General features: G+C 39.9%; 3 protein-coding genes across 8 annotated transcripts in view; 1 reads left to right on the top strand and 2 right to left on the bottom strand.

Moving 5' to 3' along the window:
* Positions 1-4,186: 4,186 nt before the first annotated feature.
* On the top strand, positions 4,187-8,924 carry RBIS (ribosomal biogenesis factor). 2 transcript variants are annotated; one of them, XM_008255699.4, is made up of 4 exons: positions 4,187-4,351; positions 6,554-6,670; positions 8,374-8,490; positions 8,780-8,924. In XM_008255699.4, exons 2-4 carry the CDS (start codon positions 6,557-6,559, stop codon positions 8,849-8,851), a joined length of 303 nt encoding a protein of 100 aa, XP_008253921.3. In that variant the 5' UTR covers positions 4,187-4,351; positions 6,554-6,556; the 3' UTR covers positions 8,852-8,924. The 2 variants fall into 2 exon arrangements, with proteins under 2 accessions (XP_008253921.3, XP_017196913.3); XM_017341424.3 differs by having other exon boundaries at positions 4,246-4,351; positions 6,534-6,670.
* E2F5 (E2F transcription factor 5) lies at positions 8,897-35,018 on the bottom strand. 3 transcript variants are annotated; one of them, XM_070075834.1, is made up of 8 exons: positions 34,526-35,018; positions 21,531-21,640; positions 19,938-20,099; positions 16,978-17,021; positions 15,642-15,706; positions 13,637-13,904; positions 10,470-10,517; positions 8,897-9,627 (listed from the first exon to the last, which is right to left on the bottom strand). In XM_070075834.1, the coding sequence occupies exons 1-8, from the start codon at positions 34,775-34,777 to the stop codon at positions 9,518-9,520; spliced, it is 1,059 nt and encodes a 352-aa protein (XP_069931935.1). In that variant the 5' UTR covers positions 34,778-35,018; the 3' UTR covers positions 8,897-9,517. The 3 variants fall into 3 exon arrangements, with proteins under 3 accessions (XP_069931935.1, XP_051699832.2, XP_069931934.1); XM_051843872.2 differs by having other exon boundaries at positions 10,470-10,514; positions 34,526-34,921; XM_070075833.1 differs by lacking the exon at positions 34,526-35,018 and having other exon boundaries at positions 19,938-20,920; positions 21,130-21,640.
* Positions 35,019-55,522: 20,504 nt separating this feature from the next.
* The window catches only part of LRRCC1 (leucine rich repeat and coiled-coil centrosomal protein 1), a 35,516-nt gene continuing 30,090 nt past the window's right edge, over positions 55,523-60,948 (bottom strand). For all 3 annotated transcript variants that reach the window (XM_002710665.5, XM_070075832.1, XM_051843870.2), the window contains 6 exons: positions 60,271-60,445; positions 59,228-59,391; positions 58,312-58,520; positions 58,089-58,226; positions 57,304-57,439; positions 55,523-56,223 (listed from right to left, as the gene is read on the bottom strand). In XM_002710665.5, the coding sequence (XP_002710711.2) occupies positions 56,101-56,223; positions 57,304-57,439; positions 58,089-58,226; positions 58,312-58,520; positions 59,228-59,391; positions 60,271-60,445 (945 nt within the window). In that variant the 3' untranslated portion in view covers positions 55,523-56,100. The remainder of the gene's footprint in view (positions 56,224-57,303; positions 57,440-58,088; positions 58,227-58,311; positions 58,521-59,227; positions 59,392-60,270; positions 60,446-60,948) is intronic.

The following is a 60,948-nucleotide window of genomic DNA, read 5'->3' as shown; positions in this document are numbered from 1 at the left end:
CTCTTCCAGGCCAGCTCTCTGCTGTGGCCCGGGAGTACAGTGGAGGATGGCCCAAGTGCTTGGGCCCTGCACCCGCATGGGAGACCAGGAGAAGCACCTGGCTCCTGGCTCCTGCCATCGGATCAGCGCGGTGCGCCGGCCACAGTGCGCCGGCCACAGCGGCCATTGGAGGGTGAACCAACGGCAAAGGAAGACCTTTCTCTCTGTCTCTCTCTCTCACTGTCCACTCTGCCTGTAAAAAAAATAAATAAATAAATAAAAAATAAAAAGAGAAGAGAGATTAACTTTATGGTGGAGAATGTGGCAGATATCTTAATCAAGTGATCAAAGTTGACTTTCCCTGTAACAGGGCAATTACAATATCTTGTATAACTTGATAAGATACAATGAGATATCACAGCATCATTTGTCATATTTCTGTCCCTCTCCCCCACGAAAAAAAAGGAGGGCGTATCCTGAATCTAATCATGAGGAAACAGAAAAAACTATTTCTACTCTTATGAACATAGCATGTCCATCTCTGGTTCTAGGGTTTGATGGTGTTATGCTGTATTCCTAGGAGGTCTTAGAGCTTCATTTTATTATGAAAATGCTTAAGCAACATCATAACATTTAATGCTGTAGTGTAAGTCTACAGGAAATATCATAACATTTAAAATTTTAAATGAAATTAAATATGATTTCAAACTTTCACTCTTTAATTTGGCACAGAAATTCAATCCCAGTCTCATGTGTTCAATTGATCACAGTGGCTGTTGAGATGCTCAATGCCAAAGTCCAAATTTCATTTGAAGGTAGAACACTGTATCCTTCTGTGACACTTCTTCATGCAGGGACCTTAGGCTAGTGCTTCTAAGGCCATGATGGTGTGTGTCACAGGGACATGAATCTCAAGTACTTACAGAAAGCTTTTATCCACTGTCTCTTCAGGTCATTTCCTCGGTGTCCAAGGAAGCTCATCTTCTTCCCTAGTTTTAAGCTATTTCCCATTTCCACTCCCTAAGAAAGATCCAGGTAAGAGTGTTTTCTATACATCTGGGAACTTCCATTTTCAGTCTAGAAGCATGAAAATCATGGATAACCAATCAAGAAAAGGGGACCCAAGCTCATGGCATAAATGCTTATCTGTCTACCTCACTGGAATCCTGGAAGGATGCTTTTCACTCTTTTGAGCTTCTCACAACCTTGAGTATAAAACACTAATATTTCAACCAACTAAACCACCAAATTGTTCATCCTCTAAAACAGAGGGTAATAAGGTCATTTTAAAAGATTTTAAGGTGGTAAAAGGCAAGATGTAAATATTTTAGGTTTTGCAGGCAATGAAGTTTCTGTTGGAACTATTCAGCTCTTCCATACAGCACAAAAGCAGCCTAAGGTCACATGTAAACAGATGAGCATGGCTGCATTCTAACGACATTTGATTTATGGACGCTGAAATAATGAATTTGGTAGAACAATCATGTATTACAACCTGTTGTGCTTATTTTGACTTTTTCTCCCATTTTATAAAGTAAAACATTCTTAACTCTATCCAAAAGTGAGTAGTGGTCCAGATCTGGCCTATGGGCTGTAGTTTGCTGGTTTCTGCTCTACGACAATCAGATGAGAATAGTAACATACGTGCTTTCAGAATTCAGAATCATTTCCTTTCATAAACATCATACATTTGTGCATTGACCATAGCTTTTGTCACTTTCTGTCAAGAACCACCATTTTGTATGCACTAACCATCCAGGTTGTGTCCTCCTTAAGAGAAGGAAGTGTGTACTTCCTTTGACCTCCCATAGAGCCTAGGTGTTCCAACTATTTTGATTCAAGGAAATTGAATGCTGGGGAGAAAGACTAGTTGCTTGTGGAGCATCATCAATGCAAAATGGGCTTTGCTCTGGTAGAGGGCTGCGCATTGTGTTATGTATGGTTTAATTGTGCATTCCCTTTTTTCTTCTCCAGAGCTATCTTTGTTTACTTGTTCAATTCTTTCCAAGGCATCTCTTTGAGGACCAGGTCTTTGTGAAGAGCTCTGCATTGATGAATATCAGAGGAAAACAAAGGTTTCCAAAAGATGTGGGTCATGTTTTCCATTTATACATTTTTACTCATATTTAAGCCTTTTAGAAAAGCTGGAAATATGATTTTGCACATATTTTTAAAGACAAGAAAATCTTGAAACTTTTTTCTTCTATACATATGGTCATTTGGTTCATATGTAAATACAAAGACTCTTAGAAAAATAGCATGTTTTCTTTTGTCTTAGTTAAACCTTACGTCTTCATTTTTTTTTTTTTAAGAAAAGATTTATTTATTTAAAAGCAGAGTGAGAGGTAGAGGGAAGGACAGGGAGAGAAAGATCTTCCATTTACTATCTCACTCTTCAAATAGTTTTGGTTTTACTTCCACACATAATGGATATTTTATACTTTTACCAGCACTTTAAGGTGTCTTGAAAGGTTGATTTTGTTTAAAATATTTATTTATTTATTTATTTGACAGAGTGAGACATACCAACAGGGGAGGGGGAGGTCTTTCATCAACTGGTTCACTCTTTCAAGGACCAGAGCTGGTCTGGGCTAATGCCAGGAGCTGAGAACTCCACCCCCGTCTTCTAGGTGACTGGAAGGGGCTCAGGTATTTGGGTCACCTTCTGCTGCTTTCCCAGGTGCATTAGCAGGGATCTGGGTGGGAAGTGGAGCAGCCAGGGCTCTCACTGGTGCTCTGATATGGGATGCCAGCCTCACAACCCATAGCTTAACCCTGTGTGCCACAACGCCGGCCTCAAGGTTGACTTTTTTAAAAAACACAAAACTTGAATAAACATACATTGACAGGTAATCATTTCTCTTTCCTTCTTATTTATTTACTTTTTGTGATGGCATCAGCAGAATTAAGCAACTCACTGTAAAAAGTGGCTCATCTTTCTAGAAGCAGGCAAGTGGCTGATTTGGCAGAAAGAGGACTTGACCAAGAGCCAGCTGAGATGCATGCGTCTGGCTTTGTCTATTATATGCTAACTAGATGCGTGACTGCTGGCAGACAGCTGAAGTCCTGAGCCTTGCTAGTATGTTTAGTTGCAAAGGGTTATGGTAATACAGCCTCATTTTGGTACTTGGAACACAGTGTAGGCTGAACTCTTTCGTAAGGAACAAAATGACTTATAAATGTCAGTACTTCTACATTTGTTTGAAATGGCTTTTGCTGTGACCTCAGCAAAGTATGTGGAGAAACGTGTGAAACCGTTTGCTTCAAGGGGAATATCTTCAAAGAACTGAGTCTGTTTTCTGAAATACCTCAACCTAAAACATACGCAGAATAACAGAAGGCAAAAGTGTTTCGTTTTTCTGAGTTCCCTGATACTTGCTTCATTGTTACTGTTTCACACTACGTCTGGCTTCTTTACCTCCTCCGTGATGTCACAAGTTCTCTTTTTTGAAGCAAGGAAGTTGTAAGGAATGAAGCATTCCTAACTTTGCCCGTTACAAACTTTCCCTTCGGAGATGACTGAGATCTCCTGCGTCTTACCGACTTTTTCTCACACCAGCCCAGCTCCCGACGTCCCTCAGAGGTGCGCAGCACCACCTGCTGGGAGCGTGGGCCGAGCCAGGCAGGAGCGGCGCCGCAGGGCTGGCTGCCTGGGAGACGGCCTGGGCCCCCACGGCTCAGGGGATGCCACATGGTTTCCGTACACGTGATTCACCCCGGGAAATCCAGACTTGGCTACAGCTCGCTTGGATGGAGAAGACGCCCGAACCCCAGCCTAAAACAAGGGACGCTAGCGGCGCCGCACTAACCGCGTGGGAGGAACCTCGCTCTAATCGCCGCACCTCAGTCGCTGGAAAACTTGGCTCTGTGGGCGGGACTACGTCAAATGGGTGTGACCCGCTCTGTGGGCGGAAACACTCCTGGGGCGGGGCTTCGCTGTGTACGGACGGGGCTCGGGGCGGGGCTTCGCCCTGTGGGCGGGGCTTCGCTCTGTGGGCGGAAACACGCCTGGGGCGCGGCTTCGCTGTGTACGGACGGGGGCCCAGGGCGGGGCTTCGCCCTGTGAGCGGGGCTTCGCTCTGTGGGCGGGACTCCGCTCTGTGGGCGGAAACACGCCTGGGGCGCGGCTTCGCTGTGTACGGACGGGGCTCGGGGCGGGGCTTCGCCCTATGAGCGGGGCTTCGCTCTGTGGGCGGGACTCCGCCCTGTGGGCGGAAACACTCCTGGAGGCGGGGCTTCGCTGTGTACGGACGGGGGCTCAGGGCGGGGCTTCGCTCTGTGGGCGGGAGCCGGATCTCCCCGGAACTTCCGGGACTATGTGCGTGCAGATGGCGTCACCTGGACCTCCAGCTGCAGCACGCGGGGATTTAAGGTTTGATTCGGGAGAGATTCTTCTCGGGGGCCGCGTGAGATGTCCTGTGGCTGGGGCAGAATTGGACCATCCTCGTGCCGCTGGTGCCCGGAAACTCGGTTCTGTCGCACTCTGCTTTATGTGGTCTTAATGGGTCGCGGTCTTACCGGCCCAGGCCCGAAACCCCGGTGCTTGTTGGGCTTTCTTCCGTTGGCAAGGACCCCAGCTTGGGCCCGTGTACATAATGATAACTGTGAACTCGCGGTTTGGCACAAGATTTCCCTGCCCCTCCCACCAGGGTGTTAGTTTCTCCGAGAACCTTCCGAATTCTCGCTCGTGTCCCCACTTGTCTGCTGCCTCTAACACTTTACTGTTTTCCTGTCTCTGTCCCAAATGCAAGGATGTCTATCTCACTGTGTACACAACTAGTACTCATGATGAACGCATACCAGATAAGCAGTTGGATTTTTGATACTTGTTGGGGTTTAGATTAATACGAAGGTTTTATTATGTGTATTTTATGCTTCGGTTCATAATCATATAGTTTCTCTTTTTTTGTTTTAAAGATTTATTTATTTGGAAGGCAGAGTTACAGAGAGGCAGAGAGAGATCTTTCATCTGCTAGTTCACTCCCCAAATGGTTGCAACAACTGGGGCTGGGCAGAGCTGAAGCCAGGAGCTTCTTTCCGGTCTCCCACGTGGGTGCAGGGGCCCAAGGACTTGGACCATCTTCTACTGCTTTCCCAGGCCATAGCAGAGAGCTATGGACCGGCGTCCATATGGGATGCTGGAGCTTCAGGCCAGGGCGTTAACCCGCTATGCCACAGTGCCCGCCCCATAATCATATAGTTTCTATTGTCTTCATTTTCTTTAGCTAAGGGTGCCATTAGGGCTCCAAAGTATTGCTCTCTGTTAATTACTTTTCTGAGGCTACACTGAAGGGTATACATTTCCATTAAGAGATACAGCGCGAGGGGCCAGCGCTGTGCTGAAATGGGTGAAGCTGCCACCTGCCGTGCTGGCATTCCCATATAGGCACTGGTTCAAATCCCAGATGCTACACTTCCTATCCAGCTCCCTGCTGGTGCGTCTCGGAGGAGAGCAGAGGATAGCCAGGGTATTTGGGTCCCTGCACCCATGTGGAGACCTGGAGCAAGCTAAGCTTTGGATCCACCCAGCCCCGGCCCTTGCAGCCATTTGGGGAGTGGACCAGCAGATGCAAGCGTGCTAACTCTGCCTTTCAAATTTTTTTTTTTTTTTAAAGTCAAAAGAGATACAGTGAGAACAAAGGAAAGAAAGGAAGAATGGGCATGAGTCTTCAGAAAACAGTAAGCAGGCTAGATTGGTTAGTGCAATAAACAGGCAAGTTACAGATGTCTTTGACCGATGTAGGCTAGATTTGGGGTAGCAGTAATACATAAGGCCACAGCGTATTGCCAGTTATGCATTCAGAGAGGCACTGAAGATCTTTAACATTGAGATTTCACCCAAAGCACTCTGCAAAACAGCCACTGTGCAGATATCTTAAATCAGAGGTTAGCAAACTTCATGTTAAGGGCCAGACAGTAAATATTTTAGGCTTTGCAAGCCCTGGTTGTAAACAAAACTACCACAGGAGACACAGTTTTGTTCCAGTAAAGCTTTACCTGGAAAGGACAGGTGCCTGGCCCGATTTGGCCCTGGGCAGTTTGCCAACCTCTGGTTTCATCAAATGCATATAAAGGACTGCAGCACTAAGCCTGTCCTGTTTTTGTATTGCTTTCTAGTATATATATATTAGAGCCGGTCTCACATGGAGGTTGTACGTAAGTCAGGAAAATAACCTGAGAGGGTAGAAGTGTAGAATTAAGGAATGATTTTGATGGGATGCACAGGAGAGAAAGGGAGCATAAAAGGAATGAAAAAGTGGAGTCCATAAACTGTGCTGGGAACCGGAATATAATAGTAGTTCAAAGAGTAGCAAAGAGAGGGACTGTGAAGATTAACACTGTCAAATGCTGCATATCATACACAGGCTAAATAAAGTTGCCACATGCAATAATTTCCATTTCTTTTACCTCTACTAGATTTTTCTAGTCTTTGCATTATGCATCCCTAAGAACACCCAATCAGTGTCTGTGGGTTGAATTCATTATTACACATAGGTAATGAGATGAAATTTCTTAATACTTAATTGGTACTTCACTTTTAAATTGATGAACAGTTCATATCTCTCTTTCCTAGACAATGGCCAAGAACAAATTAAGAGGACAGAAGTCCAAAAATGTATTTCACATAGCCAGCCAAAAAAACTTTAAGGCTAAAAACAAAGCAAAACCAGTTACTACTAATCTTAAGAAGGTGAGTATTAACATTCTGACTTCACTGGTTACAGGGAAAGCATAGTCTTGAAGCTGCTGAACAACTGGATGCTACTGTTTAAAACAGAAGTTCTTATTTTTTCTACAAGATGTTAAGCATGTTTACAAAAATGAAAAATTTCCCTTTCTTGATTCAGATGCAAGGAAAAAAATTTTAATTATTTATTTTTATTAAAAAGTCAGAGAGCGTGAGAGATCTTGCATCTACTGGTTTACTCCTCCAATGCCCACAACAGTCAGGCGTGGGCTAGGACAAATTCAGGACCCAGGAACTCAATTCAGGTCTCCTAGTTAGCCCACTACTGCTGCTTCCCTGGCCTCATGGTAATTAGAAGCTAGAATCAGAAGTGGAGTGAGACTTGCGCCCAGGCATTCCTCCAGTGTGGGATGTGAGTATCCCAGGCAACATCCAAACGACGTCAGTTGTCTAGCCCAGGAAAAAGCATTTTAACTGCAAACCGTGTAGGGCTTCATACAACAAGTTTAACAGCTTTGTTAAAACAGATAACTAAGACACACATACACACACACACACACAAAGGGATGGGAAACAGATCTTAGCTCTGACAAGTGCCTTCTAACAGCGTAGTCCTGAAATGTCAGAGAGCACCCATTCTTCTTAGTAATATTACCTCTGAATGTGTCTAGAACTCAAAAACCTATTAAATAACGAAGTATTTTTTCCTAAAACACAAAATTTGCAAAGGGTTTGTGGTGTTGGCATTTCAAAATACTTGTAAAATACCTTCATCAAGATTAAGTAAAATTCTTTACAAAAAATCTTTTTAAGGAAACGTTTTCAATGTTCAGTAGTAGGTAAAGCCAGCTTTCCAGGACTCAAATTGTCCTAATAGTCCATTTTATGTTTCAACTTTTATGAGCTAGCTGTTAAATAAGCTTGATGGGAGTTTTATGACTTTGTAAGGTGCAGGATATGACGAGGATTTGAGGACAGTTTTAAACAGGACTGTTTTCATAATTGACATTGAAACCAAGGTCTGAAATGATAAGGAGCTAGCACTGCAAAGAGCTGGGAAGTGTTGGAAGGAGCATATTCTAGGCAATTATCTAGAGATAACAGCAAGTGCAGAGGCTTTGAGCGAAGCGGAAGTTTAGTATATTTGAAGAACATTATTTCGTTTTGATAAGAGGTGCTAGAACCTTTATGTATGCTGACTGGTAGGATCTGAGAGAGGGAAAAAGAGATCTGTGGGTAGGCAGCATGGTTGGAGAAAGTATCAAATATTTGTCTCAGAAAGTGACCTAGAGGCAGCATTGTGGCACAGCGGATTACGCAGCCACCTGCAATGCCAGCATCCCATGAGTGCTCTTTCAAGTCCCAGCTGCTCCACTTCCAATCCACCATTCTGCTAATGCTCCTGGGATGCAGTGGAGAATCGCCCAAGTAATTGAGTCCCTGCCAGCCCTGTGGGAGACCCAGATGGAGTTCCAGGCTCCTGGCTTCGCCTGGCCCAGCCCTGGCTGTTGTAGCCATTTGGGGAGTGAACCAGCATAGCCACATCCAAAGCCTTTTGATTGAAATTCCCTAATAAAACTGTAACAACTTCACTAATTATCTCCATAAATTGATATTTTGGTAAGAATTTTTAGAGTTTTAGGTTTAAGGTCAGAGTTGAACATAATTTTATCTGTAGGATTAATGCCATTTTTCTTTTTCAAAAGATAAACATTGTGAACGAAGACAAAGTTAACAGAGTGAACAAAGCTTTTATAAATATACAAAAGGAACTTGCAAACTTCTCAAGGGGCCTTTCTCTGGAACCGTTACAGAAAGAGCTGGTAAGTAGAACCATTTGCTTCTGTTATGGCTAATAAATTAAATCCAAATTTTCAAGACCTATAAATTGAGTAAAAATTTTAATGGTTAGCCTTCTAATATACTTGGCTACAAGGCGTTTACAGCATATTGGTCATATTTCGACTCTAAAACACTGAATGTGAATATAAGAATCTGTTCTACTTCCAAAGATATGGCTAGAAGATATTAAATTGGATAACAAATTATAAACAAGTCATTTTATCTGCTATTTTAATCTAATTTTTAAATGTAATACTCTTCTTTCTTTAGATTCCTCAGCAGAGTCATGAAAATGAACCTGTTAATGTTGATGAAGCTACAAGATTAATGGCTCAGTTGTAATGCAGCATGATGTGATGGAATTCCCCCCCCCAAAAATTCAATAAATTGTTTTATACAATTTTATTTTTAAAAATCTTGTTAATATACAGGTATTGGCACATTTTAAAACAAACTACAGATCTTTCCCATATAACCTAGGAAAGTGGAATGTCAGAAGTTAACAAAATGTGATAAACTTAAAGTGCTAAAACAGAAGGCACTTCACAAAATCTGTTCACTGAAACAGTTATAAATCCTCATTTACATCCTTCACTTGTAAATGGCAGTGAATGTCTGGACTCAAGGACATATAAAAGTACAGTTTCATGGCAGTAAAAATACAAGATAAACAAGTGTAGGGCCCTTGGCCAACTTTGTTTTCAGTGACCTGAAGTCTCTTTAACTTTCCTCTCATAAAGAAGAATAAAACAGATTTTGAATTTGAAAACAAACAAACAAACAAAAAACTCTCAGAATGTAATTACATGGGTGTGGAGGTTGGTTATTAAAGCCCTTTGTTTTCGTAGTTAAAGTTTTGTGAAGTAAAAAAGAAAGTATTAGGAAAGAACACTTCAGAATCAGTGAACTAAAAAGGTGTTACATTCAGTATTTTAAATACTTAGGTTATTAAGAAGTCTAAATGTTACACAGTTAGAGGTAGATAAGAGTCCCAAGTTTCCATGGAATCTAATAATTTAGTATCTGGACATCAAATAGATCACAGACTCCTTCATTATCATCTAAATTAAAGTTGTAGTCATCTGCTGGGGTAGGAGAAAGCCGTAAGAGAGGAAACACTGCAAATAAAAAACAAATTTAATGTTAAAGACAGGTAATGGTATTTTAACAAAATATTCTCAAACAAATCAATCCAAATTGAGTTGCAATATATAAAGTAGTGATCAAATTAATTATGTTTTTAATGTATGTTTTGGAATATTCTTGCTTAAAGATAATTTATGCACTGATTATTGGTACTAGCTTAAAATTTTTAACCTGTTAGGTTAAAATTTTTATTAGTTGAATTTCTCACTAAAGTACATGATTTTAAAACACTGATCAATTAGTTTGTCACTTTGAAAACATGTTGGTGTTTTCTACAAAAATGGTAAACCCTTAAGTGAGCTGTTTACTAATTCAGCTGCTAACACTTCCTGGTCTCTGCTGTATTTGTTAATGGAACCAGGATTCTGAATCCAGGAACCAATAAGCTAAGCACAGATATTAAAACAATTAGCATGTAATAGCTAACTTTTTAAGAATTACTTCAGATTAGATGCTGACATGGCTAATGTTAGAAGTTTGGTGACTTTACAATGGCAGACTGAAATAGGCCATGGTGTGAGTATTCACAAAATTGGGTTTTCAGATCATCTGCTCATTTAGACATACTTTTATCCTATTCTTTGGGGCTAGACTTGAGGTTTATTTAGTGAAGGTGGTAAATAACCCTTACGGATTCCTTCTTGAAATGCAGGCAAAATGAATTCAGAAGGATGGTTATTATTTACTGTAAAGTATTTTTAAGGGAAAAATTTCATGAATCATAATAAAGCAGTTAGTAAATACAGTCTATTCATTTCTTTTAAATTGTGTTACCTAATTTATAAGATAGAAAGGAAAAGTTTAAATTACTTACCATCAGAAGACATCAACTCATCAATGATATCTCCACTAATAGATCCTACTGAAAATAGAAATGTCATAAAATTTTATTAATTTCTGCTTACATATTTTCACAGTAAAACAGTCACATCAGCAGTTTGACAGTGCAAAGTTAAAGTACTAGAACATTATGGAAAGATTCTTTTCATGAACATCTGTTCTGTGCCTGGCATTACTTTAAGCTTTCAAAGACAGCCCAATCCTCATTATCTCTGCAAAACCAACTCGGTGTTACAAAGTCTATAGTGTAATTCTCCCGGTCTCCAAACCTTAAAACTTCAACATTACTTTCCATTCCTCCTGTTACCTTTATCTCTAGATCTTCCACATTAAATACTACTTCTTCTACCTAAACAACATTTCTCAAATCAATTTATTACTACTTTCCAATCCCTCTGTCATCACCCTATTTTAGCCTTAATGGTTTCCCACAGTTGCAACTGCAAATATGTAATTTTCAGTTTCCATAAGCTTTGATCTCTACTTCCCAGCGCCAAAAGCATCTTCTATCCTAATCATTTCGCTCCTGTGCTTGTATAATTCTAATTGTGATACTTCTCTGGTCAGAGATCTTCACTGGCTTATTGGCTGACATCTTAACTCGTTAGTCTGATAGTCAAGGCTTTCTCAAATCTGGCCCCAAGTTACTTTACTCAAGTTTCCAAACATAGTATCATAAACAGAAACTAAATATCCGGTTCTCTTTAAGTGATCTGTGGAAGCTGATATTGATAGACTAAGCTAAATGAGAAAGTTACCCACTTTATTCATCCCAGTTAGACCTTAGATTATAGGTATTTTTTTTTATGAACATGTCCATTTTGTCCATTTATTAACAGCCATGTAGGCTTTTTAAAGAGCAGGGGAAAGGTGCGTTACCTCACTCCGGGGAACACTGACTATACGACAGAACCGATACTGGTGCCAATATGCCTCTCTAATCAGCTTGAAGGGCGTGTAGCTTTCCAGGTGGGCCTAATGGGCCTGGGCCACACTGGGGAGCAGTTTACCTGATTGGCAGAAGGCATGGATGGGGAGAAATGTGCTTGGGCTCAGGCTAACTGCTGGGGTTGCCCTAATCCCTCTTCTGTTTTAGGTGAGTATGACCCTGCTTAGCATGGCACAGCAACATGCTGCAACCCACAGTAAGCTTTGAGTTAAACTGAAGGGTACCTAGCACGGGGATTAAGGCAGGGAGGAAAAAGAGCAAAGGGAAAAATGGCCGGGCCCACCATGTTTCAGGCTTTTCTGACTGGCAGGTGGGTGAACAGGTGTGGTCAGGCAGGGTCATGAAATTGTAGAGGGCGCGGGGACGTGGTGAAGGCATCTTCCGGCTCACAAATCTGATCCTATACACCTGCCTAGAACATTCCCCTTTCAGACTCCATTCCCTTAATCCTAAGGGGTGATGGAGGGAGCAGAATCATCACGTCTTCTATAGCTGCTTCCTGCTTATGAGGGGCGTGGTGCAGGCCCTGCCTGTCTTGGGTCTGGAAGTCTCTCTGCCTGTCTCCTCTAACAAATTTGCCTTGTGAGCTGGAGTCCTTTCGGTCCCCTGCATGGCCAGTTACTCCTAGATGTTGAGTTCTGGGAAATAAAATTTGTTAATTAGCATGAGCTTTTTAAGGACTGAACTTTCTGTTGTGTACCCCTCTGCCTACAGCATGGAAATATTCCTAGGGAAAGGAAAGAAGGGAAGGGTATGGGCAACAAAGATCCATGTCCAGTTAAATCTTTTCAGCTTCATTTTTAACTACCGTGAACTCCCAGAGTAGCAGCAATGAAATACATTCCATAGGTAAAGATAAAGAATTTGGGGGCCAGCATGTGGTGTAGCAGGTAAAGCTGCCATCGGCAGTGCCTGCATCCCATAAGGGTACCGGTTTGAGTCCCGGCTGCTCCACTTCCGAACCAGCTCTCTGCTATGGCCTGAGAAATCAGTAGAAGATGACCCAAGTTCTTGGGCCCCTGCACCTGGGTATGAGACCAGGAAGAAGCTCCTGGCTCCTGGCTTTGGATCGGCACAGCTCCAGCCACTGTGGCAAACTGGGGAGTGAACCAGCAGATGGAAGACTCTCTGTGTCTGCCTCTGCCTCTCTATAACCCTGCCTTTCAAATGAATGAATAAGTAAATCTTAAAAAGAATTTGGAATATGTACTATACAGTTGTTAATGATCTGCAGTGTGTCATCTTTATTAACACCATCATTCATTCATTCATTCATTCACTCAGCAGTCGAAAGACTCTGTACCATGCTCCCTTTGTTTGGAATCAGTAAGGAGTTGCTAAATGCCAACCGTTGGAACCAGGAGAAATAATTGTGTGCCAATGAAACATTTATAAATTCAAGAATTGTGGTACCTACTCCGCATGCCCAATTTTTAGTGTTTTGATTATTTGTCATTTCATAGATGGAAATAATATAGGAAAGCAAGATATCCTAAATAATTGGAGTTGGGACCATTTATCCACTCATAAACTAAGTTTCTCAACAAAATATAACAAGGTAGGGAAAGAGGCATGAATTCTATACTTTTTTGTAAGGGCAGTTACAACAACACGTTTCAATCATTTATCCTATACTTATTACGAAATAAAAAAGCCTTAGAAAGGTGAACCTCAGATAAAAGCTAACATGTGAATAAGAAAGAAAAGGCAACAAATTTGACTTAGCTAACCAAGAAATAGAATCCTAAGGAAAACAGCCACCTTTGGCCCATAAACATCTTTCCCTTGCTAAGTATTCACTGTTTAACACACAGTCTCAGCCACGTTACCTTGTATCTGGTTATTTCTGATTTGTGTATTTCACAAATACACATACACACATATGGGGCAGCCTCAAAAAGTTCGTGATAATGAACCAAAAAGATGCATTTTCCATGAACTTTTGGAACCTCCTCTCACAAATACAAATCTACAGGATTGTAGATAGGATCTCTTAAAATCTTCCTCATATCTATCCCAGTGCTATAGACACTAGAGTAATACTGTTGAAAAAACATTGTACTATTTTGCCTCCTGTATTAGGTAACTGGATAGTATCACCAATGACAAGTTCAGGAAAGCTTTCCAACTCCCTTCACACAGGATTCATATATTTTCCCCTCTAATCTTTTAAACAAAGGACCTGAACCTACCTGAGGCTATGTCTGTAGCTGGTGTCTGCTGGAGACTCTGGCTTCTTTCAGAGGCAGGTTGCTCAGGCGGGTGCTGAGCTGCCACGGTGGATTTCTGTGGGGTCACTGGAGTGGAGGACTGGGAAGAAGGCTGTGTGAGGTCATCAGGTGGGGGAATGGGAAACACCACGGGCTTAGATGAATTGGATTCTTTATTTATAAGCAGCACGTGAATAGGTCCTGAATGACTCTTTAGATTGATCTGGTATTTCTTTTGTCCATTCTGACCCTTTGAAATTATTGGGTATAAACAAGAATAATTATTAACATTTCTAGCTACCTTGAAACATGAAAAACAAGATAGGCAAAGCTTTATTAAAGACTAAATTCACACGACAAAGTCATTAAGTCAAAATACAAGTGTAGAGACCAAGAGCAGAGTGGAATACTGTAGGGTCTACAGTATTCTAAAACATTTGCCCATAAATAGTAAGCTTGCCTCAAATTCTAATTATAAAAACTTTCAGCTGTAGAATCCTGGCAACTATCTGCTTTGTGTGTGCTCATGGCGCACTGCAAGTATTCTTTGTACATGAACTTCCATCCCTGGACTTGCCCATGGTGAGTGTGTTCATCTCAACATGCTGTCTTAATTTATAGCTACTTCACAAATCAAAACTCATTTCCATTCGGCAAGTACAAAGACAACTGACTTTTTCTACAGAGATGTAAGGATAAAACCCTTCCATTTCAAGAAAAGTAATTTGTGTCCTGGGGCTTTAGAATTTAGTGATATAAATAATAATGCCTAAATACAAACCAATAGGATGGGTGAGAGGTCAGATGATACAGTTATCTTTTTCCTTTTTTTTTTTTTTTTTTTTTGGTTGGTAGAGCTTTAAACTCAGTTTTGGGAACTACAAACCTAAACACTAAAATTATGACATATATAGCACAGAATTAGTAAAGGTCTTTAACTCAATAACCCAGAAAACATTTTTTAAAAGACCTAATTTAAAGCAATTACTTGTTGATATTTAAGTTGAACCTCTTCCTGTAGGATTTTTTTTTTTTAAAGATTTTTTTATTTATTTGAAAGGCAGAGTTACAGAGAGGCAGAGGCAGAGGCAGAGAGAGAGAGAAGTCTTCCAACCACTGGTTTACTCTCCAGATGGCTGCAATGGCCTGAGCTGGGCCGATACAAAACCAGGAGTCAGGAGCTTCTTCTGGGTCTCCCACACAGGTGCAGGGGCCCACGGACTTGGGTCATCTTCTACTGCTTTCCCAGGCCATAGCAGAGAGCTGGATTGGAAGCAGAGCAGTTAGGACACAAACCGGCGCCCATATGGGATGCCAACACTGCAGGCAGTGGCTTTACCTACTACATCACAGCGCCACAGTTGCAGCCCCAGGATTTTTTTTTTAACAGTTACAGATGTAGTCATTTTAATTGATTTTTAAAGATTATTGTAAACGTCATTACTCATCCCTTGATATCCTCTAGCCCTAATAAGGTCAAATTAAAAACAAAAACTTGGGGCCAGTGTTGTAGTGTAGCACATTAACCCACCACCTGCAACACCAATATGGAGTCCTGGCTGTTCCACTTACTATCCAACTCCCAGCAAATGCATCTGGGAAAGCAGCAGCAGATGGCCCATGTGCTTAAGCCCCTGCACCCATGTGGGAGACCTGGAAGAAGTTTCTGGCTTCTGCCTTTGGCCTGACCCAGCCCTGGCATTTGAAGCCATGTGGGGAGTGAACCAGCAGATGGAAGATCTATGTTTTTCCTTCTCTGTAACTGCCTTTCAAATAAAAATAAAACAAAAACTTGTAAAGAAAACATCAAATAGTACATTTATTCACTTCAATAATTCTACCAAAGTACAGGAGACAAATTCAGATATTAAAACTTTCAAATAATGTGCAGTAACTTAAAATTGTTTATAAATAAATAGCTCACATTGAGCTAAAGAAAGCATCTCTTGAGACCAACTATTTTTCCCATTGATACGGATTATCCTACCATTTCTGGAATAGGTACTTCCAGCTGCGTACCAGAAGGTGCCTGAATGGCCAAAAGTGTATCACCTAATCAAAAACACAAATATAAAATATATAGTAAATGCTATTGATCATGGAATACAGTGCCAAGAACATGGGCTCTGGAGTCAGAATGTTTGGGTCTAAAAACCAGGCTGGGTGACCTTAACTTTTAAATTCTGTAAGGGGGATACACGATTTACTGCACAGGCTCATTTTGAGGATTAAAGGAGATAACTTATTTTAATAGCTCTTAGGACACAGTAAATACTCAATGTTAGTTCTACTATTCTCATTCATAAACAGCTCAAGTTGATTTTGCTTTCAGTTTACCTCCTGTAAAAGCTATGGTTCTTTAAACTGTTTAGCCTCAATTAAATAATAATGTTTACTTGAAATATTTAAACCACTTAAATGATTTATGATACTGGAGATTAGGTGAGATAGCCTGAAATCTAGAGGGTAGGTGAATTTATTCTTGAAACCCATGCCTATAACAGATCTGTTGGGTTGCAGGTTAAAAAAACTTTCCTTCAACTTTCTTAGAAAGCTTGGGAATCACGGTGGAAAAATACAGCAGTGAGTTCACACATATTTCCAGCAGTCTTACCTGAAAAGCCAGACTACATTTGATAAGAGCTCTTGCCGGGATTTTTTTTTTTCTTTTCTTTTTTTTTTTTTGGTTATGGGGTTAAAACACAGGGCTGTCCTTTTACTAGAAGTATGCTTTATTAAATAAAAATGTGTGTAGGCTTTCATTTTACTTGTGTTATAATTACGAGAATTTATTCCACCCCCCTCATTTTTAAAATTAATACTGAACACTGTCACTTCAAGGGGAGAAAAATGAGGAAGGGGATGGAATAGGATTAGGAAGAACTTTCATGGTTATAAAAATCAGCCACCTAAATTTTCCCTATGTTTTGGATTGCACTATGGCCAACACACTTGGCGTATATGGTTGCAAAAATAGTGCTCCTGAAAGGCGTGCTCTGGTTAAGGACTGGCCACTGATTCTGGCTGTGAAGCTGTTGCTGAATCCTGCTCTGATTTCTCTTCCTCTCTGCTGCCTCTCCACCTTCCCCTCGCAAGCTCAATTTATGCCTACCAATACAGGTGATGAAATGAAAGCTGTCAAAGCAGTTGTTGTGATAAAAACAGAAACAAGAGTAGCTATCAATACACAGCACTGCAGAGTGAGACAAATGTCCACAACTCCTGAAAATAATGACTGAGGCTGAGGGTATGTGGAATCTGAATCACTCTATATTTAATAAGCTGATCAGAGGAAACATGAGAAAAAGTCTAACAGTACTTACCATTAAAGCAATTACAGATGTCTTCATGAGTTACATAGGAAAATGTACTGTCATAGGAGTTAAGGAATAGCATTTGTATCAAGGTCTATGCATTTAAATTAAGGTAATATATCTGAAGGCCAAAAATAACTAAATAGCCAAATGCATGAAGGGGCTACACATGCCCAGTTTAAAAAAACAAAAAGCAAAAGCAATCAAAGATCCCTAGGAGGAATACTGAACCTCTGCTCTGAAAAGAAGCCATTCTGATTGCCGTGATACCTTCAGACCCTTGGGAGAGAGGGAAAACAGTGCATTCCTCATGGAGGCATGGGCTTCTGGAGAGAAGTGATGGACAGGGGAGAAAGAGGCCATCAGCAGGAGTGGACAGCAATGACCTTCCACACTGAGCATCTTCTTGGGTCACTGTTTTGTGTTGTTTTACAATATGCTCAGAGTGGTACAGCTATGGAGAGGCTCAGGAAAACAATACTCACTGGTCCTGCAGACAGAAGGGATGCAGGCCACACATGAAAGACACCAGAGTGGGCACAAGGCAGAAGACAGGAGTCAGGGAAAGCATTAAGCCAAAACCCAACTGGGGTTTCCATGGAAGAAAACAAGGCAGAGTAGGGTGAACACTTCAGAACTGATTGATTTGAATGGTTTTGGTGGGTTCTAAGCTTCAGGAATGGGTTCTGTCTGGTATCTGGCCATGGGCTGATTAAGGCAGAGAAATACTGCTTCCTGGGTGTAAGGGCACAGAGAGGAGCATGGCTCTGGAATGGTTACGCTGTGTATCGAAGACCTGCTGCTAGCTGGACCTTTGATACTTCCAAAGAATTGGCTACCCCAGGGGGCAGGCTCTCCCCAGCCAGAAAGGTGTTATGAGATTTCAGAGCATAATACACAGAAAACTGTGTGTGTATGCGCTAATATACAGAAAACTAAGTGTGTGTGTGTGTACGCGTATGTGTGTGCATAAAACATACACAAGGTATCTTCAAAAAATTCATGGAAAGTGCACATGATTAATTATGTATGGATTTCTATTTTTTTGCGCCAAAATAAACACCTTTTAATTCCATATTTCTAAGAACTTTTTTAAAATTTTTTTTTAATTTTTTTTATTTTTTTTTGACAGGCAGAGTGGACAGTGAGAGAGACAGACAGAGAGAAAGGTCTTCCTTTGCCATTGGTTCACCCTCCAATGGCCGCCACGGCCGGCGCACTGCGGCCGGCGCACCGCGCTGATCCGATGGCAGGAGCCAGGAGCCAGGTGCTTTTCCTGGTCTCCCATGGGGTGCAGGGCCCAAGCACCTGGGCCATCCTCCACTGCACTCCTTGGCTACAGCAGAGAGCTGGCCTGGAAGAGGGGCAACCGGGACAGAATCCGGCGCCCCAACCGGGACTAGAACCCGGTGTGCCGGCGCCGCAAGGCGGAGGATTAGCCTAGTGAGCCGCGGCACCGGCCTTCTAAGAACTTTTTAAAGGTCCCTGTGTGTGTTGTGTGTACCATTAAGATTTGGGGAACTGGGAATGGCCAGAATCCTGTAACGCTGAGCAGCACAGTCTAAGTCAGCTAGTTCAGGGTTTTTGAATCTTGGGGCACTACAGGCCACAGCTTGAAAATCTACATGGTTCTCAAACTGTTAGGAAGCTTCGAGCCATAAAAAAGGGATTAGGAACTAACTTACCAAATCCATGACAACATGAAAAACACAATATTGTATATGTTGGTCAAAAATTCATGAGAAATGGTACAAGATAAAATGTGGTTAAAGTCTCCATAAGAATGAAAGGGGCTGGCGTTGTGGAGTAACAGGTTAAGCCTGCAATGCCAACATCCCATATGGGCGCTGGCTGCAGTAAACTGCTGCTGCTCCACTTCTGATCCAGCTCCCTGCTAATGGCCTAGGAAACCAGCAGAGGATGGCCCAGGGACTTAGGCCCCTTCACTCACATGGGATACTCAGAAGAGGCTCCTGGCTCCTGGCTTCAGATCATCCCAACTCTGGCCATTGCAGCCAGATTTATTTATTTATTTGAAAGGCAGAGTTACAGAGAGAGAAAGAGAGAAGTCTTCCATCCACTGGTTCACTCCCTAAATGGCCGCAATGGCGAGAGCTGGGCCAATAGGAAGCCAAGAGCTTCTTCCTGGTCTCCCATGCGGGTGCAAGGGCACAGGGACTTTGGCCCTCTTCTACTGCTTTCCTAGGCCACAGCAGAGAGCTAGATTGGAAGTGGAACAGCTGGGACTCGAACTGGCACCCATATGGAATGCCGCCACTGCAGGTGGCAGCTTTATCCACTACACCACAGTGCCAGACCCAGAAATAAATCTTAAAAAAAAAAAGTCAAAGTGAATTCATAAACCAAAAGAATTACAAGTATCTAAAAGAACAGAATGGTTTAGAAGAAACCCAAGGAGTATCAGTGTTTTTCCCTAATATAATGTGATACATATGCAAGCCGTGGTCTCCTGCAGTCCAGGAGAAGCTATCTTTAGGCTAATATGGACAAAAAGCACCTGTGATTGACACTGAACCCATAGTATTTCCTCTTAAAACCAAAACTGATTTTTCAAACTTTGAAAGTTGCTGTTTTTACTATTTCAGAACATTCAACATGATTCTTTAAAAATGCCCATGCACTTAACAATGACTTCTAACAATCACAGACCCCCCCCCAAACACTCTTTGGTTAGCATATTGCATCATACCAATGGGTAGACTGAAGGTATATTAATCGTTTTTTCCCCTCAAATGAAACATGAGACTTAATGAAAAAAAAATAGGTAAAATATTCTTATAAATTACTAAAAGTATTATGAAATTGAAATGTTATATTCATTTACAACACTTAACTCTTTAGAATCACTAGAATAAAGTAACTGAGTTTCAGATCGGAAGATATATTATAAATATATATATACCCTATAGCTATATGTACATGTGTAACTAGTTTATTTAAAAGGATATCTATTATTAATGGAGTCATCCATCACATTTTTGATGCTTTGCTGCAGCCACAACTTCTGCTGATCAAGTTCTCTTTCCTTCAGTTCTAAATCTTCAATTTCAGCTTTAAGAAATCTCAATCTATCTATGACTTCTTTAGTATTACAGCCAGCACCTACACCTCTTAAAAACATATGAAAATTGATATCCTCCAAATCAGATCCATTTGCATCACTTAATCTCTGTATAACTGACTTATGCAGTAACATATGAGGCAAAAATCTATATTTTTCTAAAGACATTACAATTCTCACAAAATTTAAACATGATAATTTCTGGATATATTTGCTTACAAAATGTATTGACAACAAACAAATTACAAAAGTTCACAACCTGCTCTAGAGTGCTTTTTGTCACCTGGAGGATCAGCCTGGTGACTCAGGTGCCAAAAGGATGTCAGAGTGATAGGGTCACACCTAGCAGATAAGAGTCTGAGATCCTCATAAAATACATTACAACCTTTCAGCATTTTGGTGAAATTGTGGCTAAAAATAAAGTACTTGGCACATTCAAATATACAACCATGCAACAGTTAATAAATTACGGCTCGCATTTCACTCAATTATTATTTAAGGTACACATTTCCATGTGTAAGACAGTTCTTACTGTCAGGAGTTTCTATCTGTAGGGTGAAAAGTTATTCAGGGGTTTATAATACAAAGCAGTATGTATATGGTGTACGCCAAATGAGTAGCCTGAGGGAGAAAATAAGATCTGAACTTTTTTTTTAAGTTTTATTTTTATTTATTTGAAAGACAGTTATAGAAAGAGAGAAAGAGGGAGGTCTTCCATCCAATGGTTCACTCTCCAAATGGCTCCAATGGCCAGAGCTGAGTTGATCCAATGCCAGGAACCAGGAGCTTCTTTTGGGTCTCCCATGTGGGTGCAGGGGCCCAAGCACTTGGGCCATCTTCCACTGCTTTCCCAAGCCTAATAGCAGGGAGCTGGATTGAAAGTGGAGCAGCCAGGACTTGAACCAGCACCCATATTGGGATGCTAGTGCCACAGCGCTAGCCCCAAGATCTGAAATTTAAGAGTTTAAATTAGGGGCCTGGGTTGTGGAATAGCGGGTAAAGCCAATTCCTGTATCCCGTATAGATTCCAGTTCAGGTCCCGGCTGCTCCACTTCCAATCTTGCTCCCTGCTAACGCACCTGGGAAAGCAGCAGAGGATGGCCCAAGCCCTGCAGCCCCTGCTACCCAGTGGCAGACCCAGAAGAAACTCCTGGCTTTGTACTGGCCCAGCTCTAGACTTTAGGGCCATTTGGGCAGTGAACAAGAGGATGGAAGACTCCTTCACTCTTTCAAATAAATAAATAAATCTAAAAAAAGAGAAAAGTTTAAACTAGACAGCCGAGAGAGCATGGGAACATCTCAATGCAGGGGTGACTTATACAAGGGCTCAAAGAAGTGTATCCAAGGGAAAATGAGGGACCTGCTGTGACCAGAGGGCTGAAATAGAGGACTTAAGAGGGATAAATGTTAGAAAGTCAAATTTTACTCAGCAGTGGGAAAAAACAAATGTTTTAGAAGAGAATCCTGAATCATAACTTACTTCCACTGGATACTATTTTTTGACTTTTTTTCAATGAGATCAATTCCTTCTAAGACATTGGTGATATCATAAATTCTTCTTTTTTGCCTCACAGCCAAAGTGTCTGCAGCCTGCTTAGGGAAACAAAGAAAACATAGAGAGCAACAAAATAAAGAGCAAATCATATTTTAAAGCCAAAAAGGGTTGATTATTAAGTCCACAGCTTGAATGCCCAATCCCAAATTTGACCCAGTCAGTTGCTTGAGAACAATAGCTGGGTATGTTCAAAACACTGCAAATACCAAAGAAATTATTCCATTTAAAAGGCAGCAGATGTTGGAATGGGACAGAAAAGTTAAGGTCATGACACAAAGCCCTCAAAAATAAGAGTACAATAAGAATACTTTAGGGACTAATCCTGAGGAAGAGCTACTAATTGTCTAAGCATGTCACTTCCTATCTTAGTCTCTGTTCACATTCTCGCCTAATGGCAGTCTTATTTTGTTTGAAACCTAAAAACAAAACAAAACAAAACAAAACAAAACAAACAAAAAAAAAAAAAACCTGTATCTCAGGAATCTGGCTCTTTGGAAAGCAAGAGGGGTTGGGGGAGACTTCTGTATTATGTACACATTTGTAATACTCTGAAATAATTGCATTTTACAAACTCCCAATGAAAACAGGAATGAACCAGGCCATACCAAGACAAAGCGTAAAACCCAACCAAAAAAATCAAAAACCTCATAGCACAGGGCAGGCGCTGTGGCATAGAAGCTAAGATGTTGTTTGGATACCAGTATCCCATATCAAAGTGCCCGGGTTGGAATCCTTACTCCTCTTCCTAGCCATCTTCCTGCTAGTGCATATCCTAGGAGGTAGCAGGTAATGGTTCAAGTACATGGTTCTAGTACATGGTTCCTGTACCCATGGGGATGCCCACGTGGGAACCCTGATGGAGTTCTGGGCTCCTGGCTTCTGTGGCCTAGGCCAGCCCTGGTTCTTGTAGGTATTTAGGTAACCAGCAGATGGAAGAGAATCTCTGTCTCTTTCTTCATCTATCTCCCCCTCCCTGCCTTTCAAATATAAAGCTTTTACAAAAAAACCTTATAACGTGGAAGTTGTACTGGAACTACTATATGGAAACTGATCAGTGTCATTCATATTACATAAGATCAACAAAAACAGGACACCCTGTTGTGTTACAAATGAATTCTAGGAGTGTAAGTTCCTCTAATGTGTTCCCACTCACATTTCTGATATTTGTTCCCCAAGAAAACAGAGAACCTCAAAGAAGAGGTCACTCTCCAGCTCTTTTTCTGAATGGACTGGATAATAACAACCTCTCTGGAATGTGGAGCCATACTTTACAGCTAGTGGTAGTAATGGAAAAACACATTTATGATGCTGACAACTTACTGGAGTATTATCTAAACTGACAAACAGGATTTTAGTTTCTTCTTTTTTTTTTTTTTGACAGGAAGAGTTAGACAGTGAGAGAGAGAGAGACAGAGAAAGGTCTTCCCTCCATTGGTTCACTCCCCAAATGGCTGCTACAGCCGGCGCACTGCGCCGATCCGAAGGCAGGAGCCAGGTGCTTCCTTCTGGTCTCCCATGGGGTGCAGGGCTCAAGCACTTACGCCATCCTCCACTGCACTCCTGGGCCACAGCAGAGAGCTGGACTGGAAGAGGAGCAACCAGGACAGAATCTGGCGCCCCGACTGGGATTAGAACGCGGTGTGCCGGCGCCGCAGGTGGAGGATTAGCCTAGTGAACCGAGGTGCTGGCAGGATTTTAGTTTCATGGAATTCCTAACGAGACTGCTGAGGGCATCACCACTTTTACACAAAAGGAGCCCCTCCAAAAGTCCAGCAGAGCATACTGTTGGCAATCTGGATCTGCCTTCCACAGGGGGCAAGTGCCTCCAACAGCTGCTGCACACTCTCCAGACATCTGGAACCCTAGGGGAAGTGTCAGTTTTCTCAGTCCATTTATGGGTGTGCGCACACATGAGCTCCGAACATCCCAGATTATGATAGCTGAGCCATCCCGATATTCAGGAAGAGAACTAACTCAAGCCTCCAACAGTGGATCAGGAAAGCAAGCAGCAGGCAGCAGAGAGAAGGAAGAACTGTAGCATGGGGGGCTCCTTTGAGTCCCCTTCTCTGACCTGGTACCAGCTCACCTAAAGAACCAGCAATTTAAGATTAGGACTAGGCATGGTGCCACCCACACCTTCTTCCTTTATATTTAACAATTCCTCTTGTTTTATGAACCTTCACAGAATTTCCGTCCTGGACTAGGAGGCTGTTTTTTCTGGAGAGCAATAGTCAACTGCAACATTTACTGTAAGTGAGTGCTGTCCAGGATTCATCTCTCACTGCTTCTGCAGGGGCTCTGTTGAGAAGTGACCCAGCACTCCCAGTCCTGGCCTGTGTTCCTGGTATCTATGTACTCACACACAGAAGCGCTCACAACCATAGCAACAGGCCACTGGCTCTGGTATTAGAACATGCTTGCCTAAGCCAGAACACAACAGCTGTCCTAAATCATCAGGCAAAGGACCATGAGATTAAACCTCCGGCTCAAAAAGTTTTACAAAGTATTTGCTTTATGTTTATTACTGTTTATTATTTATTATTATTACCAGTCACAATATTTAACCCTCGGTTTGAAAAAATCATTATTTCTTACTTCCTTATTTAAGTATATATAAGTATATATACTTATGACCGGCATATACCATCAGATCACCTAAAAGAATCTCTGTGAGGCTTTTTTATTATTTTAGCAGCTGCATCTTTGTTCAGAAGCCAGGTTCTCGACATAAAGATCAGACTCCAGCAATGCTTCTTTCTGTCTTCAGCTCTTAAGCTAACTATGCCTCATTTCTTTTTTTTTTTTTTTTTTTTTTTGTAACATGGGATTATAACATAAACTGAATAGGTGAATTGTGGGATTAGGCTGGAGAATCTTAGTGTAGTATCTGTCGCACAGTTAATACCTAAATATGGGCTAGTAACAGCCTCATCATCAAATACAGGTTGAAAGAGGATCCTGGGCAACACTTACAATTTGTGAGTATATGGATTATTTTGTTTTATATGATGTTTAAAAAAACTGAGTTTTTAAGCTTTCTTGAATAATTTGAGACTTGCATACATAAATCAGGCCATGAATCCCCACCACTGCCACTACCATCACCACCTTCATCCATTCATATAACATCTGCTTCCTTCGAGGTTTGGTTGTAGGTCTTAAGGGTACAAGATCCAAAGTCCTACCCTCAAAGTGGGAAACAGAGTTATCTTGCAAATAATTACATATGGAAGAAATACAGGCAGGCTGAATGTACTACATTAAGTAGCATTTTCAGAGCAGAGCTCTCTGACGACATGACATTTAACTGAATGGAGCAGGTGACCCCTGTGAACTTCCAGTGGAGGCACATTCTGGGCAAAAGGAGCCAGTCAAGACAGTCTCTCAAGTGTGAATCATGCTGGTTCCCTGGAGGAAAGACAGGCAGGCCAGTGGGGCCAACAATGAGAATGAAACCAGTGAGGGGGTGTGGGGGAAGAGAGGGAGATAAAGATAATAAGGTCTGATAGAGTGCAAGGGGCCAGATGACTAGGGCCTTGAAGGCCATTGTAAAGACTTTGGCTTTTACTCCCAGCAAAATCCATCCTTCACTGCCCTCCCAGGCCACAGCAGAGAGCTGGACTGGAAGAGGAACAACCGGGACTAGAACCCAGCGCTCATATGGGATTCTGGTGCCGCAGGCGGAGGATTAAGCAAGTGAGCCATGGCGTCGGCCCCAGAATACCTGAGTTTAAGTACCGGCTCCAATTCTAAGTCCAGTTTCCTGCTAATTGGCACAGTGGAGGCAACAGTGATGGCTCAAATAGCTGGGTTCTTGGGCTGAGTTCTTGGCTCCTGGCTTTGCCCTGACCCAGGACTGTTAGATGCAGACATTTGAGAAGCCAGCCAGCAAATGGGTGAGCTCTCTGTCTCTATTTCTGTGCCCCTTAAAAAGTTTCAAAAATTAGCAAGCAACAGCAACATAACAGAGTGAGTTCACCTTCAAATGTGCCATATGATATTTTGTGTCGATCTATTCCATGACGAGACTTGTTAATTATTACCTAATTTCAAACACTGTTAAAGATAATATGTAGATTGTTTGATTTCAATCCACAATTAGAAACTTTTATAAGGCAGTAATTAGGATAAATGTGTAATAGGATTTTACAATACCATCAAGTGCTCAAAACTGCTTTTAAAGTGGGAGTTCTTCCTGGTTTACAGGAAATAGCCTTAGAATGGTAATGAATAATCAGGGTGGGAGGTAACAGTAATTAAGTTCACAAAATGAATCTGTGGCAAAAACATTTTCAGGTGGGTTTATATAATTTTTAAACACGTTTTTTAAAAAAAGAAACAAGTAAGGAAGAGGTGGAAAACAGAGATTACTTAAGGTGGTGACAAAAGGGAAAGAAGACCTGGGGAAGGCCACTGTGCATTTTCCACAGGTCTACAGGAAACACAAGATCAACAAGGAAATTAAATACCGAAGAATAAATAACTTACTTGAAGAACACAAAGGCTCTCTCCAGAAGCAGCACAAACTGCATACTAAGTATTTCAATTCTCTGTCAGTGGCTTACCCTAAAGGAATGTCTTTAAAAAAAAAAAAAAAAAACTTCAGTGGTTTAGCTACTCCAAACTAACTGCTACTATACTCAAAGAGCATTTCAGGCATGGAAAGCCAAGACACTGTGGCAAAAAATTCCTACGTGAAGGATCTCTGTGAGTGAGACCCCAGTGGAAAGTAGTGGTTATCAAAGAAGGAGGTACTTTTCTCTAAAGGGAGGAGAGAATTTCCACTTTGCTTATGGCCTTGTCTAAATACTGATGGAGTTTGTAGATTCAAAAGGCTTCCATAGCCTAGGCAGCTCATGTTAAGAGCAGTATGATCTTGAGCCGGCGCCGTGGCTCAATAGGCTAATCCTCCACCTTGCGGCGCCGGCACACCGGGTTCTAGTCCTGGTTGGGGCGCCGGATTCTGTCCCGGTTGCCCCTCTTCCAGGCCAGCTCTCTGCTATGGCCAGGGAGTGCAGTGGAGGATGGCCCAGGTGCTTGGGCCCTGCACCCCATGGGAGACCAGGAAAAGCACCTGGCTCCTGGCTCCTGCCAGGATCAGCGCGGTGCGCCGGCTGCAGCGGCGGCCATTGGAGGGTGAACCAACGGCAAAGGAAGACCTTTCTCTCTGTCTCTCTCTCACTGTCCACTCTGCCTGTCAAAAAAAAAAACAAAAAAAAAAAAAAAAAAAGCAGTATGATCTACTTCCTAAAAGTTCCAACTCCTTGTGGTGTACAGGGCTAAGCCTCTGCCTGTGGTGCTGTAATCCCATATGGGCGCCGGTTCTAGACCTGGCTGCTTCTCCTCAAGATCCAGCTCTCTGCTATGGCCTAGGAAAGCAGAAGATGGTCCAGGTGCGTGGGCCCCTGCATCCATATGGGAGACCCAGAAGAAGCTCCTGGCTCCACATCTGGCTGTTGCAGCCATCTGGAAAGTCATCCAGTGAATAGAAGACTTTTTTCTCTGTCTCTCCATCTGCCTGTAACTCTCTCAAATTAAAAAAAAAAAAAAAAAAAAAAAAAAAAACCTTAAAAAAGTAAAAGTTCTATCTCCCCAACAGCACCAACCTGGGTACCAAACCCTAAATACATGAGCCTTTGGAGAACATTTAACATTCAAACTATCGCATAATCTAACCATATCAAAGGGATTAGAGTGAATGTCAACTCTGACTTGAGACAAACCCAGCTTTCAGGTTAGCTGCCTTCAAAACTGCTTCACCTCCAGTTCCAAATTGCTCAGGCACCGGCCTCAAAGCTCATGGACACACACACAAAATAAACAAACACAGCAAAATGTCTAAAATTTTTCTCACCTGGAAATTATCAATTTCAAATCTACAGAATAAAATGGACAAGATTAAGATTTGACTACTTTAATTAAATAAACCATGAAAAACAAAAATTAAAACATGAAGACAGAATTAACTTCAAAATATTGTTAACAATCTTGGAAAAGCTGTCAAACTTTTAATGAGTTAATAATGAAATAATTCAAATGAATGCAAACTAAAACTATGAAAAAATGTGTCTACAATGCAAAGACTTCTACATGAATATTCACAACAGTATTACTAATAGTCAGGGGTGGGTTTTGGCAAACTAAAGGTTTTCTCAAATCATGACAAAACTTGGGAGGTGGATACATCTTTTGCTTTGTATGGTGGTTCATATTTACTTCATATTTCTTTTGCTGTGGATATTGGGTAAGTCTCTTGCTCTCTTTTAGCCTCAATTTCCTAGCAAAATGGAGACAGAGTAGCTCCTTTATAGTTCTGTTACTAGGATTCATCATAGTGCCAGCTATTTAGTATTAGTTATCAGTAACATTTATATTAGTGTTGCAAAGCTTTAGTTTCCTGAGCACTTTTTTCCATTCAACCATATCTCTTGCATTTAATAGATGTTTAACAATTAGACCATGGAATACATGTATTCACATCGGCTTCATATATGTACCACTAATAGACTATATTTTAAAATAAAGCAGTTTTAGGTTCACAGCAAAATTGTAAAAAGCACAAGGAGTTCCCATACACCTCTTTCATAGGTACAACCTTCCCCATTATCAATATCCAACATCAGTGTTACAATCAATGAACCTACAATGACCCACCCTTATCAGCCACAGTCCATAGATTTACACTAGAGTTCACTTTTGCTGTTGTCCACTCTGTGGGTTTTGACAAATGTTTGGTGACATGTGTCTGACATTAGAGTTATCACAGAGAGTAGTGCTGTCCCCCTACTCCCCAACAATCACTGGTATTTTGTCTATATACTTTTGTCTTTTTGGTGTTTTTTTTTTTGTTGTTGTTGTTGTTTTTAAAAATCTACTTATTTATTTGAAAGGCAGAACAATGGGGGTGGGGGGAGAAAGAGAAGAGAGAGAAAGAGAGAGAGGGAAAGAGAAAGAGAGAGAGAAAGAGAGAGAGAAAGAGAGAAAGAGAAAGAGAGAAAGAGAGAAAGAGAAAGAGAGAAAGAGAGAGAAAAATCTTCCATCTGCTGGTTCACTCCCCAGATGGCCACAACCACCACTTCTGGGCCAGGATGAAGTCAGTATATAGGAACCCAGGTCTGCCACATAGGTGGCAGGGACCCGATCTGTTGCTTTCTCAGGCACATTAGCGGGAAGCTGGGTCACAACTGGAGTAGCCAGGACTTGAGCTGGCACTCTGATATGGGATTCTGGCACCACAAGCGGTAGCTTAACCCCCGTGCCACAATGCCAGTCCCTCTGTTATACAGTTAGATTCACAGAGTTTGTAGCCTTTCTAGATTAGCTTCTTTCAACCTAGTAATATGTACTTAATCTGTCTTCACATGGCTGATAGCTCACTTCTTTTCAGCAATGAATAATAACATTTCATTGTCTGGAGGTACCAGTTTATCTTCGGTTCCAAGCTTTAGCAATTATAAATAAAAACTGCTATGAATACTTGTATACAGGTTTTCATGTAGACATAAGTTTCAACTTTTCTGGGTTAATTCCAAGGAGCATGACAGTATATCATATGGTTAAAAGTATGTTTAATTTTCTACGAAAGTCCCAAATTGTATTCCAAAGTGGTTGTGCGATTTTGTATTCCCACCAGCAGTAAGACTTCCTGTTGCTCCACATCCTTGCTGGCATTTCCTGCTGTGTTTTGTATCTGCACCATTCTAAAAGGTGCAGAGTGCTAAAAATATACACAGCACAAAGTGTACAATTTAGCAGTATTAAGTACATCCACCTTATTGTGTGGCTGATCTCCACAACACTTGCAACTCCACAACAACTCCACAACATCTTGCAAAACTGAACCTCTACACCTGTTGTATTAGTTTGCTAGAGCTGTCTTAAAAAAGTGCCACAAACTTGTTCGTTTAAACAACAGAAGTGTGTTTTGTGTTTTCTCACAATTCTGGAGACCAGAAGTCCAAGACCAAGGTACCAGCTGATTTAGTTTCTTCTGATACCGCTTGCTACCTTCTCCCTGGGCCCTCAGAGTCTTTCCTCTGGGTGTGATCAGCCATGCGTTTTCTCCCTTCTCATAAGGAAGACCACTTAGATTGGAGGGCAGCCCATCCTGATGGCTTTGTTTAACTCCATCGTCTTTTTTTTTTTTTTAAGATTTATTTATTTGAGAGGCAGAGTTACAGAACAGAGAAAGGTCTTCCATCTGCTGGTTCACTCTCCAAATGGCCATAATGGTCAGAGCTGGGCCAATCCTAAGCCAGGAGTCAAGAGCTTCTTCTGGGTCTCCCAAGTAGGTGCAGGGGCTCAGGCACCTGGGCCATCTTCTACTGCTTTCCCAGTCCATAGCAGAGAGCTGGATTGGAAGTGGAGCAGCTGGGACTAGAACCAGCACCCGTATGGGATGCTGGTGCCACAGGCAGAGGCTAACCCACTATGCCATGGTGCCGGCCTCCTCCATTGTCTTTTTAAAGGTCCTATTTCCACATACAGTCATGTTCTGTGGTGGTAGTAGCTAACATTACAATATATCAATGGGGGTGGTGGTGGTGGTGCTGTAGCATAGCAGGTAAAGCTGCTGCTTGTAGAGCTAGCATTCCATATGCATTCCAGTTTAAGTCCTGGCTGCTCTATTTCCGATCCAGCTCCTGGTTGATGGGCCAGGGAAGGCAGTGGAAGATGGCCCAAGTGCTTGGGCTCCTGTACCTATGTGGGAGATCCTTTCCGGTCTGGCTTCAGCCTGGCCCAACCCTGGTTGTTGCAGCTATTTGAGTAGTGAACCAGTGGATGGAGGACCTCTCTCTCTCTCTGTAAGTCTGACTTTCACATAACTAAATAAATCTTTTCAAATAACTAAATAAATATGAATTCTAGGGGGACACCCATTTAAACAACTTACATTCTTTCCTCCCTCAGTCCCTGGCAAACACAATCTACTTTCTGTCTCTATGAATCTGACGATTCTGTATGTCATATAAATAGAATCATATACCATCTTTGTTTTTGACTTTCTTTGTTTCATCTAGCAAGTCTTTAAGGTTCAACTATTATGCAGCACATCAGAATGTCTACATTTTCTTCCTTTCTAAGGCTGAAAAATCTTCCATTGCATGTTTATGTAACATTTTACTTTATCCATTGATAGAGAAGTGGTTCTCCCATGTTTTGGCTATTGTAAATAATGTTATCAGCATGGCTGTACAAGTATCTGGTCAAGACCTTGCTTATCATTCTTATAGTACATATCTAGGGATGGAAAGTCCTGAGAATTTTTAAACATGCAGTTCAGTCCTGCCTATCCTACACATCTATCTCTTAGGCTGATTCTATCTAAAAATCTTTGCATATTTATAGTTTTAAGAGCATAATGATACTTCCTACTCTACCCATTCTCCTTCCTACTCTCCTCAAGTTTTACAATGATATATTTTCAATTCACTTTATAATCACAATCTTAACCCTCCACTAAAGAATTCAACAAGAAGTAAGTAAGAAGAAAAAAACATGTTGACTATAAAGTTAAATGACTTATGTGTATTAGTCAGGTTATCATAAGGGGGTATGAGTCAGGGACCGGTGACATAAGAAACAGCATAAACACTTTAACACATTAACCCAGATATCATTCAGCTCAGTGATGACTTAAACAATTAGCATACAAGAGATAAGCAATCTAGATCACGCTTTTAAAAATTCAAGGGGACACAAAAATGGCAAATCAAATACAGAAATTCAGTTAAATATTTAATAGGAACTTTCGAAATAACATAAAATTAGTCTTAACTATCTTAGCCATGCTTTAAATTCTTACCTGTAGAAAAAAGAACCCTAGTTCTATCTGCTAAATAATTGGAATCTGCTTTCAATCCTTTCATTTTCAACATGGGGGCTCCGTAATTCCCTCTCTTCTACCCCGAGTAGAGAAGTAAAATAATACATTTTCCTTCACAAGACAGACTCCATGCCTTTACTCAAAAGAAAACTTGTTTATTTTTAGGACTAGAGAAGGGTCATAAAGAATAGAGCACAATAACTAATGAGTTAGCTTCAAATCTTGGCCCTCCATTTTTACCATATGATACTGGGTAAGTTACTGGACTCATCTCGGCTTACTTACCCTAGCAGTTTCTCAACCGTGAAATGGCGATACCAGGCCCCCAAACTTCCATTGTGAAGAGCACAAAATTGGTTAACAGATGCAAAATGCCTGGCACACAGTAAACTCTCAATAAGTGTTAACTGTATTAACAGTATAAACTGGCAAACTGTATATCATGATACAACTTCTCAACTCACTGGAAAAAAAATAAGTGATAACCATTCCACTTCCACCATTACAAACGAGACTTTAACGCAAGTGAAGTGGGGAGGTACTGGAGACAATTTCCTCAAATCAATTCCAATGTGTTTCCATTCCTCCATAATTGTCAGATTATTCCAGAACAGCTTTGTTAGAACTGATTTACTCAGTATAGCTTTGTCCTCAATTAGTTATGTTAATAAGTTAATATATATTAATATACCACTAAAAGACAAAATGATGTCCTTATTTTTCAGCGGTATATATTAGAAAACAGCATGTGCTATGGCTTGGCTAGGACATGGCTCCCAAACTCAGGCTGACTGTTAAACCCTTAAGTCATACACTGATATGGTGTTGAGGAGCGGGCCACCCCTTAGGTACTGGGGGTGTGCCCTTGGAAGGTAGTTGGAGAGAGTAGGTTATACAAGCCTGATGCTGGTCCAACCACTCTGCTTCCCGGCTCACCATACAATCCTTCCTCTGTATGCACTCTGCCATAACCATCCACCAGCCTCTAACCAGGCACCAAACCAATGTGGCAATTTCAAAAACTTTTTCCATCAAAATAAACTTAGTTTTAATTCTATTCTCCTTGAACTTTTAAAAATATTTACATTAATAAGTGGAAAATATAAGTAAAATGTACATATTTTTCATATATGTGAAGAAGAATGACACTCCAACAGTTCTCCAGAAATAGCAAGTCATCAACAGAATGAGACATATTACCGCAGAAATCTTTAACTTTTAGGAGAGTTCCAGGATGAAGGAAAGCTGTTATGAAATACCACACTACATCCTATTCACTACCTCTGTGACTTCCACAGAGCAACGTCATGGCCACAGATGAAACAGGAGGAAGTAAAAAGCGTTTAAGGTCAAGCAAAGGCAAAGCTCAATCCTATTAGGAGGCATGTTGAGGGAGAAATTCAAGAATTGCAGTCCCCGGAGGTTGGTTTTTATCTAAAAAACCCCAAACTTCCCTATTATACTAAAGTCAAAAATCTACAACTGAATTTCTACAATTTGAGTAGCAATTTGTAATCTGAATTTTTTAACATCCCTGGCTGTATCTGATGACCTAATGTCTTCCTGGGAAAATTCTTCAAACAGAATCCATTTTAATTCATCACAGTATCACATGTGCCATAAAGCATTTTCAGAGCAGGTGGAAAAAAAGCAGCTATGGGGGGCAGGGGAAGAGAATAAGGAATTGTGGAAGGTGGGGCGGGGGGGAAATCCAGGAATAATATTTCAAGATAGCACAAACTACTTTCCAAAATGCAGTCTGTTTCATCTGAATTCCGCAGAACAATTCAGATAATTCACCAGCCACCTTACTGAACACCTACTACATCCAGGGAAGACGAGGGCATGGAAAGACACACCTCCTCTCCGGGCTGCACCGGGAAGCCACGGAGCAGGGCCCTGCAATCTGTCTTCCATTGGGAAGTACTGGCTGTGGCGCTCCCCCTCAGATGCGGCTTCTACTGCAATTAGGCGCGCTCCTCCTCAGCTGATGAGGCTTCTACTGCAATTAGGCACAGCCTTGAGGATGGCAGGGACCCCTACAGGTCAGGCAAGGTGGTCCAGGCACTGCCCTGAGTGCAGGGACCAATCTTCCCAGTAAAGCCAGCTTCGGGGGTGTGGGCTGGTGGGAGGGATGCCAGAGTCCGCAGGGACTACCGCACCGGCTACTTAGTATTTTTTTGATTGTAAAACTTTGGTTCTTCCTTAAACTTGGTGTGAGTAGCTGAGTTTTAAAGCAAGCCGTCACATTCTCTCCCCTCCCCCTCAGAGTTGTGGAATTCTTCCAGATCCTGCCACGAACGGTTAAGTCATTCTGCACCACCAAAAAGTTTTTTTGCACGTTTTTTGGTTTAAAAAATCTAGGTCGCAGTAAAGGGCGAAATACAAGTTTTCACAAAACCGCCAGGTTTACTGAGCGCTTCCACCTGTGTGGGTCAAGTTATAAAACAGCCCCTTTTGGTGCGATGGCAAATCACACTTTGCGAAATCTGTGACTGATGTCGAATTAAGCCATAGATCAAATCCTAATCACCACGATGATGAAAGGAAGTATTTCATGAAAACTTTTTTTTGTACTATCGCTACTTTAACATGGGCTACGAACATTTCTTTTCTCCCTTTCATCCAGAAGAGAAGGCACGCCGGGCTCTTTCTTTTTTAAAACAGTACAATTCCAACCAGAATCACTACAAAACCATCCATCCCCAACAGCAAATCAACCCCCAGGTCGTCTGCCGGCAAAGCTCCGGGCCACCCCCACGCCCCTGCCACAGGTGGCCGCACACCCTCGCTTGTCCCGGGGTCCCCGCGTCCCAAGGCAGGAGCCACGCGCGCGGGCTCCAGATCCGCGGCTCTTTGTCGAGAGCCCCGCGCGGCGTCGGACCTCATTGGTTACGCGGCCGGCGGAGGCGATCCCGGTTCCTCTTCCCTCCCCCTTCCCAGCGCCCGCAACCGGGCATCAGGGCCACATGGCCCCGGTTTTCTGGGGCCCCGGTTCCCGCGGGCCGCGTCCACACCACGCCGCAAGGGGCTGGGCTTCTCCCCCAAGCCACGGGCACCGAAGTCCGCCCCCATTCCCGCCTCCCAAGCTCACCGCTTTGAGATCCAGGACGCCGTCCTTGGCCTCCTGCAGCAGCGACACGAACTTGGTGGTGAGCAGCCCCAGGCTCTTCTCGTGCCTGCTGCTACCGCCACCGCCACCCGCGCCCCCGAGTTGCTGCTGCGGCGGCGGCGGCGACGGCTGCGGGAGCTGCTGCGCCTGCGGAGGCTGCGGCTGCGGCCGCTGACTCTGCCCCTGTCCGGGCGGCGCCTGCTGGCCCGAGCCCGCGGGCTCGGCCGCCGCCATCGCGTCCCGGGACCGCGGCGGTCCGGCCTCCGCGCACAGCCGCTCGCCCGCCCCGCCCGGGGCCACCTGCAGGGTTGGTTCTGCCTCGGCCGCTCCCAGCGCCCGCCGAGAACCGCACGGAGAGGCCCGGGCTCCTGCGCACAACAGGTGCGCAGCGGCGTCCGCGACGACGCGGGGCCGCTCGGGCGCGCCGGGCCTCCGCCCCCTCCCCAAGCTCGGGGAAGCACGAAGCAAGCCCACGACTCAGGGAAGGGGGAGTGGGAGCCAGAAGGGGCTGCGAGGGGTGGGGACCGGAGTTTAAATGGCAGGAAGTGACGCCGCGGCGCGCCGTTGCCTGGAAACGCATTTTTCTGTGGGTAGGAGGGGCGCGCCGGGCGCCGGGAGCGTGGCGGAGCGTGGCGGAGCGGATTTCACGCTCGCCCGCGACGCCGGCGAGCGCCTCGGGAACCGAAGGGCTCCCTCAGGGCATCTCGGGTCTGACGGAAAAGGAGACACGAGGAGACTTCCCTCTGATCTAGCGACCTCGCTGCCCCGCGGACGAAACTTTGGGAGCTGAGAAGTTGGCGGACTTGTCGGAGTGCAGAGCTGCGGATCAGCCTCCTGCCGTCACTCTTGGTTGTGGGCAGGCTTCTCGCTCCTTTGCTGTTTCCCAACTTCTGCGTCGTTTGCAGACATTTCCATGACTGGGACCAAGTACGGTCTTCGTAGAGTCAGAATACAGGAAAAGTGGAGTCCTGGAGTAATCAAAGAGTCCTTTTCAAAGCCTTTACCTCGTAGATGGAGACAGTGGTGTGTAGAGAGAGGGGGGGTGAAAGTCCAGAGAAAAAGCCGCTAGATCCCGGATCTCCTGCGTTTAAACAAGTGCTTAATGATCTGCCGGAACCAAAGGATATTGTATTATTTGGAATAGTTGAAGCTCACAGATTCTTGTGCCTCTGTCCTAAATGCTGTCATGCAGATCTGAGTAAAAGAATGCTTTCTCATTGTATTACAAATTCTTGAGCATTAAAACTACATTTTAAACGATTTGGTGTCACACAATAGGAAGGTGAATGACAGCTTCATTTGGCAAATATTCATTAATCAAATTTCATGCAAGATTTTTCTTAGTTTAACAGGGAACTAGCAAAAAAAGGGTCACTGAAGTGAAATAGTCAACAACAGTATTAACTAGTGAAGCCGGATGCACTATTTTAATACAAGTGTTATGGCTCTCATTCACAGAGACAGAATAATAATCAAGTAACTTTTTTTTACTCAACTCTATTTAAAAAACTTGGAATGAAAATCTTAAACATAAAATTTTCATCTATTAGAACTAGATTTGAACAATTATGTATATGTGATTTGACATTAGCCAAATATTAAGCAAGTTTTGCAAATAAGTGTTATTGATTGCTGTCCAATAGTATTCCTTAAAGTTCTAGTTTTAATTTAAAGATGAAGTCAAGATTTGAAAAGAATTGCTAACATTGTTATTTTACAAAATTACAATTAGCCATTACAGTTATGTGGTGTATTAGCCAGCTTGGGCTTTTGACTGGGTGGCTTACAACAGAAATTTATTTGCTCACAGTTCAGGAGCCTGCATGGTGAGTTTCGTGAGGGCCCTCTTCTTGGATCATGGATGGTGGCTTTCTCCCTGTGTCTTCTTGTGGCAAAGAGAGGGAGGAGCGGGGAAACTAGCTTTCTGACTTCTTAAAAAGGCACTAATTTCATCACAAGACGTCCATCCTTGTGATTCTATCTTGTGACTCGCTACTCCCAAAGTCACCACTTCTAAATCCCATCCTAATAAGGGTTGGGGTATCAACACATGAATTTGGCGGGAGATTGAATTGGGTCCACAGTATGTAGGATCACTTCAAGTTTTGGTAATTTTGAAAATACATTTCAGTTTTTAAAGGTTTTCCACAAAGCGGTTATCATACTATTTATTATGCTAATAGGTCATTTGAATCTTTGGTTAGCATGTTATTTGTGGTTTTCACAGTGAATTTTTCATTTGTTTAACTTAACTGGGATTTGAATAGAAAATCATGAATTAGCAGCCATTTTCATTAGCTTTCAAAATCTCATGCTGAGGAGCTAAAAATTACACAAGTGATTCCCATATATTAGGAATAAAAATCATCTACAGTGTTTGTTAAAAATGCAAATTCTTGGATCCAAACCTCAAAAATAAAAATCAGCATCTTATATGAGAATATAGTATATTGTCCACATTTTTCATATTTTTAGGTAGTGCCCATGTACCCACTCTTTGGGGAACACCAACTAGCCCAGTGAGAAATGATGAAATACATGCTTTTCCTAAAAACCACTAATGATCAGAGATTGATAATTGATAATTGCTGAATCTTGGGACAGTTGTTTGGTCTAGCGGTTAAGACTACCATATCGCATATCCAAGTGCCTAGTTCGATTCCCAGCGCTGACTCACTGCTCCAGCTTCTGCTAAGGCAAACCCTGGGAGGCAGCAGATGATTGCCCAAGTAGTTGGGTCCTTGACACCTAAACTGAGGACCCTGACTGAGTTCTGGGCCCTGGGCCATCCCAGCAGAAGCAGTATTTGCAGAGTGAATCAGCACAAAGGAGCTCTCTGTTCCTTGCTGTCTGCCTCTCAAATAAAAATAGTGAATGGCTAAATCATTTTGAAATTCTTGCTAATAATTATATAAGAAACATGATCTTTTAAAATCAGAATATAAATAACCTTTAAGAAAATGATAATGATTGTTTTCTAATAGGTTAATCTGACTCTGATTTCTACATCCAAAATGCTGTAAAGGGTAACAATGCTCAAAAGAGTATCAATTACTACCCATTGGTTTCATTCTGAGAGAGGTCTAAAAATTCCACTGGAAATCAGGGTTCATACCATATCAAGAAGATGTAAGTCAGATTTTAATTTATTGTAATAATTTGGACTAAACTACAGTTCTTCGACTTAATCCATGACAATAAACCTACCTTAAATTCATGTTAATTGTACTAGATTAGCTAGCCAAATAATATGATCTATTATAATATGGTTTGTATGATCCTAAGTAAAGGTTCAGCTCTTTGGCTAGTTCAGAACTGGGGAGAGGGGGGAAAGGTAGACACTTAAACATTTGATTTATTTGTCCAAAGTTCATTGGACTGAGACTATCTAACACTTATGGAATTTCACATATGCCATTTTCATCAAGGTCCAGGATCAATTTAAAATATGTGCAGTTTCATCATAATATAGTAGTTAAATATTTAAGAAAATCCTATCGCACTGTATGTGTTTGCCGCTTACTGCTTATGGCAAGCTGATTTTTAAAGGTACTGGCTATTCACAAGTCATGATTGGTTGGAACTTTGAAGTCTCAGATGTCCTTTGAGCTGAAAAACTGCTATAAAAAGGCTGCTTGTATCACCCTTATTACCTTGCTGTTGTAATTTGTTCTAAATTAGAGAAACTAAGGTTGGGCTTTCTATTTTTCCTTTCAGAACCTTGTAACATAAAATCATCTATCTTTTGAATTTTCTAGGTTAATCAAAAACTAGTCAATAAGATGTTTCAAGGATTATTAATCCTCTTACTATGATATACATTATTCTTTGCTCACTCACGAGATATATGAAACAACAGTATAATAACTAATGCCACAACCTTGTCTTCAGAAGTTTGTACCCATATAGTTGGACAGAAAATATAGGTTATACTGAAACAGGTAAAAATATAACTCATACACATTAGATTTCAAATTCTGTTTAATGATTTTTTTCTCTACCTTATTGCCTTGTCAAAGTAGCTTACAGAAAGTCACATAAAGCAAAACTGTGATATTCCTGTGAAGGTGCCAGAAGATTGATATTGATAATTCTGATGCTCATCTTGTACGTGGGGTCTAAAGGTCAGTACATGTGGAAACCATACATATTCAAAAGGAAGGCCAAGTAATTCATCTTTGTTATAACTAAAACTCTTTCAATGAAAATATGCTGGAAGTTTCTCTTTGTATATGCTTGAACAGTCCTGTAGCTACTCTTGTGGATAAAAGAGGAAATCAAATTACGGTCAGATATTTACTGAAAGTGTATGCCGTGGAACCCTTTCTGAAAAACCAAACTGCTCAACAAAGCTCCCATTAAAAAATTAATGATATCACTAGTCCTTTTAAATTTTAGTGTGGTAAAAATCCTTGTTATTCATCCTTGAAAACATAAGATGATAACTTATCCAAACAATGAGTTGTCACATAAAAACATCCAGTTCACTATACATTTTACAGTTAGGAATGCAGACTTATACGTAGAGCCTCAATGCCAAATTCTTTGCTCACTAAAACCCCGTGTCAATTGAGCATTGAAAATGCTTGATTTATTACCAAAAAAGAGTGATTCTGAGTCAAATGCTTTTTAGTCAAAAGATAATTTCTCACCAGTATACAATGTATGTACTATTCCTTTCATTGCATATGGTGCCATGAAACGTATTCCACAGAATGAAAAATAAAACATCCAAGGTAAAAGTAAGGAGTATCTGAGAATTACTAAATCTTAATGGATATTTTACTCGCTTATTTTTATTATTTTATTTTTTAATTTTTACAAGTATTTATCAAATATATTAAATGCAAAAATTTGTATGCAATTTATAAAAATCTTGAAAAAGTTATTTGGCAAAATGTTAGACTCATCGGTAGAGTCTTCCAAGTAAGCTGTGTAAGCAGTGTGCATCACCAAAGGAAATAATACGTGTTTTTAGAATTGCTGGGGGTGGATATGTTTTGTAAAATGAAGGAAAAAAAGGATTACCTTTGGGATTTTGCCTCAGTCAATAGACTATCCAATAATTTATCTGTCTTACCTGTGGTTCTTATTCTTTTTTTTGTGTGTGGTTTCTTAAAAAGAAAAGTTATTGAATTGAAACATCTTTTTATCCTCCTTTTTAAAGTCTGTTTATTTATTTGAATGTCATAGTTATAGAAAGAGAGACAGAGAGATCTTCCAGGCCATGGTTCACTCCCTAGATGGCTACAACAGCTGAGATTAGGCCAGGCCAAAGCCAAGAGCCAGGAGCTTCTTCCTTGTCTCTCATGTGGGTAGCAGGGGCCCAAGCATCTTTTGCTGCTTTCCCAGGGCATTAGCAGGGATCTGGATCAGAAGTGGAGCAGCCAGGACACAAACTGCACTCATATGGGAAGCCAGCATTGCAGGCAGTGGCTTTATTGGCTATACCATAATGCCAGTCTCTCTAAACATTACTTTGGTATACTCTGTAAACTTTGCTGTGCTCTATTTTTCATGTTCATTGTATTTGTTTGTATTTATTAAAAATTTAATGTTCTCTTAAACTTTGTATTTGCTTATTTATTTGAAAGGCAGAGTTACAGAGAGAGAGGAAGAGATAGATCTTCCAATCTGATGTTTCACTCACCAAATGGCTAAAAAGGCTGGGACTGGGCCAGGCCAAAGCCAGGAGCTTCACCTGGTCTCCCATGTGGGTGCAGGAGCTCAAGCACTTGGGTGATTTGCTGCTGCTTTCCCAGGTGCATTGGTGGGAAGTTGAATTAGAATTGGAGCAGCTGGGGCCAGTACTGTGGCTTAGAGGGCTAATAAGCCTTCATGTGTGGGGCCAGCATCCCATATGGGTACTGGTTCTAGTCTTGGCTGCTCTTCTTCTAATCCAGCTCTCTCCTATGGCCTGGGAAAGCAGTAGAAGATGGCCCAAGTCCTTGGGCCTCTGCACCCTCATGGGAGACCTGGAAAAAGCTCTTGGCTCCTCGCTTCAAATGGGCCCAGCTAAGGCATTGTGGCCATTAGGGGGAATGCACCAGTGGATGGAAGATCTTTCTCTCTCTCCCTCTCTCTGTAACTCTACTTCTTAAATAAATAAACAAAATCTTACAAAAAGAAAAAGAAAAAGGTGGGCAGCCAGGATTCAAACAGGCAGTCATATATAATGCAGGCATTGTAGATGGTGGTTTAACCTACTGTGCCACAACACTGGCTCTTGTTCATTCAATTTAAAATACTTTCTACTTTTCTTTGTGATCTTTTATTTTATTCATAGGTTATTTAGCAATATATTGTTTATTTTGCAAGTATGTGTATACTTCCAAAATTTGATGCTGTAGCTGATTTCTGATTTAATCACAGTTTGGTTCAGAACATACTTTTTAATATTTATATTCCTTTAAATTAATGGAGAGTTATATCATTATCTACCATCTGGGATATGCTGGATAATGGACCATATACTTGAGAAGAATGGGTATTCTGTTGTCATTGAGTGGAGCATTCTATAAAATGTTAGGCCAGTTCAGTTTATGGTGTTCAAATCTTCTGTGTCTGCTGATTTTTTTTAGTTGCTCTGTGAAATAAGGAGAGTAAATTTCTGAAATTTGCAAACATAGTTGTTGAAAGGTCTATTTTTCCCTGAAAATTTTGTTCAGGTATTTTGTGGCTCTGGTGGTAGATACACATATATTTGTAATTGTTATATCTTCATGATGTATTTGCCTGTTGTCATCATGAAATATATATTTTTATTTTTAGTATTATTCCTTACCTGAAAGTTTCTTTTATTTGATGTTAGTACAGCCAATTTAACTTTCTTATGGTTGTTTTTTAAGCAACTAAGTACAGTATACTTTAAATATAAAGTTCACACATATTATAAATACAGTTTAATGATTTTTATAGAGCTGAAATTTACAGAGTTGTGTGAACAGCAGTATGGCAATTTTAAACTTTTCCATCACGCTAAATTATTCCTCCAGGTGTTTGAAGGCACTCCCTCCTATTGTGCCTGTGGCTCAAGGCAACCACTAATCTGTTGTCTGTCTTTATATATTTGCCTTCTCTGGACATTTTCCTAAAAAATGGGATTCTATGATGCATCATCTTTTGCATCTGGCTTCTTTCACTGAGCATAACATTTTTGAGATTGATCCATGTTGTGGTATTAGTACTTTGTTCCTTTTTATTTCTTCTTTTTTAAGTAATTATTTATTTATTTGAGAGCGTTACAGAAGAGAGAGAAACAGAAAGGTCTTCCATCCTCTAGTTCACTCCCCAGATGGCCACAATGGCTGGAGCTGAGTAGATCAGAAGTCAGGAGCTAGGAGCTTCTTCAGGTCTCCCATGCAGTTGCAGGGACCCAAGCATTTAGGCCATTTTCTACTGCTTTCCCAGGCCATTGCAGAGTGCTGGATTGGAAGAAGAGCAATGGGGACATGAACAGGTGCCCATATGGGATTCTGCTCCCACAGGAGGGGGCTTAGCCCACTATGCCACAGTACCAGCCCTGTTCCTTTTTATTTCTAGGTAGAATTCCACTGTATGGGTGCACCACATTTTATATGTCCAGTCACTCACTGAGGGACATTTGCTTCTACTTTTTTGACTTATGAGTAATACTATTATGAACACTTACATACAAGTCTTGTATTTTTATTCCTCTTGGGTAGATTCCCAGGAGTGGAATTGCTATTTCTGCTTAACTTTTTTTTTAAAGATTTATTTATTTATTTGAAAGTCAGAGTTACACAGAGAGATAAGGAAAGACAGAGAGAGAGAGGTCTTGCATCCACTGGTTCTCTCCCCAGATGGCTGCAATGGCTGGAGCTGCGCCAATCCGAAGCCAGGAGCCAGGCGTTTCTTCCTGGTCTCCCATGCGTGTGCAGGAGCCCAAGAACTTGGGCCATCCTCCATTGCTTTCCCAGGCCAAAACAGAGAGCTGGATTGGAAGTGGAGCAGCCACCACTTGAACTGGAGCCCATATGCATGCTAGCAATGCAGGTGGCAGCTTTACCCACTGTGCCATAGTGCTGACCCCCTGCTTAACTTTTTAAATAAAATTCCAAATTGTTTTCAGAGGTGTCTATCATTTTACAGTCTTATCCTATGAGTTTTAGTTTTTCCATATCCCTAACATTTGTTATTGTTGCTCTTTTTAATTTTAATCATTGTGATGGATGTGGAATGGCATCTGATTTTTGTTTTGATTTGCACTTATGTTTTGCATACTTCTTCATTTGTGTGGTGAGTACCTCTTTGTGTACTTATTGGCCATAAGTATACCATGTTGGTGAGATGTTTATTTAAATATTTTTATTTTATTTATTCAAAAGTCAGATTTACACAGAGAGAGGAGAGCCGGGGGGGGGGGGTGTCTTCCATCCAATGGTTCACTCCCCAATTGGCCGCAATGGCTGGCGCTGCGCCAATCCAAAGCCAGGAGCCAGGAGCTTCTTCCAGGTAGGTCTCCCACATGGGTGCAGGGGCCCAAGGTCTCAAGCCATCTTCTGCTTTCCCAGGCCATAGCAGAGAGCTCGATCAGAAGAGGAGCAGCCGGGACTAGAACCGGCACCCATATGGGATGCCTGCGCTTCAGGCCAAGGGGTTAACCCGCTGCACCACAGCGCCATTACGTAGGCCCCCATTTAAATATTTTGTTCATTTGTAAATTGTGTCTTTATGTTCTTCATATATTCTTAGGATACAAGTGTTTTATCACAAAATGCAATTTACAAATATTGTCTCATATTCTGTCTTTTAATTTTCTTAATGATGTCCTGTGAGGCATAAAAGGTTTTTTAATTGTGATGTAGTCTAATTTATCAATTTTATGGATATTAGTTTCCTGTAGCATCCACAACATAATACCACAGACTAAAGTAGCTTAAACAACAGGGATTCATTTCCTAAGTTCTGGAGCTGGAAGTCCAAGATCAAGGTACCAAGGTGAAAAAACAGTACCTGTTTTAGGTTTTGCAGAGCAGTCTCTGTTGCAGCCATTTAACTGCACTGATAGTACAAAAGTGGCCATTGCTAATATGTAAATGAATGGGCAGGGCAATGTTCCAATACATTTTATTGATATAAACAGCACACAGGATTTGGCTTGCTGCCTTAACTTGCCAACCTCCTCATTTACACCATTCACCTTTAATATAATTATTGATATTATTCAAAGTATGTCTCTTATTTCATGACTTGTTTTCTAAGTATATTAGATATTTTTATTCTTTTGTTCTTATTGTAGTCTCTTGTCTGAAATCAAGTTTTAGTGTATTACTTAATTCTTCTGTCATATTTTTAAAATATTATTGAAAAAGTATTCCCATACCACATAATTCATATACTTAAATTATATAGTTAATTGATTTTAATACACATATGTTCATTCCTATTTTCCTTCAAACCCATATGACAACTGTTAATCATTCTACTTTCTGTTGTAAAAATTTGCCTATTCTGGACATTCCCATGTTGCCATCTATATTTATACTTCATTTCTTTTTATTGCCAAGTAATATTCAGTTGTTTGGATACATCACATTTTATTTATCCATTTATCAGCTGGTGGGACATTTGAGTTGCTTCTATCTTTTGGTTATTTTGAGTAATAATGTGATGAATATTTGCATCCAAGTTTTTCTGGACAAAATTGTCATTTCTCCTGGCTATCTGCCTATGAATGAAATTACTTGGTCATATGATAATTCTATGTTTAAGCTTTTAAGGAACTGTCCGATTGTTTTCCAAAGTGATTACACCTTACATTAATGTCAGTAGTGTAAGAGATATCTAATTGCTTGATATCCTTGCTAACATTTATTATTCCCTGTTTGTTAATTGCCATGATAGTGTATGAAAAGTGTTATCTTATTGCAGTTTTGATTTGAAGTTCTCTTAGGAGTGATGATGGTTAACATCTTTTTGAGTTCTTACTGGGCATTTATAAATCTTATTTGGATAAATGTCTTTCTAGAGCCTTTAGCCAGGTTTGCTGTTATTCTAGTGCTTTAATGCTTTAGGAAAAAATATTACTTTTAAGCATAGTAAAATATGCACAACATGAAGTTTATAATCTGAATTTTTAAGTATACAATTCAGTGGATAAAGACATTTGCATTGTTATGCAACAATCATTACCATCCAGCTCCAGAAATCTTTTCATCTTATAAAACTGAAATTCTGTATTCATTCAACAATTCCCCATTATTCATCCCTTGAGCCTGTGGTGATCACCAAGTGTTCTGTGTCTACACATTTATCTTTTAAATACTCCATGTAAGTAGAGTCAGTGTATGAGGTTTTGTGCCTTTCTATTTCATCCTCAGCATAATGTCCTCAGGTTTCACCCATGTTGTAGTCTATGTCGGAATTTCTTTCATTTTTATGGGTGATTAACATTTCATCATATATATGTGTGTGTGTGTGAGCGTGCACATAGCACATTTAGTTTTTATATTCATCCATCAGTATGGGCCCTGGTTCAAGTCCTGATTCCTCCTCTTCTGATCCAGCTCTCTGCTATAGCCTGAGAAGGCAATGGAAGATGGTCCAAGGGCTTGGGCCCCTTGTACCTGCGTGTGAGACCTAGAGGAAACTCCTGGTTCTTGGCTTCGGATCTGCTTGGCTCTAGCCCTTGCAGACATTTGGGGATTGAATCAGCAGATAGAAGACCTCTATCTGTCTCTCTGTGTGTGGGTGTTTGTGTGTGTCTCTCTCTATATATAACTCTGCCTAATAAAATGATTAAATCTTTATTAAAATAATTATTTGAAAGGCAGAGAGAGAGGAAGTGAGAGCATTTCCATCCACAGGTACACTCCTACAGTGGCTGGTTCTGGGTCCAGGGTCATAGCCAGTAGCTGAGAATGAAATTCAGGTCTGCTTTTTGACCAGCACGGGAACCCAATTGCTTAAGCCATCACTTCTGCCTCCTGGGTTCTACAATTGCAGAAATAGGGTCAGGAGCCAGAGCTAGGAATGGAACTCAGGCACTATACATGGGATTCAGGAGTATTAGCCACTAGTTTAAATGCCTACTTCCAAGTTTTATAATTTTATCCCTTAGTTCAAGTTTTTTATCCATCTTGAGTTAATTTTTTGCATAGTGTGATGCTGGAGGGTTCAACTTCATTCTTTTGCATGTAGGTATTTCCCTCTTCTCAGCAGCATATCTGTATGCATTCTAGGATTGGCTTGTTAATTTATAAAAAATAAGCCAGATGAGATTTTCTTTTTAAAGATTCATTTATTTGAAAAGCAGAGTTACAGAGAGGGAAAGACAGGGAGAGAGAGAGATCTTTCATCTGCTGATTTATTCCCCAAATGGCCTCAGTGGTCAGGGTGGGGCCAGGCCAAAGTCAGGAGCCAGGAACTTCATCTGGGGCCTCCCTCATGGATACAGAGGCCCAAACACTTGGACCATCTTCTGCTGCTTTCCCAGGTGCATTAATCGGGAACTGGATCAGCAGTGGAGTAGCTGGTACCTGAACTGATGCCTAAATGGGATGCTAATATTCTCAGGCCGCAGCTTACCTTGCTACATCATGACACCAGCCTCCAGGTGAGATTTTGATAGACATTGCATTTAATTTGTCTATAAATTTTGGAAGAAACCATTTTAACCATATTCCGTTTTCCGATCCACGAATATGGGTTATCTTTCCATAGATTTAGGTCTTTCTTTAAATAGAACTTTTTAGTTTTTGGAGTATAAATTTTATGCTTTTTATTAAATTTGTTCTTACAAATTTTGAAATTATTTTCTTAATTTAATTTTTTGATTCTTCATTTTAAGTGTTTAGAATTGCAATTGTATACTGACCTCTTATCCTACAACCTTGTTGGCCTTATTAGTATTAGTAGGGTTTTAGCGGATTCTTCATGATCTGCTATATATAAAATCATGTAATAAGCAAGGAAACAGGTGTTTAAAATTTTGTGTCTTTTTGATCTAGAAGTTTTATTTCATTTTCATGCCTAAGTGCTGTGTCTAGAACTTCCCCAACAATGTCAAATACAAAAGGTACGAGTGGACATGTTTATCTTAGTTGTCTTCTTCATGTGAGTGTGTGTCGGGGAGTAATATTACACTTTTAAATATTCACATTTTATAATTTATCATAGCTTTAAAAAAGCATTAGTTTTATTTTTTAAAAGATTTATTTTACTTGAAAGTCACAGTTACACAGAGAGAGGAGAGGCAGAAGGGGAAAGAGAGAGAAAGAGGTCTTCCATCCGCTGGTTCACTCACCAGATGGCCGCAATGGCCGGAGCTGCGCTGATCTGAAGCCAGGAGCCAGGAGCTTCTTACAGGTCTCCCAAGCTGGTGCAGGGGCTCAAGGACTTGGGCCATCTTCCATTGCTTTCCCAGGCCATAGCAGAGAGCTGGATTGGAAGGGGAGCTGCTGGGACTAGAACTGGCGCCCATTTCAGATGCCAGCACTGTAGGCGGAGGCTTTACCTGCTACGCCACAGCGCCAGCCCCAAAAGCACTAGTTTTAAAATGAACAATAATTCTATATTTATGGAGGTCAGTGTGACATTATATGTGTACAATGTATGCTGATCACATCAGCATAATTAACATTTTCCTCCCTTTATTATTACATGATTAGCGTCTTGAACTTCTCCCTTCTGTTTGCTCAGAAAATACATAATAGGTTTTTGTGAAATGTAGTCAACCCACTGAAATGTGCAATACTAAGAACTCATTCTTTTGTGATTAGGTACTTTTAATCCAATCTTCCTTTCCTTCTCCACACTTCACCCCTCCCAGCCTCTAGAAATTACCATTCTATGTTCAAATTAACTTTTTAATTTTCACATATGAGAGATAACATGCAGTATCTGTATTTCTGTCTGACTTAATTTAACATACCACAACGTCTTCTAGTTCCATCTATTTTGCTTCAAATGACAGAATTTTATTTTATGGCTGAATAATATTCTGTTGTGTAAATACACAATCTCTCTATCCAATTATCTGTTGATGGACACCTTGGTTGATTCTATATCTTTGCTATTATAAACAGTGCTACAATTAACATGGTGGTGGTAGCATCTTTTCAATATAATGATTTCATTGCACTTGGATGTATATCAGTTAGTGGTATTGCTGCATCATATAGCAGTTCTATTTCTAGTTTTTAAAGGAATCTTCATACTCTTTTCTATGATGGCTGTACTAATTTACATTCTAACAGCATTCTAATTTACATTCTAACCTCCCTTCTCTGTATCTTTGTAAGCATTGTTATTTTTTGTCTTTTTGATAGAAGTCATTCTAACTGGGATGAGATGACACCTCATGTGGTATGATTTGCATTTCCCTGGTGACTAGTGATAGCACTTTTTTCGTACATTTGTTGGCCATTTGTATTTCCTCTGAGAAATGTCTATTCAGATTCTTTGCCCATTTTTTAACTGGATTGGTTATTTTTGTTGTTGGTTGTGTTTCTTATATATTCTGGATAACAATCCTTTGTTGGAAATATAGCTTGCAATAATTTGTTGTTTTGTTGTGTCTTCACTCTGTAGATTCTTTGGCTATACAGAAGCTTCTGAGTTTGATGAAATCCTATTTGTTTAGTTTTGCTTTGGTTGTTTTATCCAATCTTTGCCTATACCACTCACTGTCTATGTTTCCCCTTTGTTTTCTTCTAGAAGTTTCAGTTTCAGTTCTTTCATTTAGTTTTTGATGTGTTTGGAGTTGGTTTTATGTAGGTGAGAGACAGAGACCAAAATTGTTCTTCTAGAGATGTGTATTTAGTTTTGCCAGCACCATGAAGACTGTCCTTTTTCCAATGTATGTTCTTGACACTTTTGTCAAAAATCAGTTATATGTATGTACAAGGGTTCATTTCTGGGTACTCTATTCTGTTTCATTGATCAATGTATTTGTTTTTATGCCAGTATCATGCTGTTTTAATTACTATAGTTTTGTAGTATAAAATATGTACTTTGAAATATGGTATTGAGATTTTTTTTGCTCAGGATCACTTTGGTATTTCATGTCTTTTGTGGATTCATGTGATTTTTGGGATTTCCCCCCTGCTCCTATTTCTGTAAAGAATGTCATTGGTATTTAGATGGAGACTGCATCAGATCTGAATACTGTTTTGGGTAGTACAGACATTCTAAAATATTAATTTTTTCAAATCATGGACTATTCATTTTTAATATATCTTCTGGTTTCTTTCATCAGTATTTTATAATTTTCATGGTAGAGATCTTTCACTTCTTTGGTTAAATTTATCCCTAGTGGCCAGCGCTATCGTGCAGCGGGTTAAAGCCCTGGCCTGAAGTGCTGGCATCCCATATGGGTGCCGGTTCTAGTTCCGGCTGCTCCTTTTCCAATCCACCTTTCTGCTATGGCCTGAGAAAGCAGTAGATGAAGGCCCAAGTCCTTGGGCCCCTGTGCCCGCGTGGGAGATCTGGGGGAGGCTCCTGGCTCCTGGCTTCCGATCAGTGCAGCTCTGGCTGTTGCGGCCATCTGCGGAGTGAACCAACGGATGGAAGACCTCTTTCTCTCTCTCTCTCTCACTCTCTCTGCCTCTCCTTTCTCTGTATAACTCTGACTTTCAAATAAAATAAAATAAATCTTTAAAAAAATTTATCCCTAGGTATATATATTTTGTAGCTATTGTGAATGGGGCTGTTTCTTGATTTCTCTTTCAGCAAGTTCATTTCTGATGTATTAAAATGCAATTTTCTTATATAATTTATATTATGCAACAGTACCAAATTAGTTTATCACTTTGAACAGCTTTTTGGTAAGTACTTAGGTTTTTCTATGTGTAAATTCATATCTTCAAACATGGGTATTTTGACTTCCTCCTTTCCTTTTTTTTTTTTTTGTCTTTTCTTTTTCTTCCCTAATTGCTATTGCTAAAACTTCCAATACTATATTTAATAGGAACAGTGAAAAAGGACATCCCAGTTTTGTTCCAGGTTTTAGTGGAAATACTTTTTCCTTTTCCCTATATTGACTAGCAACTTGTCATATATTGACTTGCTTGTTCTTGAGCTTAGAAAGCTTTCACCATTAAAAATGATGTCAGGTGAAGTTATTGTCAATGCTGTTTTATCAGGTTAAGTGCCCTTCTACTCTTAGATGGTTCAGTGTTTTTAACATTAAGGGTAGTTGAATTTTTTTTTTTTAATTTATTTGACAGATAGAGTTAAACAGAGAGAGAGAGAGACAGACAGACAGACAGACAGAGAGAGAGGTCTTCCTTCCATTGGTTCACTCCCCAAATGGCCACTACGGCTGGCGCTGTGCTGATCCGAAGCCAGGAGCCAGGCGCTTCCTCCTGGTCTCCCATGGGGTGCAGGGACCCAAGCACTTGGGCCATCCTCCACTGTCTTCTCGGGCCACAGCAGAGAGCTGGACAGGAAGAGGAGCAACCGGGACTAGAACCTGGTGCCCATATGGGATGCCGGTGCTGTAGACAGAGGATTAACCAAGTGAGCCATGGCGCCAGCCCCAGGGTAGTTGAATTTTGTCAAATACTTCCCTATGTCTATTGAGATGATTGTATACTTTTGTACTTTGTTCCATCAAAATGGTTTATTATATTAATTGAATTTTGGAGGTTAAACCAATCTTGCAGGGAAGAAAAAGAAAAGACAAAAAAAAAAAAAAAAAGGAAAGGAGGAAGTCAAAATACCCATGTTTGAAGATATGAATTTACATGTAGAAAAAAACCTAAGTTCTTATCAAAAAGCTGTTCAAAGTGATAAACTAATTTGGTACCGTTGCATAATATAAAGTAATTATATAAGAAAATTGCATTTTTTTTGACAGGCAGAGTGGACAGTGAGAGAGAGAGACAAAGAGAAAAGTCTTCCTTTGCCGTTGGTTCACCCTCCAATGGCCGCCGCGGCCAGCGCACCGCGCTGATCCGATGGCAGGAGCCAGGTACTTATCCTGGTCTCCCATGGGGTGCAGGGCCCAAGCACTTGGGCCATCCTCCACTGCCTTCCTGGGCCACAGCAGAGAACTGGCCTGGAAGAGGGGCAACCGGGACAGAATCCGGCGCCCTGACCTGGACTAGAACCCGGGGTGCCGGCGCCGCTAGGCGGAGGATTAGCCTAGTGAGCTGCGGCACTGGCCTAGAAAATTGCATTTTAATACATCAGAAATGAACTTGCTGAAAGAGAAATTAAGAAACAGCCCCATTTACAATAGCTACAAAATATATATACCTAGGGAAAATTTTTTTAAAAGATTTATTTTATTTTATTTGAAAGTTATTTATTTATTTGAAAGATAAATCCCACTTGGTCAAGAAATGTGATTGTTTTTATATACTGCTGGATCAAATTTTCTCAGGTACTAGCTTTTAGTTTTCTTATGATTTCTTTTCTGGTTTTAGTATTAGGGAAATACTGGTCTCATATAACAAGTTGGGAAATGTTCTATTTTTTGAGTTTGCAAATAATTAGTATAAATTTTTCCTGTGTTTGAATTTAGCAGTGAAACCATTCAGCCTTAGGTTTTTGTGACTAGTGTATGATGACTGGTTTAATCTTTTTTGTTACAGGTTTATTCAGATTTTGTTTCTTGGATGTGTTTCTCAGAATTTGTCCATTTCATCAGTATATAAATTTGTTGGTCATTATATTCCCTTACAATCTTTGTTTTACTATATTGATAGTAACGTCCCCTTATTTCTTGTGTTTTTTTTGGTTAGTCTAGCTCAAGATTTGTTAATTTTGTTGATCTTGTCAAGTTTCAGTTATTCTGATGGAAGATTTATTTATTTACTTGAAAGGCAGACTTACAGAGAGGCAGAGACAGAGGTCTTACATCCACTGGTTCACTCCCTAAACAGCTGCAACAGCTGGAGCTGTGCCTATGTGAAGCCAGGAGCCAGGAGCCTTTTCTGGGTCTCCCAAGCAGATGCAAGAGCCCAAGGATTTGGGCCATCTTCTGCTTTCCCAGGCCATAGCAGAGCACTGGATGGGAAGTGGGGCAGCCAGGACTTGAACCAGTGCCCATATGAGATGGCAGCTCTACAGGTGGTGGCTTTACCAGCTGCTATGCCATAGCACCATCCCCCACGTTGTTTTTCTGTTAATTAACTTATGCTCTGATCTTTATTCTTTCATAATGTATCCTTTAGGCTTTTAGTTTGCTTTCTTCTGCTTACATCTTAAGTTGGAATGCTAGGATATTGATCTCAGATATTTAACATAGTCACTTGCAGATTGCAGATAGAAAATTTCCTCTAATAACTGCTTTAGCAGCATCCTGTATGTTTTGGCTTTTTAGTTTTGCTCATTTAATGTTCTAATTTCATTTGTGATTTCTTATTTGATACATTGGTACTTAAGAGTGTGTAAAATTTCCCACATATTTGCAGATTCCTTAGCTTTGTTATTCCTAATTCCATTGTGGTCAACAACTTTGTATGATTTCAATACTTTAAAGCTTTAAGATTCTTTCATAGCCTAGCGTATATTTCATGGAATGTTCTGTGTGCTGTAGAGGATAATGTGTATTTTGCACATATTTTCTATGTGCATGTTTTAAAAATACAGTCTCTCCCCCGTTTCCCCTCTCTTTTGGTATTCCATTTCTATGTATTTAATGAACTTAATGCAGTCCATCCCTCTGATGTTTTGTTCATTCTTCAATTGATCTTCAAGTTCAAGGACTCTTCTTCCAGTCCAAATATATAGTAGTGTTCCTATAGTGAACTTTTAATTTCCATTATACTTTTCAGCTTAAGAACTTCCATTAAAAATGTATCTCCTTATTTTCTTTGATAAGTGTTGTCATCAATCTTTTAATTTTAAAGCATGGTGTCCTTTAGTTCATTTATATTTATAATGGCTGCCTTGAGTCTTTAGTCTAACATTTGGGCCCCCTCACAGGTTTCCTCCCAATATTTGTTGCTGTTTCCCCACTTAAGGGTCACACTTTCCTGTTTCTTAATGTCTCATTTTTTCCCTTTCTGAAAACTGAAGATTAAAGATAATATATTGTAGTAACTATGAGTATCAATTCCCTTCTCCTGTATAGGTTGTTTTTTCTTTGTTTAGTAACATGCCTATATTATGTCAGTAGTCTACTTCCCTTGCAGTATATTGTCTTTGATGTTTATCTTCTCTTGGTGACAGAAGAATGCAGTCACCTTTGGTTGACAGTGGATTTTGTATGGCTTTGGCTCCTCAACTCTTTGTTAAAGTAACCTCTTTGTTACCTCCAGTGGTTACAGGCTGTTTTTCACAAAATACTTATGAGTCAATTACCGCAACCAGATTCAACTAAATGCAGGTAGTAATAATATTTGAAGTCATTCTTTGAGTGTTTTTTTCTGTCCTTTTTTTTTCTTTTTTAAACTTAATTTTGAAAGAGAGAGAGCGGCCGGTGCTGCGGCTCACTAGGCTAATCCTCCGCCTTGCAGCGCTGGCACGCTGGGTTCTAGTCCAGGTCGGGGCGCTGGATTCTGTCCCGGTTGCCCCTCTTCCAGGCCAGCTCTCTGCTGTGGCCCGGGAGTGCAGTGGAGAACGGCCCAGGCACTTGGTCCCTGCACCCCATGGGAGACCAGGATAAGTACCTGGCTCCTGCCGTCGGATTGGCGTGGTGCGCCGGCCGCGCGGCCACTGGAGGGTGAACCAATGGCAAAGGAAGCCTTTTCGCTCTCTCTCACTGTCCACTCTGCCTGTCATAAAAAAAAAAAAAAAAGAGAGAGAGAGAGAGAGAGAGAGAGAGAGAGAATGAGGATTTCTGATTTACTGGTTCACTTACCAAATAGCTACAACAGCCTGGGTTGGGCCATGCTGAAGCCAAGAGCCAGATACTCCTGTCTCCCACATTAGTGGCTGGAATTCAAGTATTTGAGTTGTTATCTGCTACTTCCCAGGCACATTAGCAGGGAGCTGGATTGGAAGCAGAACAGCTGGGACTCAAAAGGATATTATGATACAGGATGCAGATGTTGCAAAGGGCAGCTTAACCTGCTGTGTTACACAACATACTCACTACCTTCTTAGTTTTCACGCTTGGAAGACTAGCTGGCTAACATTACAGTTAAAAACTAACAGACTCCTTTTTAAATGCTTCTCACAAAATGTGTTTTTAGGATGCCCTTAGCTTGAACTCTGTATTTTCTTTCAAATAAACCCAATTCCTTTGGGGATGACTATGGGCTTTTCCTCTTGACCAGACTCTGAGCCATTGCTCCAGGTGCTAGCCAAATGAAGCCTGTCTCCTAGGCCTGTCTTTCCCTGTGGGATACTGTCCTACTTTAGTGAGCTAGAACAAGGGTGATTGGGATCACAATATTCTCTGCCCTGTTTAGGAAAGTTTCTGACCCATGCACAACTAGTGGAGGAAGAGAGCCCTTGACCTTTTGGCTGCACTCACCAGATTTAGCCTTTGAAACATATTTGGAAGGGCTGGGCTATTATGGCAACCTGCTCACCCTGGAGGAATACATATTCCTTTACTGGGAGCAGAGGGGAGAGGAGACCTTATATTGTCCATAATTAATTAGTGTGGAACTTCCATTAGGCTGAGGAGAGGGTGATGAGGTCCTGGCTTAGGAACAGACTTTTGCTAATTGCAGTAAGTTTTTCTCAAATAAGTATTTAAACATTTAACTTAGATAAACTGTACAATACAGTTCTATTTCTTCCCCCCAAATTCATGCTATTTTTGTCATATATATTACAACTGTTATAAATGCAATTCGTAATTATTGTTTTTATGTTTTCAAGTTAAAGAAAAATTATAGTTCAAAAATTTCAGCCACATTTTTTATAATACTCATTTCTCTTAGTGGATTTGTCACTCTCTGATATTTCCCTTTAACCTTTAGGATTTTATCATTTCTCTAAAGGAAGGTTGGCCAGCAATACATTACATCAGTCTTCATTGACTGAAATGTCTTTATTTTGCATTTATTTTGAAGAATATTTCCACTGGATCTATGATTCTTGGTGGAGAGATTCTTTTCTTCTAGCATCTCAAACGTATCATCCATTATCTTCTGGCTTGCATTTTTTCTAAGAAATCAGCTGTTAAATTATTCCTCTGTGAAATGAATCCTATTTTCTTGCTCTTTTCAAAGACTTCTTGACTATAAGTTAACATATACAGGTGTTTTATTTTCCCTGAGTTTTACTGAAATCTCCTTGTATCTGTAGGTTAATCGTTTCCAATCAAATCTAGGGTGTTTTTGGCTGTTACTTCTCCAAGTATTTTTTTAATCCCCCCTTCCACAATTCTCATCATGTGTGTCCATGTGACTAGTGATATCCCACAGACCTCAGTACCCACTTATCTATAAATAAATAGGGGCTTCTTTTAAAAGAAAGCATATACATTTTTTTCTGGGTCCATTTCCTTTCTAAGACAGTTCACTATTATTAATTTAAAATTTTGGTTTATATTTTTTTCTTTTCAGAAATAGCAAGGGGTTGCAGAACTTAAGATTTTGGTTCTGTATACATAGCAAAGAGGTAACAAAAATGAAATAGTAATAAATGACCTGGTATGAAATGAATAATTGCTAGGCCAGCGCTGTGGAATAGCAGGTAAGGCTGCTGCCAGCAGTGCTGGCTTCCCACATAGGTGCTGGTTCAGGTCCTGGCTGCTCCACTTCTGATGCAGCTCTCTGCTATGGCCTGGGAAAGCAGTGGAGGATGGCCCAAGTCCTTGGGTCCCTGCACCAGCATGCGAGACTGGGAGGAAGCGCCTGGCTTCGGATAGGGGCAGCTCCGGCCTTTGCGGCCAGTTGGGGAGTGAACCAGCAGATGGAAGACCTCTCTCTCTCTGCCTCTCCTTTTCTGTGTAACTCTGACTTTCAAATAAATAAATAAATGTTTTTTTTTTTTTTTAAAGAGAAAGGAATAATTGCTTCTAATTGCAAAATTAAAGTTCCCTTGATATACACTGATTAAAAGGGAGAATGAAGGTGAACAGCAGTATTCCTCTTTAGGAACAGACTATTTATAAAATCTTAAGATGTAATCTTTAATGAAAAGTTACTTTCATTATAAAAAGAAGGGTCATTATGAATGATGTGGAGATGATTACAGTTTTCCTAAGTTGCCACTATCTTTTTTATAATACAGATATAAAATAGTTTTTGGCTATAAGTATTTAAAAGAATGGAGCTACATCAACTAATGGACATCCAATAAATATAATTACCTTTTTACCAACACAATAAAGTAACAACAATGATTAAAATACGTTCCCTCATATAGTTCAAATACTAATTGTTTCATATACAAATCTGCAGGCAAATGTGTAATTACCAAACAATGTATAACGCAGAAACAAGAAGTGTTGTAAATCTAATTACTATGATAGGTTTTTCTAATACACATAATTATCAAGTTTATTATCAAAACCTACATATACAATTAAGGAACACTTGATCAAAAGTCTTCAAAAATATATTCATAATGAAATGTGTAGAAAGAGACATTTCAAAGTCATACCAGTTACTACTATTACAATATTTAATAATTTTTACAATAGGTCTGCTGGTCCATTTCAATTAAATTCTTTCTCAGAACGATCACATTTCTTGCTGAATTTCATTTAGAGCAAAAGCAAGTTGTTTAATTTTTTCTTCCATTGCTTTTTTGTTTTTGCACGTTTCTTCCAAAAGTCCACGCATTTCTTCCTCAACTCGATGAACCTAAACCAAGCATGTAAATTTCACATTTTAATTTATTACAGAAAAATTATTTATAAACATAGGTTCGAAAGAAAAACAGTCAAAAGTTTATCTTTAGGTATTTTATGGTTCACTCCAGGCAATGAGATTATTAGTAAAATATAATCTGTCTAAATGGTCATAGGGAAACACAGTGTTAGAGTATACAAAGTACTTTCATGTATATTATCTCAAGTTTTCATAATGTTTTTGTGAAAAAGACATGATATATTTTAAATCTATCTTGGAACTCAGAAAATGTGTTTAACGTTGTATAGTTTCTATGTTATCACAGCGAGGACAAAAATCCATTCTTCTGACTTAATTTCTGCTGTCCTAAGCTGTTTATAAATGCTAACACATGATTTCAACCCAAATATCAGTTCCTTATAGATTTTCCAAATTAACTTTGCCTGCTCAAAGAAAATTTTATTTAATGTAGTTTCTACTGTATTTTTAAAAATTCTGTTGGTGGTTATATTTTTGAGAGATCATTTTATCATTTATTTGTAACCTATACTGTCCTAGAATCTGTATTTGATACTGTTAATTTCTGTTTGAAATACCCACTCTCACAATACCACAGCATTTCTGATACTAACAATATGATCATCCTTTTCTGGTTTACTTCATTCTTCCTAATCTCTACTATAGGTTCTCTAATCTCTTTTCCCTTAAGAAAGTATGACTTTTCCTAATTTAAATGGTTACTTCTGTGTGTTTCTCAGAATTTCCCCCTCCAAATACTCAATTAACAGCATGCTTATGAGTAACCAAAGTGACTTCCACTTGGGGTTGATTGGAGATATGAAAATTTTTATCCACATATCATGGAGCAGGTCCATACCAGGATCAAACTTCCAATTCTTGTTTCATTATAATTATGTTCTATAGCTAATCTAGGTATTCCAAGCCTGGTTTCATGATAGTTTTGGCAACATCTCTCTTTTATCTATTTGGTCATTAAATCATGCTATCTTTTCTTTATAATTGTCAAGGATCCAATCTGTTTAGCTATACCATTTAATACTGGATATTAGAGTAAGTTATACTTAACAGTACCTTTAAATTTGCAGAATCAATGCATTTCTGCTTTTCATTTGCCAGTTGTAATATTTCAGCTTTATGAGCTTCAACAATTGCATCAACTTGCTTTTTAAAGGCATCATCCATACTATGAAGCTTTTCTATTGCATCCCTTAAAAAGGAAAATTAGAGTGTTGGTTTTTTTTTTTTTGGGGGGGGGGAGGAGGGAGAAAGATATTCACTTGCATGTTACATATGCCACTCTGTTATCTTTACATGAGAAGTGACAAATTATACTATCTATTCATTAAGGTATCTCAACTTTATATTTTATTTTAACAAGTCAAGTATATTTAGCAAGTTAAAATCTTATTTCCTCTTGAGTATTTTATACAATCCAGACAATAATGGCAGCCACGTATACCTCCTTTCCTCTCTTTAAAAAACAACTCTCATTCTCAATTTGTGCAGGCCGACTGCTGTCCAACTTTGCTCTGGCCTCTTCAGGGACTCATTGTCCTGACAGCCAAGTAATATTCTCTTCTAAACTCTAATTAAAATACAAAATATCACTAGCTACTTTCATTTAAACTGAGTTTAAAGCAATAATCATAGTAAAAAAACAAAATACTCACATATCAATGTCTATGTATAAATGTACATATACATGTCAACCTCATTTGTAATATTTAAGGTGGAAACCATTAGTTTTCCACTTACATATTTGAATTAGTTTTCAAATACGTAAACAAGTTTTTAGCACCTCTGTCTTTCTATACACATTTCACCCATTACTACATCCTTTATGAAATAATGCTTACTTTTGCAGTTCAATACTTTTGTCTCTTTCTGCTTTAAGTTTCCTTTCCTTGTTTTCAAATTTTTCTTTTACTTCTTTTACTTGTGTTTCAAGATGACTCAGAAGTTCTCCTTTATCATGCCATTTCTGATTAAGTGTACTAATAGGAAAAGAATAATGTTAAAAGTAAACTGGATACATTAAATTATTAAACCATGTTTCTCAGTGGAAATACTGTGTAATACCTGTAAGCTTTTCTAATTTCTTCAAGTTCTAATTCCTTTGCTTTCAACTGCTGTTTAAGTTTTTCTTTTCTTTCATTGTGCCTTTCCAACTGCTCAATTATATTATCTAGTTGTGAGGATTTTTCATCAAGTTGACCTTGCATACATTTTTCTATTTCAGTCATCTTTTCTTTTAATGTTTTGATTTGTTCATCTTTTTCTTGTAAACACTTAAAAGAAAAAAATCAGTGCTTTATTCTTATTAATCTTAAATATTTTATATTCTGATCATCTTAAAAGATTTATTTATTTATTTACTTGAAAGGTAGAGTGACAAAGAGAGGGACAGGTAGAGAGATCTTCTATCTGTTGGTTACTACTCAAATAGCCATAATCGCCAGAGCTGGGCCAGTCTGAAGTCAAAGGAGCATGGAACTCCATCTAGATTTCCCCACGCGGGTGGCAGGGGCCCAAGCACCTGGGCCATCTTCTGCTGCTTTCCTAGGTGTATTAGCGGGAGCTGGATTAGAAGCGGAGCAGCTAGAGGAATTAAACTAGCATTCTAATATGGATTGCATTGCAAGTGGTGGCTTTACCTGCTGCACCATGCCAACCCTGTATTCTAGCTAAATATATGGTTTTACTTATCCAGATAAAATGTTAACTTTCTTGACTATTCTTTATTGACACTATTTCCAGTTACCCAAAGGCCATAATAAAATTTTCCATAAAATTCTGAAGTAAAATTCATTTCAAGCTAATAAACACCATGTAGTAATTTTAAGAGCAAAGGAACAAACAGTATAAAAGGAAATACATGACTGTCCTAAATTCTACAAGAGTTGGTAATCACTCAGTCAATATTTTTTAAATACTTTCATCTACAGATTTTCAACTCTCTATTTGCTCTTTTACAAAAATAAAATGTCAAACTTACAGATTTTAATTTTCTAATGCTTTCAGTTTGATCTTCTATAATTTTGCTCTTTATTCTTAATGCATCACTATCACTTTCATTTGCCTTTCGCAGAGATTCATTCTCTCTACATAAACTTTCAATTTGGGACTCTAATTTTCCACGATTTTGGGCTACAGATGACCCTAAGAAAACAAACATTAATAGTTATAAACTTTTAATATGCCCTAGAGGTTTTGTAATTTATGAAAATTTAACCTAATGATGTATAATATAGGAAGTAAACTCCATAAAAAATAAAGCATGGAATAAGTATGGTACAAAGTGAAAGGGTAATGAACAAAAAGATTTTCTAAACACTTGTGACTATCTGAAAATCTAAAACCATGACTAAAATAAAAAAAAAAAAGCTGGACAATATACTGTTTAATTCATGCTATGACATTCAAACAGAATCATATTAAAATTCCTACAGGAAATGAATAAATGAACAATACTCTGTTAAAACCAGCATCTAGCTATTCATAAGTTTTAAACTATCCAGGAAACACTGTAAAACAGTGTGTATTTCTTGCTTGTGACTGGTAACAGAATGCAACTGAGGGCTTACCTAACAGAAAGTGGTTTTCATTTACACATTATTTTACATTTTTGCAGATACCATAGGATAAATGTTATAAGCATCGTAGGAAAAAATGGGAATTATATAACTACACAAATAATTTACAATGTTACCATATAAAAAGTTATTTGTAATGATTTAGCTAGCTAAAGCACTACTAAAGTATATGTGCTTTACCAAAGTATCCAAATTAACTTTGGGAAGAAAATAACAAAAAATATCATAGCTATGTAACTTTTTAAAATGGGTAACAAACTATTTCTTATTTTCCTAATAGGACTTTTTTTCCTGTTTGGCTGCCAATTGCCTTCTTATCCTTCCAGATAAAACATCATCTTTTTTGTTGGCATCTCTAGACAGTTAAGCCCTTCCTTTTCAAATACCAAGATTTGTTGGTTTATAAGACTGGATATTTTTCCCTTTGAAAATTTGAGAATTTTACCCTGTTGGGCCAGTTCATATCCCCATACTTTTCTTTCTGTCCTTAAACCATAAATGAGTGATTCTTTGGCTGCCAGCTCAGAAATAAGCTGGACTTTTTCATGCTTCAGAAGTTCTATTTGAATACTCTTCTGCTTGTCATCTTCAATCAGAATTTCAACGGTGTTGATTTGATTCTGTATATCCCCCAAAATTGAAAAAAAAGTTAAAGTTGTTATTATACTTCATATTTCCTTATTTTCTACTTTTGTATCTTATGAGAAAAATGTTAATTAAAATATACAAAATACATGTTGTAAATTTTGTTAGAGTTTTATTGATTAAAGATAAATACAGAGCATGAAATCTACAAATTTTTTGTCATTCCTTTAAACATTCTGAATTTTATTCTAAAATCATGAAAGAGCAAGTATACCTGTACTACTCGGAATTTCTCACCAAACATTTATATTAATGGTTTAAAAGTATTTTCCAGGAGTAAATTATTTTGAACAAAATAGTAATGATATTTAAAATGAGACAATAGCAATAAAGATTAATTAAAACACGACTATAACTAAGTATATAAAAATTACCACAGCATCACAATGGAATACAAGTGCTGTTTTCAAAATCTTCAACCACTATCACCTTTTTAATTTTTGCTGTGTCACTCTACTACTGGTACCTATTAACATGT

This window comes from Oryctolagus cuniculus, chromosome 6 (genome assembly GCF_964237555.1).
Source record: "Oryctolagus cuniculus chromosome 6, mOryCun1.1, whole genome shotgun sequence".
In the NCBI taxonomy this organism is placed as follows: Eukaryota; Metazoa; Chordata; class Mammalia; order Lagomorpha; family Leporidae; genus Oryctolagus; species Oryctolagus cuniculus.
The sequence above is the reverse complement of the archived record's forward strand: the minus strand, read 5'-3'. Positions and strand labels throughout refer to the sequence as shown.

What these genes read in the sequence shown, in the direction of transcription:
- RBIS (XM_008255699.4), top strand. Translation starts at nt 6,557, where the DNA reads ATGGCCAAGAACAAATTAAGAGGACAGAAGTCCAAAAATGTATTTCAC. An exon ending in TTACTACTAATCTTAAGAAG is followed by an intron (nt 6,671 to 8,373) that starts GTGAGTATTAAC and finishes CTTTTTCAAAAG; the next exon opens with ATAAACATTGTGAACGAAGA. An exon ending in AACCGTTACAGAAAGAGCTG is followed by an intron (nt 8,491 to 8,779) that starts GTAAGTAGAACC and finishes TTCTTTCTTTAG; the next exon opens with ATTCCTCAGCAGAGTCATGA.
- E2F5 (XM_070075834.1), bottom strand. Translation starts at nt 34,777, where the DNA reads ATGGCGGCGGCCGAGCCCGCGGGCTCGGGCCAGCAGGCGCCGCCCGGA. An exon ending in GATGACTCCATTAATAATAG is followed by an intron (nt 17,022 to 19,937) that starts ATATCCTTTTAA and finishes CTATGACAGTAC; the next exon opens with ATTTTCCTATGTAACTCATG. An exon ending in AGCTACAGACATAGCCTCAG is followed by an intron (nt 10,518 to 13,636) that starts GTAGGTTCAGGT and finishes TTCTATTTTCAG; the next exon opens with TAGGATCTATTAGTGGAGAT.